This window comes from Phoenix dactylifera, chromosome 4, assembly GCF_009389715.1.
Source record: "Phoenix dactylifera cultivar Barhee BC4 chromosome 4, palm_55x_up_171113_PBpolish2nd_filt_p, whole genome shotgun sequence".
In the NCBI taxonomy this organism is placed as follows: domain Eukaryota; kingdom Viridiplantae; phylum Streptophyta; class Magnoliopsida; order Arecales; family Arecaceae; genus Phoenix; species Phoenix dactylifera.
Window position 1 is genome coordinate 13,929,136 of NC_052395.1, and position 71,008 is coordinate 14,000,143.

A 71,008-nucleotide genomic window follows, 5' to 3' on the forward strand; every position below is an offset into this window, starting at 1 on the left:
TGGCTCCATCCACCTTTGAAAGAGTTAGGGAGCGTCATAACAGAACACAGGATTCTATTTGGAGGTCTCATCGTAGCCTGGGAGGAATTCTTGGGCTAGATAAACGTTTTCAGATGGTAAATAAACAAGATGGAAGACAGAATGGAATGTCAAATTTACTGGAGTTTATTAATTTTGATTTGTATTCATTATTTCGAAACATTGAAGGTGAAAAAAAGGGTAAATTACAAACAAAGTTCAGAGGTTGAAAGACCCAGGATCTAGCATCAGCAGAATAGACATACTGAGTATAACCGTGCATCAAGTCGAGGATTAAATTTCTAACATGCTCGGATGTACATTTGTCGTCAGATCCAAAGGAGCTCAGAAACCGGAATACCCACTGATCAGATAGCAAGGGCATGGAGCAACATACCATGGACACAAGCAGCAGACTAAGGCCACACATTAAAGTTTCGGTCCCAGAGCAGATTAGTTACATTTGCAAAACATTCAAATGATGCTAAACCAAAAAAATGACTGACAAAACAACAGGATAATTGAATGATCTTCTCATAATTGAAAATTTATAAACCCAACTAAAGCTATTCGGTCTTTGATACCTCATTACTTTTACAAGTACCAAATGACGGAATTGAGCAACCGAGTAACCACAAAAGATAATGTTTCACTTTACACTACTACTAGTGTAGCTTCGGTTTTTTTCTCATCATCTTCCTCCGTCTCTCTTCTCTCTCCTCTTGCTCGATGAGGCGAAGCTGCTCTTCATCCTCCCTTCTACCAATATTGGAACTGCACACAGGAATTCATTAAATTGTTACATAGCAGAACATGAGAGTTTCTATCCAAAATGCAGATAGACTGCATGCACTAAAACAAAAATTTAGCTCGAGGAAACTGCAGTCTCTCTAAGAATATTCACATGGCTCTAAACTTCACCACTGGTTCTGCCAGTGCCTGAACCAAACAAAAATAAGGCATCATGGCATTGAGATTTGTCTTATCAGGTCAACCTTATTATATGTCTTTCTCCAAAAATGTAAATGGCATAACAGAATGAAGACAGACATCCCAAATAGCTGGGTTAGGCCCCTAACTTCACCTTGCAAGGTTCTCTTTTAATTAGATCCATTCAGACAGATTTTAAGAAAGTTCTTATGGCCGAGAAAAGATCCATACCTTATCCATTCTTCCTCCTGGATGCGATCAAAACCGACCTCCATGTCACTGTCGTCCTCATCATTCCCAGCATATTTGTTAGGATCATACCTGCATACAAAATAGACATGCAAATGTCATTATAAGCCCAAATGCTGATTTCCTATTAATGTGGTTCCTCAACTTGAATCTTATCCCTATAACAATTAAATTGTCAAATGGCAGTTTTTCATCCACAACAATAACGGCAAACTGAATCTTACAAGAGATTCCAAACATATCTAGTTTTCCATAACATAGGAGGGATTTGAGGAATTCATCCTAAATTCTGATGTAAGTATGGAAGAGTCGGCTGCAATTATACAATTCTTAAAAGAATTTCTGAATTTGCTAAGAAGCCCAAATGCTGATTTCCTGTTCAACTTTTAATTTTATGGTTCCTTAAATCTTATCCCCATAATAAGTAATGTGTTAAATGGCAGTATCTCATCCAGAAAGGCAACGATTAACCGAATTCTTATAGGAGGTTCCAAACATATGCACGGATTTGTGATAATTCCATTATTCTTCCTGAAATTCTGGTACATGTGAAAGATTTTTCAATTTTCTATTTCGAGCCATTGTTCTGTCAATGATTCTCTCCTGATGATTCCCTTAAATTACTGAACCAGCTGTTGCAGAAAATGGGTAGGATAAAGTTCAACACCATTCCATATCCAAAGCGGATCAGATTGGATATAGAAAATGCATATCCGACTTATCTTGGATAGAGACCTGGATACAGATTTCTGAAAAACTTTGGTAACAGATAAAGACACATCCAGAATTTTAGGTTTATTTCCAGATTAAAATCCAGATCTCTGGTAAGTTACGTAAATTTAAAAGAAAAAAAAACTTTCCTGGGCTCTGAACCCTCTCGTGTACTGATGTCTTCTCCTTTCTCTTCTCAACCTCTGACCTAGTTCCTTCCACATCGAGACTGCAAGCCCCAAAATCCCCGACCTTGACCTTACCACACCTTGACCTTGCCCCACATTCATTCCTTCTGCCTTAAGCGGTGAGAGACAGGCCCCTAACACCAAGCACCATTGCTGTCTAGCTCGACCACCTCCAATCCCTCTATATCTGTTCTTTCTTCTGTTCAGTCCTCTCTCACCTCTTTCACTGAACTCCCCATATTCATTTCTTCTACCCTAAGTGGTGAGAGACAAGCTCCTAACACCAAGCACCATTGCTACCTAGCTTGACCTCCTCCAATCCCTCTATCTCTGTTCTTTGTTCTCTTCAGTCCTCTCTCCCTCATTCTCAATAAGAAGGCCAACCACCCAGACCTCACTGCTCTAACTACTGCCACGCTCACCAGCCCCACTTCTAGAACTAAAATGTCCCCTACATTTATGTTATAAATCATCTTTTGGTGGAGATCTACTCCACAAAGAAGCTATCACATAAGGCTTGCTTCAAAATGTTTAAGGAATACCTCTTGGTCATCCTTAACAATGATTCTAATATATCCTTATGATTGGACCCTGCTGTCCCTTTGAATGTTGCTGTTGAAGCTGCTACATTAGCAGCACTGGGTTAAGGCTCTAAACTTTTATTTTGTTTTGATAGGTGAAGACAATGAATCTTATATGAATTTTTTCTTGGATTCATGATATGGGGCTTAAGTGTCTGATTTCTGTTCAACCTTTATGTTCTTTTATTTGTCTTTTCCCTTGATCTATCGACTTCTTTTGCTCAGAAGGATTTTTGGTTTGCTGTAAAAACAAGAAGGCTGAGTTCACTTTGGATAGCCAGCTTTCTAGCTGCTAATGTAGCTCTACATTCTGCTCGTGGATTTCCTCCCCCCCCCCCACCTGTTTGTTGTTGTTATATCATTAAATTCCCTGGCCTATTTAACAATTAATTTAGTACGTTATGATCATTAATTGGTAATATTATCTTTTTTGCATTAGTATCGCGTCGTGTTTTCGGTTGATACTTGCAACTCAGGTAACTTTCTAATCTTTCATAATAGTATAGCTCTAATGCTATTGCCCTTGTTGATTTTTGCCTGAAACATCTGATTTATATCTGTAAAAGTGAAGAAAAAATATGGATATGACTGATATCCACATTCATATCTGAAACTAAGGTTCGTCGTCTCGATACTAGTCCCCATACCGGTGCCACACAAGCACTATGTCGGTATGGCATAGGATATGGTCTTTTCGGCATATCGAGTATCGGTACGCTATCCGTACCGGATACTAGTACCGAACCGATATGGTATGCCCTACGCCCGGTTCGGGCCAATACGGCGAACCATGTCTGAAACCATTTAGTACAAAATGGATACAAGTTTTAGTATTTCTTAATATTTGTATCCATATCTATATCTGCTAAATAAAAATAGATATGAATATGAATATATGAGAATACCTGATTGATATTAGAGAAATAATTCACAGTTTTAAATGATAAGAAGGTACATGAAAACAATTATGAAGAGTTCAGAAATGAATCCGAACCTGAACATTTTTCTAATAAGCCCACGAACATCATCAATATCTTCTTCTTCATCTAAGTCTCTTTTTGCAGGCCTTTTCTTTGAACTGGCATTATGGATGCCACGTGAAAGGATTTGCTTGGAAGGCTTCATGATCAAAACACAATGTAAGAAATGAAGGTATCAACAACAGCATATCAGTACACAAACTATATAAAATATCAAGTATGCATGCATTATTGTGTGTCTATGTATCTGTGTGCTGGGAGATAGAAGCAAACCTGAGATTTTGAAGAATGCAATGGCAGTTTGGGTACTGTCATTAAGTTATCAGGTCCTTGGGACACTCTTTTCTGACCAGGATGATGATTTTGGGCAGAAGATTGCACCTTTGTATATGACGGGTTCTTCAAACTTGGATCACTGGTAGCCTTCATAGGAGGTCTATTTGTGCCCATAATTTGAGCATGAATCTTGGCGGGCAAAGCTCTAGTTCCTGTACTTGTAACCTTTGTAGTCTGGACGGACCCATTTCCAGCACCACGACCCAGCATTTTTCTAGATTCAGTTGAAGCTGGCCTGATTCCGCTCACATGAGCTTCCTTCACGGACCCCACTTTGATCTGCATATGCCGATTGGTGGAAGCTTTCTTCAATTCATTGCCATTAGAGGCTGGCCTCACAGGTTTGCTCCTAGGTATCCTGCTTGATGGTGTTTGGGCTGACCGACCATCTTCCACATGAGTAGAAACCTGTATAAGTATCTTCTATGAAAAGAACAACTATGCCTAATAGTTTACAAGTCAAAATCTAGAAGCTTGTAAAATACAAGAAGAACATACCACACTTTGAAACAGAAACATTTCTGAGTGGAGGAGGCTTCTCCCTTTCAGGAGGAAGATCAGCATCATCTGACAGTAGAAAGGAATAGTCCCGCATGTCTTTAAGAGTCTGTGCTTTCTTTTTTACCTGAAAAAGACAAACATCTTATTATACATATGATACCTTGGCAATGTCACTATAAAAAAAAGGCTCGTAATGGTGCAAGTCCTCTATACCTCATTAACAACTGTTGGTTTCTGGTGATGTACATATGTCTTTGGTTCTGAAGATGTCGGATCTCTTTTTTTCTGCAGAAACAAAAAAAATGTTAAACTTGTCCAGTTGAAATAACAAGTAATAAAATACGAAACCTCTGAAACTTTTATCCCACGATACGTACGCTAGAAGAACTTGAAACCTTAGAAACAATATGCTTGGTTTCCCGAATCGAACGGCTCTCTTCAATGACTCTTGGAGCAATAACATGCTGAGAAGGGCCAAAAAAGGAGCCAAATCTGCAAGAAAAGTTTGCTCTCAAAATAAATAGTAAAGCAATGCATTGGCAAACTCTTCTCAGATATCAAATAATTCCAAGTTCAGGGATGATGAATAATAAGCAAAAGCAAACCAAGCATCACTGACCATTAAAGAAAATTTCATCCACTGTGTAATTCTCAAGTTTAATTCAATACTAATTTTAGAAATAAGAATCCTTTTCTTGTGTAATCAACCCAAAGGCCATGCAACTTTTACAGTACTTCATACAAGACAATTATGACCTGTGCATAAACATCAATTGGTCACAAGATGCAGTTTTGGCATAAAATGTATGTTTTGGCATAGGCAAATAAGTACCAATAACACATTTATAGGTCTTAAATATAGGATCAGAGCAACAATAATATTTCCAATGGGCACGCCATCACCCTCCATCTGTAAAGAAAAAAAATTCATCCATTTCCTTTATGATGTCACATTCATGCTGATGATTAAAGAGGTGCCATGAACATTCTCCCAAATTTGGTTCCAGCTACTACAACCCTTGGCATGCCATCCAGCTGGAAGAAAACAGGAGGTGATATGGCAAGACAACCACATTTAACCAAAGATTTAAAATAAATCTAACAAAAACATCTTACTCATACTTAATTGGTATTAGGTGTCAGAAGTTAGTATTATGTGATTGTAAAATAGAAAACCTTATTTCAAACACTATCATGACAAGCACCTGGAGATTAAAATTCCCTGAAACTAACAATTAAATTATCAAAAAATATAATAGCCCTAACCTGTTCCCAATTTTTGTTGGTCACCCCAAACCATTCAATCACGATGAAAAGAGTGTATACTACAGAGATTGCAGCTTGATGAATGGTTGCATTAGATAAATGAGGGAAGGCCTAAGATGGATTAACGTAATCTTAAACTAACATAGTATTAAGGTTCTCTGACAAATAAATTTCAAAACCCATTAATTTACTAGATATTGAATACACTTCATAAAATATATGCATAAAGATGGCCAAAATTTAAAGTGTTCAATAAAATTGGAGATAGAGCTGCCTAGTGGCAAGGAAGGTGTCAGACACTAGGCAATAGGGCTGCCCAAGTGCCTAGGCAGCCACCTGTGACAGTCTTGCATGCAAGCACTGTAATCAACATAAGCATAATCAGAAAAATAACTTGATATTTTAAAGTGCAACAAGCTACCCGATGAGCTAAAGGACAACAAAGGCCAAAGGTGGAGAAGCTTAAATGGATACCCTGAAGTTAAAAACATTATATGTAAATTGTAAAGTCAAACATGTGTGCATTCCCTCCTTGAAGATAGCTACATAATGGGACACATTTTTTGAAGTATGGAACCTAAAAGAATCCTCTAGAAGCCCACACCTTATGTTAGAAGATTTATGGGATAGGTTCTCTATTAAAGGCCAGAGATATAAGGCAGTTATTTAGCATATGAAGAAGTAAGCATGGTAAACAGGAACATTCAAAAGACATTAGGAAAGGAATTGTTACTAATATCCCATAAATATCTAGAAGAAAAGATCTGAAAGACTTAAAAGATACCATCAACTATGCAATACAAGTTAATAGAGTAGAGTAAGCACTTCTCAAGCATGAAAGACCTGACAATGAAGAGGAAGCTAACAATTCAATGATCAAATCATTAGTTAACCATAATGAGCTGTCGACCAAAAGGCATACACATGCACACCCTTCTCATGTACAAACATGACTGCAAGCGGAATCCTGATGAATTATTTAACAAGCTGAAGAAGACTTCTAATGTAAATCAGGCAACTGGTACATATATGTAAAAATCTATCACAAAGAAGTTCCTTAAGCAAAGGCGGTGTTTGAAACTACAGAGCTCAGTAGGATGACTAAGGATTCAGCATGGAGGGCTAAGAAAACAGACAAGTAGGCAAATCAACATATGGCTATGTAGCTGACCTTACGCAGTCCTTGGGCTAAATCTAAGTATTCACTCTAACACCTTTGCAAGCCATTAAAGGAAAAGGATATTCATCTTTAATCACAAAAAACAACTAAGAAATTTTTCATAAGGCTAAGCTGAAAGAACACATGAGCATGGTTACGTGCATCACTCACTTGTCATTTGCTATTGTCCTCTTCTTGCCCTGGGACTGAGATAAATGACTGGAGGCATTAGCACTTTGTTTCTTCATCCTTTGTCTAATCTTCTCTTTTAGTTGCGCCCTCAATTTAAGAAATTCTTGTTCCTCCATAGTTAGCTTTGGAGCTGCTGGTTCATGTTCTTCCTCTGGTTCAGAAGCCTCCTCCTCATACTCATCATATTCTTCTTCTTCATAATCTTCCTCATCTCTCCGATACAAACCCTGCACGACAATTTTTTCTTTTAAAAAAGTTGCATTATTACCAATGATTACTGAAGCATATGCCACGTAATATTTTAGAAACAAGCGCCTGCATGATTAAACTTATTGTAAATTTGATAGCATACAGTTCTTTCATGGACCTGCATGCTTTGTACGATATCCAAGTAGCAAACAAGCTCAAATTGCAGACATTAAAATTTCTAGACATATGGGATTCCAAGCAGTATGATGCTAAGGACCATTGTCCGAACCCCCCGCCCCCCCGGGCGCTCTGCAAAAACCAAAAAGAAAACAGAAAAAAAAATTGTGCGAGATTTCTTTGTCAACAATGAGTTGCTCAATCAATAATGTAATATCATTGATCCCATAACAACACCATAAAACAAACAAGATATACGATATAATTAGATCGTCAAGATAGATGAGAAATTTATTTATACAGAAAGAAACTGGGAAACCTATTCTCGTCTAATTTTTCCCAGAAATCTGATCTGAAACTAAAAACCCCAAAACGACCACCAGAAATTGAAGAAAAAAAGAAAGATCAAATCAAAACAAGAAAAATAACGCAACAAACCGGATCTTAACCAAAACTGAAGACAAAAGAGAGAGAGAGAATTGAAACCTTACCATGAATTACAAAAGAGAAGAGAGAATGTCGGCAATGGATCGGCGAGGCGGAGGCAAGAAAACGGAACCGGGGCGGAGAGCCGGTGGATCGACTAGGGAACGAGTTTGCCCTAGAACGCACGAGAGAGAGGGAACAGCGAAAGGAAGGTATCGGTTTCTCTAAAATAGCCTGACGGTGGCTACGTCAATCTCCCAGCCCCCGTCTAATTCGACCTTCCGGAGTCTATCACGTGCATTGCACGTGATGTGTATTAACGGCTAATTATGACACCCTACTCCGAGTAGAGTAGGAAGGACTATGTTTCTTGGTATTCTTTCATAATAGAATAATAAATACACTTCCAATTTCAAAAAATAAAAATAAATAAAATCGCAAACTAAACTTCCTGGGCTTTCCCACTGTTAAGGCTGAAACGACGCCCGACCCAACCTGCTTAGACTCGTGATCTGAGTGGTTTAAAAAATTCAAGGGGCTAGGTCGAATTTTAAAATTAAATTTATTCTATTTTTTAGGTTAAATTTGGATTACTAAATTTGGATACGACCCGTTTGACTTTTAGAAAATTTTAGATTTCATAATTTACGGTGATATCCGACCGAAACCTCGGTAAATTATTATGGCCTAAAAAGTACCCACATCGTCAAGATGCTAGATGGACTCCCAAAAAGTTTGATAATTTCTACAAGAGAGGTTGGGAGTGTCCGACACCCGCTTCTAGATGACGTCTGGAGGCTGCTGAAGGAGTGCGATACCTACCAAGTTGTGCATATGTTTCGAGAGGCGAATCGAGCTGCTGATTTGCTCATCTTCTTTGTTGCTTACCATTCTGGAGAGATTTTCTAGACCTGTTTTGTATCTATTCCTCCACCTCTGTAGAGTATTTTGTTCCTTAACTCTGACGACAATGCTCACGCGAGACTAGTTAAGCTGCCGATATACCAAAAAAAAAAAAAAAAGTTTGATAATAAGGCTCCTTGTATTATTGTTTGGACCTGACAAATGTGGGTACATCAATAAGGTGCATTCATCCCTAAGCATGAAAATCCCAAGAAAGTTTGTTGAGCACCATCTCCCTCCAACTCTCTCATTCTATATTGCTATTTTGAAACCTGATAATGACTTGAGGATTTTGATTGATGGTTAGGAAAAGAAAAAAAAGCAAACTTCTTGTCTGCTAATGATTTTGAATCAGCAGGCCCAGCACTTAGGCCCTATTTGACAGAGTTGTTGGCAATAGAGCTTTTAAAAGTAGAGCTTTTAGAAACAAAGCTTTCTAAAGTAGAGTTTTTATAAAAAGCTGTTTGATGCTTGGTAACCATATTTCTAAAGTGTTGTACCACTTTAACATATGTTTGGTAAACAAATTGAGAAAGTACTTTTGGTATGATAAAATGACCATAAAGGACATTGCATAGTATTATACAACAGAACATAGTAAAATATAATATGTATTAATACATAAATATATAATATAGTATAATATTATTATCATATAATATAATATTATTATAATATAGTAATATAATATTGTATACTATAGCATAATAATTTAATATAATATTAAATTATTTAACATAATATATCAATGTATTATAATATAATGTAATATAATATTATATTTATAGTATAATACAATAATAAAGGTAATTGTAAAAGGACAATTTGTGCAATTGTTATATTTTATCACGGGTATTTTGGTCAAAAAAAAAAGCTTTCCGACGAAGACTAAAAGTGCTTTTCCGAAAAGCTCCAAAATGGAACTTCTTTCAAAAAACTGTTTTCAGCTTTCTAGAAAAGCTAAAACAACTTTTTAAAATTTTTACCAAATACTTCTATTTCATCGAAAAGTGCTTTTGAAAGGCCACACTCTTTGGCCCTCCAAAAACTCTCCCAAATGGGCCTTACTCCTTCCAAGACTATTTCCGATTCGGGCGATAAGAAACTTGAGGACTAGGATGAGAAGCCCAAGATTCCAGACCTAAATGTTGTGAAGCCTGATGATTGGGATGAGGATGCAAAGTCATAAGCAGTACAACCTTTTTTAAAAGAGAAGTTTGATAATTTATAATCTGATTGGGAGCTTAAGCATTGTTCCTTTCCACGAGTGAATAATATTTTGATATCTGTGTTCTTTATTCATTATTAAAGCATTGTCTATATGTTTGTTGCAGTAGCTCGACTAATTCCAAATATGAGTTAGTTGAATGCCAAGTATAGAAATTCAATCTGATTTCGATTCGGATCCGATTCAAATCTATTCTGGATCCGAATTTTTTGGGTTGAGACCAAGTTATATACTAATCCGACTTAACCCGAATGACTCGTTGTGTCAGAAATTTTAACTATAGACCAAACTTGATTCGACCTGATCTTTTCTTGAGTTAGATTTGGATAAAAATATTAGAATCTAAAAAAAAAAACTAGATTGGGTTGGGATCACTCATGGCTTGGTCCGAGCTGACCATTTACACCCCTACCACCCCTCGTTCATATGGAAAGAGTGGTTGAACCCCTCAAAAGATAGTCAAGTATCACTAAAAAATAAGGATAAAGCACTCAGTTCAATGATGTGAGCGAAAGTTCAGCAGTCAAACCCCTTATAAACAGAATCAAATGTGTCCTTCAAAGATTTGGCCTCAAACATAACCAGCTCCGAAAGTTCTTTCATGCCATGACTTTTTTTTTATCCTAAAGAAACTACTATTTAGGACTTATCATATATAAGGGTGTAAATAATACCCAAAAAAAACTCAACAACCTCCCTTGATTATTTTATAATAATCAGGAATGGATAAAAATTAAATTTTCAAAATCAAAGTTGGATTCTCTATATAAGATCTGGTTTCTTATAGGATCAAACTTAGAAGTAGCAATTTTTGAACCCAAATACATATACGCAGACCATATATGAAGTATATACAAATATAGGAATTTAAAGAGAATTTGCTTCATGTGCTGATTCATTTACTTGGATTTGTTTGGTTATCAAGTTTTATTAAAATGAGTATATAAAAAACTCAAAATGAGCGAGTTGTTGACCAAAATAGTTATTTGGTTGTTTTCCAGATATCTGTTTTGCTAAAGGTGATGGGTTATAAAATTTTAAAAATGAATTTTATAAAAAGCAAGTCTCCCCCTATTTTCATTAAACCTATAAATAGAGAGTTACCTTTGGGTTTGCGCCCTTTTCTCATGCATATTCTTCTTAACTCTCACCTACTACTATTCCAGTTCTAAAATTCAACTTGACACTTAGATTTCAATTATATTCTAGTCAAAGTAAACATAAATATAAAATTTAAATCCATTTAAAAATTGATCAGATTTTTTTTTTACAAATTCAGTCATTTAATTTTCATATTGTGCTCCTTTCTTATTACAATCTGCCATAAGTTTACCATATATGGAGAACCACTATGATAAGGGTTCATTCATAGTTGGAAATTAGTAACCTTGACTAGTTGGCCCATTAGAATCATGTGCAACTTAAACATCAAAACAACTCAATTTTGAACTTCAATCCGATTATTAATCGAGTTTAGATGTGAGTCCAAATCCTACTCATTTTGATGGATCCTAGTTCGAATCTAAACACATTACTTTTTAATCAGATTTACATGCAGATACAATATGGACCCGGCCAAAATCTAACATTGTTTATAGCCCTAATCATATCATACACGAGAGAAAGGACTAGGTGACCATCACAAAACACACAGTAAAGCAGAGGAAAATAATATAATAAAGACTAAGTTAGAAAGCTACAACTAGGAAGGGACTGATAGATCTCACTCTTATGCTATTTGTAATTGATGCCTAGGTACTATAGCATCGAGTTATGTGTGGATATATTTCAACCCGATGACATTAGGGTCGCATATGATGATCCAAATGGAATCACCGAGGTGATCTTAAATTACTAGTAATTTATATCCCGTGCTAATCTGATCTCTGATAATTTAAGATTACTGCATTTGGTATATTATGTTTTAGTAATTAAAGAACTCCAAATATTGACGAGTAACCCATTTGGTATTTTATGGGGATCCAAGATCATTGATCATATAATACTAAAACTGCTCGTAATATATTTCATAAAGTATATTTATTAATCAAATAAAATATATTATAATATATTAATAATATATTAATTATTATTATATTTTATAAAAAATATATATTAATTCTATAAATTATTAATCCTATAAAAATATATTAATTATTATTATAGAGTCAATATTTTTATTTATAATTATAATATGTTATTATTTTAATACCAATATTTATTTTGATTAGAAAAACAAGGCAAATAGACGTAATATATTAAATAAATTTGTAATACAAGTATAAAGTATAATAATTTATTTTATATTATAATTTAAAGTTATTAGTGAATAATAATATTATTAGTAATATAATATATTATAAATACAACATATATAATATCAACATAACATAATATATATAATATTGGTATAATATATTAGGTATTTTAATATATTAACCTTTTCTGCTTGAGGGGCGTTTGTCTCTTCAAATTTCAACCCACTATCATTGCCCTGGGTGATTTTGGATATCCGGCCTCAACGATGGATTTTCCATCGTTAGGTTAGGCGGTGTTTTGAAGAGTAAGGGCGATTTAGGATCATTGCTATATAAGATCACCATGATACCATCAAATATGATGATCTCATCACCTCCATTCGCATCATCTTTGATCTTCGGATTATCACCCCATATTGAATGCCCCCTAGATTTATAAGGAATTTGGATAAGATATAATTGGGTTCAAATCCAAATCAAATTCTCTAATAAACATTAGTATATAGAAAATTAATAGGCTGGTTTTCATAAATAGATAAGTTATTTAAAGTTTCTCTCCCCCAGCAAATACCGCGAAAGGAAAAAGAAAAAAAGTGCTATATTATGTATATCAAACTAAATCCAGGAAAGATGGTCTAAACTTTTTTCTTATTCACTGCCAGGAATCATGGGAGCTATACAAATGTGGGGAGGGGTAAATTTTGTACCTTGTACTCTAATGCTGCATATGGTCCTTGTTAAAAATAATAATAGATGGAAAGAAGGAAGAACTTATCAGTTGAGGCATGATTTCACCGTCCTTAAGAATAGATCATGCTCCTCGGAGAATGAATCTCGGTGTAGTAGGTAATGGCGGCCTATCCTCCAGGATACAACAACTGGATCACTCCAAGCATACACTCGCAGATGCAGTGACTCTATCGAACAGTCAGAACCGCTCAGGAAGATAAGACAGAGAGAGTATCCTCTCGAGAACACAGAAAGAAAACTGAGAGAGACTCTCGGGAACACAAAAAATATAGAGAGGAAGATAAGATTTGCTTATCTTAATACTCGGATCTGATGGGGTTTAAAAAGAAAGGAAGAGACGTTTTACCGAGAGACAAAACAAAATAGTTATAAAATTTAAATTCAAAAAATTAAACGGCAAAAAGAAGCCAGACTCAAGCCCACCTCCTGCAGGGGGGTTCCCTGCGCGTGATGATCGAGCGCGACGCGTCCGGTTAAACGTTTCCGAATCGGATTTGCCAATTTTGCCTTGGACTTCCATTGGGCTCGTGCGCTACTTACTTTTTTTGCTTCACCAAGTTACTTATTTTTAAACGGCAAAAAGCCCACCTCCCGCAGGGGGGTCCCCCCTACGCGTGATGATCGAGTGCAACGCGCCCGATTAAATGTTTCCGAATCGAATTCGCCAATTTTGCCTTAGACCACCATTGGGCTCGTGTGCGAGCGAGCTACTTACTTTCTTTGTTTCACCAAGTTAAAAGGTTGAATACTATATAAAGACCTTTTGAGTTTTATCTCTTTCCAATGTGGGACTAAAGAAAGTATACTAGACAAAAGATAAAAGACAAAAAAAGGGTAGACTTGGAATTTTGAAATATTCCAACAGTTCTTTGGTTAAATCCTAAACAAGAGTTAGTTATCTATTTAACTAGCCAAGCAGGCTTGCTCGTTGGCTAGTTAAATTGAGCTAGTCAACGCACTTTACTAGACTAACCATGGTTAAAGTTATTTCTAGGATGGGAGAGTGAAGTAATTTTAACCAGTTGATTAAGTTTCCCACCCCCTATTTTCATTCTGAAAACGCCACTAGATGGTTAACTCCCCTTCCACATTTTACTATAGCTAGGATCATTTGCGTGGTCCTTTTTTTTTTTTTTTGCTATGGCGGATGATTCATACAATTTTAGTATGGAGACAACCAAAATGATCAAAAAATAATATATCCCGGAGCGCACTAGATAGCTTCCCCTTCCCAACCCACAAGGTGCCTCCGGAGTGATTGACCATGTACGAGGCCACCCAATCCGCCGCTCCGTTAGCTGGTCCTCTTTTACCATGGCCCTCCTCTCCCTCTTCTCTACCGTTGATCCTAGCGGTGTCTTGTAGTCTGTTTCATCCTAGCCGATTTGCCGTGACCTGCATAATGCTGCTGGTTATGTTGGTTGTCGAGGCTTTGCATTGGTTTTTTTTTTTTGATGCTCGCCAATGCTTGCTTGCTGGAATCTTTGTAGCTGGTTCCCTTCCCACCGTCATTGGCAAGAAATCTTCCCTTACTACCTCACCTACGAATGATTGGTGGTGGAAATATGCTTTAAGTCTCGGCTGTGAGTATAGATAGGGGCTCATCATAATCTTTAGATCGAACGGTGCTTGGTGGTGGCTGTAGCCTTTTCTGGCTTCTAACCTTGCCGTTCCCTAACTGCTGTTGCTTAATTTCAACCCAACTACGTCTCTTCCTTATTACCCTCTTCTATATGATGATTTGCTTGATATCATGGTCTTATAAAACCAAGCCAGCATTCATGAATCTCATGGGGTGTTTAAGCAATTTATCATGAGGGTATCCCGATCACAAGTAGGAGACTGCGGGTATCTGAGTGCACTGGCACTACAAAAGAAGGAATAACTCCCGACGCTTTTTTTTATCTCTACCGACGCTTATAAGCGTCGGCGAATTCCAAGCCCACGCTTCGCAAAGCGTGGCTCAGACGTCGGGCAGGTGGGCGTGGGTCGGGTTTAACCCGACGCGTTTAAAAAGCGTCGTTGGTCTATGCCGACGCTTTTAAGCGTCGTTCCTTTTAATATACTCCGACGCTTAAAAGCGTCGTTAAATTCTAGCTTTTCCCGACGCTTTTAAGCGTCGTTTATTCTATCTGACTCCGGGGAGAAGGGTTGGTTACTACGGTTTAGGCCGACGCTTAAAAGCATCGTTAAAGGCTTGCATTTCCCGACGCGCTCTGAAATAAGAGTTGTAGCTCTTTCCTATATCTCTCTCAAGAAAAAAAACAATCATATTAATATTTTAAAAGAAGTAAAATTAATAAGAAAATTCTGAACAAATAAAAAATGAATACATACAACTATATCTCTCGACTCGTCCCGGACAAAGCTGCCATCTCGGTGAGTGTGGGTCATCTTATAAAACTCTACCTCACCAGGCTCCCTTCCATGCTCTACCATCTACACATACGGAAAGTATATTGGCAAACTATATATCATGATACGTGCTATATGTTAGTAAAATATCAAATAGTTTCAAAAGAACTTACAAATTCATTTCTACGTCTTGCATAACTCTTCGAGCCTGAAGTATGAGGAACTGCTTGAGATGCTCGTGCAGCTCTGCCAATATTAGAATATGTCTGCCAAAATAAAAGCACACAGTATAATATGATTTAATGTATATATTCGCAATCTATATTAATAATAAATATAATATAAAATATTGAAACAATATACGTGACCTGTCCTCTTTCAGAAAACCAGTAATGAACAAGCTCCCTCCACTGCTGAGGGTATACATCAGGAGGAGTCACACGAACAACCTCCTCCTCTATCATACCTTCGCGCTTGAAGTCCGTCTTCAATTTTGCTTTATATTCTTTCCATTTGCGATTGAGGGACTTTAGCACCCAATCATGGCTCTCTGGAGGGAGTACAAACTTACCCTACAACAAGATTCAGAATGTTATAATAATATTAAACATCTAAAATAAAATTATGATACTAAGCAAATTAATATACAGGAGGTGTCGAATTAAAAAGAATAAATTCAATTCATTACCTCTATAAGTCTAAGAAGCTCAACCTTATACGAAGGAAGCATGTCATTCCACTTCGTATAGTTGAGTGGACACAGCTGACCCTTGCATGCAACCGATCCTAAAAAGCTAGATAGTAGACTTCCAGCTCTATTGATGGGCTGCCCCAATTCGTTGCATCGGATGATGATCTTCTCACCCGGAGGAAGCTTCCACACATCCTTTGCTTGAGTGGGTCCCCGTCTCGTCCTCACCGTCCCTTGTCCATCTATTAAAATTAAAAAGTCTTAAAAAGTTGAAGACAAATATGAACATAAAATATGAACTTTAAATCGAATTACCCTGGATCCGGAGCTCATCCTCCGGACAATCAGCAGGAGGCTCGTGCTGAGATCCTGACTCGTGCTGTTGGTGCTCACATGGCTGCTGGGACTGCAGGGACTGCTCAGAAGTAGATCCCACTTGAGAATGCTGGAACTCCACATCTCTAAATCGTCTCCCTCGAGGCATATTGTTACCTGGAATGCACAAAAAAGAATCAATATTTGGTTAAATAATAAATTTATACTAAATAAAGGGCTAATAAAAGAGAATATAATACTTGGTTAAATGATAAATTTTACTTACCATTATGAAACTACATTCTCATTCAACATCCATCCTAATCAAACTCCTTGGCGCATTTACTTCATCAGTTGGCACAATATTATAAGGCAAACACTGAGTATAAGTATCATCGTCCTCCTCTTGCAACCTTTTTCCCATATCATACAAGTCCCTAGGTTTCGTCTTAATAACAAGAGACCAATTTTTATCTTTTGAGTCTTGCACAAAAAATACTTGTCGAGCTTGAGATGAAAAAACAAATTTATAGCTATCCCTTGAAATGGAGCATCATATCTGTATCTGCTTTCATTGAAGTTGCATTCCTTGTACTTCTTTCAGTTATATTGATCTTTAGAGCCTTATCATCTATATTTCATTGCATTCCCTTAAAAACATTAGACAGCAAATGACAAAGAGTACCTCCTAAAAAAAATAAATTAATAAATTAACCAAGCGTCCTCTGTTACTTCATGCTTTGGTGATGGCATTAGCATATGATGTATACTTCCTGTCAAGTGTTTTTTTTTTCTTTTATGAATTTATCTTTTAAGAACCCAGGACCATTGATATTTCTGCTCGTTACAAAGAACATCAATGCTGGGTTTGAGTTTTGTGGGAGTTTAAAAGTGTCTCGGGGGGATGTGGAATGCGTAACAATGACTTTATAAATTATTTAAGCCAATTTTGCTTAAAAGTTAATTAGGTTTCTGCGAATTGTTTTTTTACCCCTCCACCCTAATGTATGATTGATCTATGTGCTAAATTTTTATAAGATACCGAACATATAGTTTATCCAGTCTGCCAATATAGCTCATTGCTTCATCCACACTCATGCAGATGACAACATATAGTTCATCCCCCAAAAAGACTACATATATAACTCTGATAAATAGCATTCATATATCTGTACATCCAGTGAATGGGCTATATTGGTTTTTTTTTTTTTACTCATGAAAAGTACGTGTTTATGTATGCATGCATGTCTATGAATATATGTGTACATATACACACACATATACATACAATATATATATATTGTATGTATATATATTTGTATGTGTGTATTCCTATCATTAAATGCAGTTGCTTTGAAGGGAAAGGCACAAGTGGGCTTCTTGTGCCATATCATATTCTTTTCTTGTGTCATGTCATAAATGTATATTGGAGCAGGAGAACCCAAGAAATTTACTTGGAGCATGAGAACCCAAGTAAATTTTCACATGTGTATAAAGCAAATGTATAAAGAAATGCTTTGTAAAATGAAACAATTAATAAATAGGGCATTTTTTTCTTACTTCTGAATCAACAACAGTAATTGTAAAATGTGATTGCGGATAACTTCACGGCTCTTTCTTACTGCAGATTCTTTGCACAAAAGAACAAGCTCATCTACCAATCTGAGCAGAAGAATAACAAGTCAGCAGTAGCTTCTATTCAACAGAATCCACAACTAAATAATTAATTAGCAGACTATCTAAATTATAAACGAGATTAAAATTCAAAATATTTTCACCCAAGATTCAATCAAGAGTTCAAGATTTCCATCTTGTTTCCTAATGGGAAGGATTGGCTGTCAAAAAGGAACTAATACAGATAGAGACAATTAACACCAAGTAAATTCATCCAAACATAATTATATACCATTGGCTTCTTCCATGATAGATGATATTAGATACATTTATATGTGCTTCTAAACTTGGGATAAACCTAATAAGCAGAATAAACTTTGGGAGAACAAAAGGAATGATTATATACAATTAGATGGACACCGGCTGAATTTTTGAGCAATCTCAATTTTCATCTGAATAGAGTTGTACAAGACAAAATCATATCAACATGAACAGTTAAGCATACCTTTCAATATATGGTGATTTCCTGATCCATGGCACCTCTATATGCTTATCTGAGAGCATCCATGTGAGTTATGAACATAAATGCATGCATACACATGTATATATATCCAATTTATACACATAAATTTTCACATGTGTAGGTGGGACAACATAAATGCTTTATACACATGTAGCCACCGACGCTTCTTTGAAGCGTGAGGATATGTGACGACGGGGGTATTTTTTCCCGACGCTTGTGGATAGCGTCGGCAAAAAAGGGTCGCCTTTTTCCAATTTTTCTGTAATTTCATGCAAACATGCATGCAGTGGAAACCTGCAATGAACATGACTTTACGAAGTGCCTTTCTTTCACTTTGAAAATTAGGGCCGGAAAAAGCCTCGTACTTGAAAAAGAGAGTGCTCAAAAACCTCCGAGTCCAAGCCCGGAGTAGGGGTGTCCACCCTGCTGCCCCCCAAGAAAGTGGCCTTGCCCTTGGCAAACCGGCAAGGGGTGCACCAAATCGCACAACTGAGACTCAAATCAAAGTATCCAATTTAAATATACAACATACATTATTTCACAACTGCAACAGCAGATATACAAGGAGAGAAGAATAAGGAAGAAAACCTGATGATAGAGACACATTTTCAGGAGAAAAGGAGGGAAGAAGTAAAGCAACTTAAAATTCATAGGCAATCAAGAATTCATTAAGACAAAGTTCCACTTGACAACGTCTAGGCAATCTTCAAACAATCTTGTGAAAAGATCACATAGCTCTACTACTACCGGGAAGCACAAAATGCCTTTATTTAAAAAATTGTCATCCATACTCAAGAAAAAACAAATAATAGAGGTCACAACCACGCGACTACCACCTCATCGAACAAAAGAAAAAAGAACGCTCACACTCAGTTCGTCATCAAATCGTGCAGCGTTAAACTCGATAAACAGCAGTGCTCACTTCCACGATAACTTCTCATCAACAACACTTCATCAAAATCACAAGAACCACACATTTATCACATATTTTTCAAATGCCAGATATCTTGAGCGCATTGAACAACGTACGAACAGAAACTTCTAGGGGGAATAAAAATACAAGCAGATATCCAGATAATAGAGGAAATAACCACACAATTACAAGTTGAAGAAAGCAGAAAAAAAAAACGAGTGAGCTCTGTAAACAAAGAAACGGAGCAAAGAAGAAGAGATCAGAAACAGCCGATAGGAAGGAGAAAAACAAGAATCGAACCACCAGATCGAAGTGGAGAACGTTTGGAGGTGCTCACCGGGATTCGGTCGCGCCGCTACCTCCATCTGCGGCGGCGATGGCTGTACGAGAGCCATGACAAAAAGGGATCGGGGAAAGAGGGGAGAGAGAAAGAAGGGGGTTAAGGGTTTGAGATCGCTGCTTGTGAATCCTAGAGGAAGGGAAACGCCGAGAGGAGGAAGACGAAGGCCGCTGGGTTCGGTGGCTTTAGCACCGGAGAGGAGGAGAAAGAGGGGGCTCGGGAGTAGCTAGGGCAAGTCTGCGGGACGGTGGGCCTTAAGGTGCCTTCGGCGACGCTTATAAGCGTCGTTTTACCCATCAACAACCATGCTTTAAAGCGTCGTTTGGCTACGACGACGCTTAAAAGCGTCGTCTAATCCCTCATTTTACCCACGCTCATTAAAAGCGTCGGTAAAATCTAGCGCGGGAGAAGAATTTACCGACGCTTTTCCATAGCGTCGGCAATTAATCGTCGGCGTTTCTCCCTTTTACTGTAGTGTGGGCTAGTGCAACGGGTCAAGAGTAGGCTGGAGGGATGGCAGGCAACGTCTCTATCTATGATGGGTAGATTGACGCTGATCAAATTCGTACTTGGCTCTATGCCCATCTATCTCATGGCAAACATGGTGGTACCGAGAAAAGTGCTACTGAAGATTGAGTGGCTACTTCAAGGCTTCTTATGGAGCTTGCATGGAGGCGGTCAGCGGGTGCACTTGGTGGCATGGGAGAGCATCTGCCTCCCAGTCAGTGAGGGTGGCCTTGGAGTTCTGTCTCTTCTGGAGAAACGGAAGGTGCTCATTGCTCGGCATGCAGTCCAATTCCTTTTGGAGCCGTAGGGGATCTAGAGTCGGACCATAGCAGCCCACTATAGGCGGGTGGGCTCTGAGGCACTGGCTCGAGAGAGGAGATGCTCCTTCCTGTGGCGAGAGATTGCAAGGTACCTACTTATTGCGTTGGTCCGCACTAGATGGCTGATAGGTGATGGGCGTAGTATTAATGTGGCTGGGGACCTATGGGTAGATGCCCTCCCCTTGCGGCATTGGCCGACTATGGTTAGTATCGAGGTTGCAGAGGGCCTACATATTTGTGATCTCCTTATCCCCGGGGGGGCTGCATGGGACGAGACTAGGTTGGTTCAGCTTTTCAAGGGCATCTAGCGGAGAGGGTCCGATCTCCCCTGTTATTTGGGTGCGTAGGTCCAAATGTGTGGGTTTGGAGCACCTCTACCAGGACTAGTGTCAGGGTGGAAGACCTCTCCCGCATTCTCTGGCGGCAGTATGAGCCTGGGCCAGACTGTGCGTGGATCTGGCGCTTGGGACACCACCCGAGGATAGCACTGTTCCTCTGAAAGATGGTCTGGGACCGTCTTCCGACAAGAGCAGTACTTAGTAGTCGAGGACTGAAGATTTCTTTGGTATGTGGAAATTGTGGTGTGGACGAGACGGTGGACCATGCCTTGTTTCAGTGCACATGGGCTAGGGCGACTTAGTGAGTGGCAGGGATCTTGCAGGAGGTTTGGGGCCGGAGGGACCAGTTTTTACAGACTATGTGCCGATGTTTGGAGTCCCCACTGCTTTGCCAGGAGGCGGCTCGAACGATTTGCATGTCCTACCAGATTTGGCTAGCTAGGAAAGCTCAAACCTTTAGTGAACGCAGTATGTCGCCGAGACTTGTGGTGGAGAGTTTCCATGTGCAGACGGTGGAGCTCCGTCACATCATACCTATCGAAGGGACCTTGATAGCTCAGGACATCTGGGATTCCCATTCTGCTTCGGCAGCATCCCGTATGGTGTTTTTCACCTGAGAGCCTCACCCCTAAGTTTTCTCAAAGTCAACTTCGATGGGTCTATCTTGGACAGAGGTACGAGGGGCGGCGCGGATTTTATTATTCGGGATCCGTCTGCTAGGGTCGTAGCTGCAGGGGGCAGTCAGCTCTTCGACATATTGGTTCCGGGTGCAGAGCCGAGGGCCGCTTGGGCGGACCTTCGTCCTCTTGGTGCGTTTTACGGGCCAGTTCCATCGTCTTGGAGGGGGACTCGGCCACAGTCATGAGTTGGATCCGGAAGGGCCAAGGGGTAATGGTTGCGCCCACCCTTTGCTTCGAGATATCTGGGCAATGGTGAGGAATGGAGGAGCCTTTTAGGCCAAGCATGTTTTCTGTGAAGCTAATGGGGTTGCAGACTGGGTGGCTGCTTATATAGCCAGTCACTCCGGTAGTACCCTGTGGGCTGGAGATGGAGAGTTGCCCCCGACACTCCGAGTTATTTTGTTTTTCGATTTTATTGGGTGCATCCGTACTCGTCTGGTATAATCCACCCGCCTTAGCATAAAAATAAAAAAAGCAATTTATTATGGCAATCGACTTGATGCCACGGTGATTTTGATGAATGCACTATTTTTTTTTATTGTTATGGTGTCTAATGTTATACTATAGCATATATGAAATTTATGTCGATCACTCTGAGCATGAAATTTTTTTTTAACGCTCTACTTAGGTTTGGGTTGTAACTTGGATAGCCTTTGGGCAACCATTGCAACCCTAGAGTTTGACTATGATGACATGCCAGCATCGGTTGGGTGCAGATTGGCACGACACTTATGGTGCAACCAGTGCACCTATGTGACAATGTTTTATTCTGAGCCTCCCCTGTTTGCGTTGTATTTTGTATTTCGTACCTCATGATTTTCTTCTTGCATGCATATTTGGGGGAATAAGACTTTTCCCCCCCAATGACACGAATGCCCCCGAGAAGCCGCACAATCGCCGACCCTGGACAGCCGAAGTCGGCGTCCGACCTCGGAACGCCCGACCTCAAGACATCCGACCTCGAGACCTCCGACCTAGGAAAACCCTGATGTTCAAAGTCTACCCTTATCAGCCACCTACTACGGCCATGCCCCTCTGAGGTCCGGCCGAGGACCATACTCTGACGCCCCCCCCCCCCCCGGCATTTATTGCGCATGGCTACTGTAAACCTCCAGTTCACTCAACAATTAATACGGATCTCCGGCTTACTCCACAATTAATGCGGATCTCCGGCTTACTCCACATTTAATGCGCATGGCTCCTGTCATCTACGGACTCTCAGCTCTCCACGGCAAGTTAGCCCAGCAGAGTCTAGTCAACCATGATAAGTCTCTGATCTCGGCCATACCTCCGACACCAATGCAATAATTCGTCTGATAGCGTGCAAGCCCAGGTCGTACGACGACCTCACCGCCGACATCAACGCAATGATTCACCTGATCGTGCGCCGACCTGAACAACATGCCGAGCCGTACTACGGCCTCGCCCCGTTACATCATAGGTAAACCGACCCCCGCCTATAAAAGGGAACCTTGGCCCCTCAGGTGGGGGGGTTTTTTGGAAAAATTACGCACCCTACAAACACTGTTCTTCTCCTCCTTACACACTTGGCCCCCCTTCTGACTTGAGCATCGGAGGGCCGGCGGCCGGGTAGGGCCGGCGCCGGAAAACCCGGCCACCGGCTTGTCTGCAGGCACCCCAGACGGAGGACGCCGCCCACCGACGGATCGCTGCCCCGCCATAAGAACCTGCTGATCCCTCTCTCCGACCACCCCAAACGGAGGACGCCGCCCGCCGACTGGTCGCCGCCCCGCCGTGGTGACCCGCTGCTCCCTCTCCCTCAACCGAAGATTGCCCCCGGGTCCAATTTCCAGCAACAGTTGGCACTAGAGGAAGGGCCCGAGTAGCGATCATGAAGTTGAGAAGCAAGGGAGCCTCCAACATCTCCCGGCGTCCCCCGCAAAGTCCTGGACGCTCCGTCCAGAATTCTCCAACTCCGGCTGACCCAGTTCCTCAGGTCCAGCCGGAACAGTTCAATGCCTTGGTACAGCAAGTCCAGGCCCTGGTCGCCGCCGTTCAGGGCCTACGACGCGAGGAAGCTTTACCAACGCTCCCCCCGCGGACTCAGGTCCCGCCGGAGTGTCCCCCCAACGGCCCGGTCTTCCCAAGCCAAAATCTGCATGGCTCCTCCAGAGCCAACAACGAAGAACGGACTTCTCCCCGGAGGGAGCCACTGGGGGAAGATTTCGACAGGAGACCCCAACTTTCTGAGGCTGAGTCAGCCCCAGACCACCGCGAACCGGCGCAGATCACGGCAACAATTCCGTGGGCGGGGGAGCTCGACCGAAAGGTTGAGCATCTGGAGCGCCAGATTGCGGCGCTCCACAGCAAGAAGGCGAGGCAAGAGGAAGACTTTGAGTTCACTACCAAGTCCCCCTTCTCCCGCCAGATCGAGGACGAGCCGGTTCCCGCGAGGTTCAAAATGCCTCAGGTGGAGCCCTACAGCGGAATCACCGACCCTCTCGACCACTTGGAGAGCTATCGGGCCCTCATGGCCCTACAAGGGTCCTTGGAGGCCATACTTTGTAAGGCCTTCCCAGCAACCCTCCGAGGGACCGCTCGGCTTTGGTTTTCTGGACTGAAGCCGAACACGGTATCCTCTTTTGAGCAACTCGGCAGGCAGTTCGCCACCAATTTTGCTGCCAGCCGGCGCCAACGACGGACGTCGGATTCCCTCTTGGACATCAAACAGAAGGAGGGGAATCTCTCAAGGAGTACTTGGACCGCTTCACTGCCGCCACGTGGGAAGTCCGCGAGCTGGACCAGTCAATAGCCATGTCGGCTCTGAAGACTGGGGCTCGCTCTTACCGATTCCTCTTCTCCATCGAGAAGAGCTTTCCGGCCGACTTCACCGAGATGCTGGCCCGAGCCCGGAAGTATGCCAAGGCCGAGGAAGCGGTTGCCTCCAGGCGGGGAGCGATTGAGCCCGCCTCAAAGAAGCAGAAAAAGCACCACGAGGAACGCGGCCGACAAAGGAGCCAATCGCCCTGCCGAGAGAAGAATCTCCCCCGGTTGAGGAGCCCACCACGGCAGCAGGAACGGCCTCAGCGGAGGACCCCTCCTCGACCGAGGTCCCCGCCACGGCCTCGGACGTACCCAGGGAGGTACAAGAACTACACACCTGTCAATGCTCCCCGGGCCGAGATCCTGATGGAGATCGAGGGTCGGGACTTCTTTCGACCCCCGCCTCCCATGCGAGACATGGGAGTTCCCCGTAATCCCAGGAAGTACTGTCGCTTCCATCGAGACCGTGGGCATGACACGGAGGACTGCTTCCAGCTCCGGGACGAGATAGAAGCACTCATCCGTCGGGGAGTACTCAACCGGTTCGTGAGGAACCGACATGAGGAAAGGAGGCCGGCGGAGAATACCATACCGTCCGAGAATCCGGACGACAACAGACCCATTGCCGGCACCATCAACATGATTGGGAGGGCCTCGGCGGGAACGGCCGCCCAGGGAGCACCCCCGAAGCGCCCACGCACTGATGAAGTCATCTCGTTCTCGGACGAGGACTTAGAAGGGGTCAAGACCCCTCATGATGATGCTGTGGTCATCTCTATGATTGTAAATAGGTTTGATGTAAAGCGTGTCCTAGTTGACAATGGAAGTTCAGCCAACGTTTTGTATTATCATGCCTACCAAAAAATGGGGTTGCCAGAAGGACATCTCCGGAGAATTAATGCCCCACTGGTTAGGTTCACTGGGGATTCAGTCCCAGTTGAAGGTGAGGCTAGCTTCCTTGTCACAGTTGGCATCGCTCCCCGGGAGAGCACTGTGAGGACGGACTTCTTGGTGGTCCGTCTGCCCTCGGTCTACAACGCCATCCTTGGGCGCCCAGGGCTAAACGCCCTTCGAGCCGTAGTTTCAACCCGCCATCTGCTCATGCGGTTCCCCACCGGCCAAGGAGTAGGCGAGGTCCGTGGAGACCAGCTGGTTGCCAAGCAATGCTACATGGCGGCCCACGGAGTAAAGCAACCAACGGGGCAACGATTCAGCCAACGGGCCCCTCATTACCCATAGAAACCCTCGAAGCGAGGGACACCCCTTGGAAGAAGCAAGTGGAGCCCGGTGAGCTTCTTGTTCAAGTTCCACTACGAGAAAATTTTCCTGAGCTAACTGTGCAGGTCGGCTCCGGCCTTGGCGCCTGCGAGAGGAACCACCTCGTCAGCTTCCTGCGGGACAACGCTGACGTCTTCGCCTGGTCGCCCGCGGACGTGCTAGGAATTGACCCTGAGGTCATGGTCCATTGGCTCCAGGTGAAGCCAACTAGCAGACCTGTGAAGCAGAAGAAAAGGGGCTCCGCCCCAGAACGACAACGGGCTGCGGCCGAGGAGGTGGACAAACTCCTCGGAGCCGGCTTCATCCGGGAGGTCTCCTACCTGGACTGGCTCGCCAACATAGTCCTCGTAAAAAAGGCCAATGAGAAATGGCGCATGTGCATGGACTACACCGACCTGAACAAGGCCTGCCCGAAAAACAGCTTCCCCCTCCCGAGCATCGACCAGCTCGTCGACTCCACCTCAGGACACCAACTGCTAACTTTTATGGACGCCTTTTCAGGGTATAATCAAATCCGAATGGCGCCGGAAGACGAGGAAAAGACGGCCTTCATCACCGACAAGGGCACCTACTGCTACAAGGTGATGCCCTTCGGCCTGAAGAATGCTGGAGCCACCTATCAGAGGCTGGTCAGCCAAATTTTCAAAGATCAGATTGGCCGAAATATGGAAGTCTACGTGGACGACATGCTGGTGAAAAGCCGAGCGGTGGAGCACCATGTAGCTGACCTCAACGAGACATTCTCCAAGCTCAGGAGATACCGAATGAAGCTCAATCCGGCGAAGTGCGCGTTCGGAGTCACCTCGGGCAAATTCCTGGGTTTCATAGTCACCCAACGTGGAATTGAAGCCAACCCCGAGAAAATCCAAGCGCTGCAAGAAATGGCACCTCCGAGAACAGTTAAGGAGGTGCAGCGGCTTGCAGGGCGGGTTGCCGCCTTGGGAAGGTTCGTCTCCCGGTCAGCCGAGCGCTGCCTCCCTTTCTTCAAGAGCCTCAAGCGGCCGAAAGACTTTCGATGGTCAGAAGAATGCCAGCGAGCCTTTGAAGAGCTCCGGAGCCTTCTGGCCTCTCCCCCGCTGCTCACCAAGCCCCAGAAGGGCGAGGTCCTTTATTTATACCTGGCCGTCTCCCCAGCTGCAGTGAGCTCAGTCCTCATCCGAGAAGAGGACAAGCTCCAAAAGCCGGTCTATTACACCAGCCGGGTTCTCAGGGATGCTGAGACTCGATATTCTAAACTTGAGAAGACCATCTTCGCTCTCATCACCTCGGCTCGGAGACTCAGGCCTTACTTCCAAGCCCACACAATAGCTATACTGACCGACCAGCCTATGAAGCAAATATTGCAAAGGTCGGATCGTGCGGGGAGGATCGCCAAATGGGCGGTCGAGCTCGGGGAATTTGACCTCGAATATCGGCCCAGGCCGGCCATCAAAGCTCAGATACTCGCCGACTTCATCGTGGAATGTACCCTGCCGGACGACCCCGAGTTGCCTCCCGTATCCACGGAGGAAGCACCGAGGCCACCATGGGTCCTACACTCGGACGGGTCTTCAACCTCGGGGGGTAGCGGAGCCGGGCTCATCCTCACCAGTCCAGATGGAGTGGTGGCCAAGCAAGCCTTGCACCTCGAATTTCCAGCCTCGAACAACGAGGCTGAATACGAGGCTCTCATCGCCGGGCTCAAGCTGGCGAAAGAACTGAAAGTGGAGGACCTAAAAGCCTTCAGCGACTCCCAGCTGGTAATGAACCAGATCCAAGGAGACTTTGAAGCTAAAGAGCCATCCATGCAAAAGTATCTCCAAAAGGTGTGGGAACTCACGTCTGCCCTGAACTCCTTCAGTATTCAGTACATTCCCAGAGCGGAAAACCTCAGGGCAGACCAGCTGTCCAAATTGGCAACCTCCCGCATGAGCGAGCTTCCCAAGGGAACAACGCTCGAATATCTTCAGGTCCCCAGCACGGAGGAACCTGAGCCCGCCATGTGCATCGACTCCGAGCCAAGCTGGATCGACGGGTTCGTTTGCTATCTCCAAGACGGGACCCTACCTTATGACGAGACAGAAGCTCGCCGAATCAAGCGCCAAGCCCCCCGGTATGTCTTGTACGAGAATAGACTTTATCGTCGATCATTTACTTCTCCCCTGCTCAGATGCCTCCGCCCCTCCGAGGCGGACTACGCTCTCCGAGAGGTCCATGAGGGAATCTGCGGAAATCACCTGGGGGGTCGGGCACTGGCCCATAAGATCCTGCGGCAAGGATATTACTGGCCCACACTCCAGAGGGATGCAACAGATTTCGTCCGCAGGTGCGACCGATGTCAACGGAACGCTAATATCCAGCGCCGACCTTCGGCCCTGCTGACCTCCATCATCGCCCCCTGGCCGTTTGCCCAATGGGGGATCGACATCCTGGGGCCCTTTCCCCTGGCCATCGGACAGAGAAAGTTCCTGGTCGTCTCCATCGACTACTTCACCAAATGGGTCGAATCCGAGCCTGTGGCCCGGATCACCGAGCAAAAGATGCGGGACTTCGTATGGAAGTCCATAATTTGCAGATTCGGGCTACCTCGTATCCTTATATCCGACAATGGTCGGCAGTTTGACAATGTCCATTTCAGAGAATTTTGCTCTGAGCTCGGCATTGACCACCGCTTCACCTCGGTTGCCCATCCCCAGACAAACGGGGAGACTGAGGTAACTAACCGTACTATTTTGCAGGGACTCAAGGCTAGGCTTGATCGGTCCAAAGGACAGTAGGTCGAGGACTTGTACAATGTTCTTTGGGCGTACCGGACTACGTTCCGACTGCCCACGGGAGAGACCCCCTTCAACCTAGAATACGGCACTGAGGCCGTCATCCCGTTAGAGATCGGCCTGCCTTCTCCAAGGGTGGAGCATTATGACCCCGGCACCAATTCCTCCCAGCTCAGGAGCAATTTGGACCTCGTCGAAGAGACACGAGAGGTCGCCCGGGTCCGTATGGCAAGATACCAACAGAGAACGGCCCAATACTACAACTCCAGAGTCAAGCCCAAGCTCTTCAAAGTAGGGGACCTCGTCCTCAGGAGAGCCGAGGCTTCTCAACCGACCGAGCAAGAAAAGCTCGCCCCGAATTGGGAAGGGCCATATCAAATCGCCCGAGTGCAACGACCCGGAGCATACAAACTGAAGTACCTAGAGGGGACCCTGATCCCGCGAAGCTGAAACTCCGAGAATCTACGAATGTATTACCAGTGAAACCCCGAGGGGTTCAAAACAATCAGGGCAATAGACTCAGCTCTTTTCTGCAAATAATTCTCCCATTTTGATAATCATAATTCTTTTCTAATGTTGGGTCGTCTGTGATCCCCAGATCCCCCGACCAAAATCGGGATGCCTCGAGGTTCGACCGTAGAGTCCCAAACTCTCTCGACCTCGGGAAGTATCGCGGGACGATGGAACATCGACTTGGCGCAAGATTCCCTCGACTAAGGTCGGGATGCCCCGAGGGTCGACCGTAGAGTCCCAAACTCCCTCGACCTCGGGAAGCGTCGCAGGTCGATAGTGCGTGCCCAGACCCATCGACCTGACGAACGATCCCTCGACTAAGGTCGGGATGCCCCGAGGGTCGACCGTAGAGTCCCAAACTCCCTCGACCTCGGAAAGCGTCGCAGGTCGATAGCGCGTGCCCAGACGCATCGACTTGACGAACGATCCCTTGACTAAGGTCGGGATGCCCCGAGGGTCGACCGTAGAGTCTCAAACTCCCTCGACCTCGGGAAGCGTCGCAGGTCGATAGCGCGTGCCCAGACCCATCGACCTGACGAACGATCCCTCGACTAAGGTCGGGATGCCCCGAGGGTCGACCGTAGAGTCCCAAACTTCCTCGACCTCAGAAAGCGTCGCAGGTCGATAGCGCGTGCCCAGACCCATTGACCTGACGAACGATCCCTCGACTAAGGTCGGGATGCCCCGAGGGTCGACCGTAGAGTCCCAAACTCCCTCGACCTCGGAAAGCGTCGCAGGTCGATAGCGCGTGCCCAGACCCATCGACCTGACGAACGATTCCTCAACTAAGGTCGGGATGCTCCGAGGGTCGACCGTAGAGTCCCAAATTCCCTCGACCTCGGGAAGCGTCGCAGGTCGATAGCGCGTGCCCAGACCCATCGACCTGACGAACGATCCCTCGACTAAGGTCGGGATGCCCCGAGGGTCGACCGTAGAGTCCCAAACTCCCTCGACCTCGGGAAGCGTCGCAGGTCGATAGAGCGTGTCCAGACCCGTCGACCTGACGAACGATCCCTCGACTGAGGTCGGGATGCCCCGAGAATCGACCGTAGAGTCCCAAACTCCCTCGATCTCGGGATGCACCACAGGTCGGCAAAGCGTACTCAAACCCGCCGACCTGACACAAGACTCCTCGACCAAGGTTGGGGCGCCCCGAGGTCCGACCATAGGGTCTCAAGCTCCCTTGACCTCGAAAGGAGTTACAAACCAATAAAGCCTCCCCAGATCCTCTCAACTTCGGCGGGCGTCGTCGGGTCCGCGAGAAGCCCGAGCCCCCTTTACAAGTCAAAAATGACTCCGGAAGTCGACAAGGAAGGGAAGCAACCAACTCCGCCATGTGGAGCACAACTCTGAGAACGCAAGAGGTACATCTAACTCGATGCCCCCCCTTGTCAAATTTTATCTACATACTGCTAAGCGGAGTTTCATCCAACGTTGGAGTCTCATCTCGCCCAAAGTCGGGCTACTCCAATGGGTCGGCTTAAGACCGATCTCCTAACAATATTATGCATGCTCCGCTCGTCAAATCTCCACAACTTATACAGTCTTCACAAATTAGGGCCCAACTCGGCCCCCATACGTAGACTCCGATGTTTAGCTGAGAAAATGACCCCGGCCGCGAGTGTACCAGCCGAACACAGATACCAAGGCAATTTTCAAAGACCCCAGCCTTGTTCTTCGAAACCTCGGCAAAGCCCGAGAACGATAGCTGTGAAAACCTTCGGCGATAATTTGACTATTAGCCGGCGCTCCCTACGACGTATACGGGAGCCGAGTTCGGAAACCCGACCAGACTCCCCGAATAGCGACACGTACAGACCCAGCCCGGTCTTACTCGAAGGGCTAAGGCCCGACCCCGATGCCTTAAGAACCTAAAGGCCAGGCATGGCAACTTTTGCGATTCTAAGATCCGAGTTGTAGGACTTGAAAAAATTTTCTAAAAAACCTGGGCTCGGAGCTCCCTTTGGTCGGGATGACTGGAATCCGAGAAAGCCAAGATATAGCCCACGAAAAAGGGCGACTTCGTTAAGCAGCTCGAAAACTAAAATACAAAGTTAAGAGTCGGAGGAACGATAGATTAAGGCTTTGGCCTCATTCACGATAAAGGATAAGGAAGAAGAACGAAGTAATAAAAGAGACCTTTCATTGATAAGGGGCCGGAAGGCCAATTACAAAATTGGAGGTCGGCCATTCAAAAGCCGACCTCGGATACAATGAAAAAAAAATATATATATACGCCAAGTCTTAAGCGGCGGCAGCAACATCCGCGGGGTCGTCCACGGTGATGACCTCGGGATCTTCAGCCGGCACAGGCTCGGGGTCGGTGGCAGGGGCCTCGGGTGCCGCCTCCGGGACGCCGTCCGTCTCGGCCACCCTCGTCGAAGGCTTGGCGGGGTCGTGTTCGTACAATCCTGCCTCAAATGTCAAAATGGCAGGAAGGTCTTCCGTGTCGGACCCGTAGCCCAGGTTCATTCTCGGACGGACCGTCGAGAGGTCGAACTGGGGGCAGAACCGGGCCATCTGCTGCCGGAAGTTCTCGAAACCCCGGAGAAACCCGTCCACCGTCTCCTCCTCGAGCATGTCGCGGAACTCCTGCGACCCCTTGAAGAGATCCACGGCATTCTCGGCTCGCTCGAAAGCCCTCCTCTCCCGGGCCTCGAGCTGCTCGATCTTAAGGCGGGAGACTCCGCCTTCGTACTTGAGGCCCGCGACTTCTGATTGGACCTCCCCCAGGCGCGCCTCTGAGGCGCGCAGAGCCGACCTGGTCAAGGCGTGGGCGGCTCTTTCCTCCTCGAGCGCCTCCGCCATAGCAAGGCGCCCGGCCTCGGTGGCCTCCTTCCGAGCCTCGGACTCGACCAGAGCTGCCTCCAGCTCGACGATCCTTTTCTTAGCCGGCTCCAACTGCCGGCTGACCCACCGGGTCTCTTCCTGACATCCCTGGGCGATGAACACCAGGGTGTCGAGCTCGTGAATATGCTGTAAAGAAAGAGACAAAATGATCGTAAGTTAAAAACATATGGATTTGCTAATAACTTTAAGAAAATCGAGAAAAGGACTTATCCGGGCAGTGTTGCAGTAGGTACTGTCAACGACCTCTTCCAGCGAAATGTTCCGGAATTTGGCTCGGTCCGCCGGAAGCATCGCACGCCAGAACACGGCGCGTGCGACCTCAGCATCATAAATAGCTGAACTCCCCTCGGGGATAGGGGAGTCCAGCTCATCCGACTCCTCTTGAAAGCACCTTGAGGAGCTCGGCACGTCCGGCCTCGGGATCTCGGGGCCGCTTGTTTCAGGGCCCCTGGTCGGCTCGAGCCCCGAGTGCTGTGAGGAACCCGAAGCCGGGCCCTCCCGCTGGGCAATGGGGGCAAGGCAAGGAGGGGCCGCTGGGCCCGCGTCGCTGACGACCCGCGCCCGCCTCGGGTCGGCTGTGGAGGCCCCCGCCTCGGGGCCACTCTCCCGGCCGACGTGGAAGCACCAGCCGACCTCGCCTTCTTCCGAGGCTGGGGCATAGCTCCCCCGGCCTCGGCCTCACGCCTCCTCAGGCGGGAGAAGAGGGACACGTTGCTAGTTGGCATGTGAGGGATGTCTGAAATCAAAAATTTCCCAAGTGTTAGACCAATATAAACGAAAAGAAAAGACAAACAAGAAGGTAATGCAACTGCTCTTACCCTCGGGGCGCGCCGAGCTCAGACCCACGCTCGCCAGGGCGTCCTCCCGTAGGAGCTCGGTCAGGTCGTAGCCCCTCCCGAGGGCTCGCAGAGAGTCTAGGACCCTCAGCTCCCTCCCCGAGGGCTCGGAGAGCTTGTTGAGGGCCTTCAACCGAGGGTGTCCCCACCTCGGATTGAACCCCCACGGCGCCTCGGACGCGAGGAAGAAAAATTTCCCCTTCCACTCATGAATAGAGGAAGGGGCACCTCGGAAGAGTGACATAGCGCCCCGAAAGGCGAAGTATAGCCACTCTGCCTCCGCCGGGTTCTTCTTCAACAGAAAACACCGGCGGAAACTACTCACTGAGATCGGGATCCCATGCCCAAGACACAGGGACAGGAACCCGATTATGGTTCTCTACGAGTTCGGAGCCAACTGTGCCGGGACGAGCTGATACTCGACCAGCAGGTTGCTCACGAACTCGTGAACAGGGAACCCTAGGCCGGCCCAAAGCGTCTCGCGGTAAACCGCGATCCGACCTGGGGGCGGCCGTGTCACCCTGTCTTCCGGCCCCGCGGTTTCAAGGCGGAACCCGGGCCGGAAGAAGAATCGGGAGCGGATCAACTCCAACTCCTCCTCTGACAGGCTCGACCCTACTTCCTCGGGAGCCAAACCCATTCTTACAGAAAAATAAAGAGGAACTAAAGATAGAGGAGGAAGAAGGGAAGGAAACCCTAGTTAAAACAGGGTGAAAACCTACGGGACATCGCCAGAAATCTCTCCGGACACCGTCGGCGAGGTTTGGCTGAGGAAGGAAGCAAGGAAGGAGGATAGCAAAAATAAGAAGCAGCCAAATAAAACCTTTAGGACAAACCCGAGGGGTTTATATAGGCCCCCCTGACCGCCCAGATCGGCAGGGTCGGTTCCTATCCCCCGACCGGATCGCGCCACGTGTCGACCTCGGAGGCCGAGGCACCGTATTCACTCCGGGTCAATAAGTCGGGTACGAAATCGAAATGTTGTCCCATCGGATCTCGGGGCCTCATCATGGGTCCGCAGAATCGAATCGCCTTGAAAAACGAGCGGACGGCACCCCCGCTCCCCTCATTTAATAAGGCCCTAGGGCACGTGGAGCCCCGATGTAGCCTCCAACTCGCCAGATCCATGATCCGGTAACACGAGATCGAAAACATCCGACCTCAGATCATGCCGCGTGTCCATTTTGAAACACAAAACGGCACACTCATTGATGAACGGGGAGCCTCGACCACAGGATCAAGGCGCCGTCTCGTCGAGCTCGAGGACCCTCATCATGGGTCCGCCGCACGAAGCGACCTCGAGGCACCACCCCCGTTACAGCCGCCTCGAAAAACATAAGGATACAAGCCTCATCATAAGTTCACTGAATAAAGCAACCTCGAGGCACCAAAGGGCGCAAGTTTCACCATAAAAACTCCAACAAACATAAGGGCGCGGACGAGATTCGCCCCCCAACTTTAATGATAGACTTTACTTCCCATGTCCGAGCCCGCAAGCCACTCGAACTCGGAAGTCGGGGGGTAGTGTTGGGGGAATAAGACTTTTCCCCCCCAATGACACGAATGCCCCCGAGAAGCCGCACAATCGCCGACCCTGGACAGCCGAAGTCGGCGTCCGACCTCGGAACGCCCGACCTCAAGACATCCGACCTCGAGACCTCCGACCTAGGAAAACCCTGATGTTCAAAGTCTACCCTTATCAGCCACCTACTACGGCCATGCCCCTCTGAGGTCCGGCCGAGGACCATACTCTGACGCCCCCCCGGGCATTTATTGCGCATGGCTACTGTAAACCTGCAGTTCACTCAACAATTAATGCGGATCTCCGGCTTACTCCACAATTAATGCGGATCTCCGGCTTACTCCACATTTAATGCGCATGGCTCCTGTCATCTACGGACTCTCAGCTCTCCACGGCAAGTTAGCCCAGCAGAGTCTAGTCAACCATGATAAGTCTCTGATCTCGGCCATACCTCCGACACCAATACAATAATTCATCTGGTAGCGTGCAAGCCCAGGTCGTACGACGACCTCACCGCCGACATCAACGCAATGATTCACCTGATCGTGCGCCGACCTGAACAACATGCCGAGCCGTACTACGGCCTCGCCCCGTTACATCATAGGTAAACCAACCCCCGCCTATAAAAGGGAATCTTGGCCCCTCAGGTGGGGGGGTTTTTTGGAAAAATTACGCACCCTACAAACACTGTTCTTCTCCTCCTTACACACTTGGCCCCCCTTCTGACTTGAGCGTCGGAGGGCCGGCGCCGGAAAACCCGGCCACCGGCTTGTCTGCAGACACCCCAGACGGAGGACGCTGCCCACCGACGGATCGCTGCCCCGCCATGAGAACCTGCTGATCCCTCTCTCCGACCACCCCAAACGGAGGACGCCGCCCGCCGACTGGTCGCCGCCCCGCCGTGGTGACCCGCTGCTCCCTCTTCCTCGACCGAAGATTGCCCCCGGGTCCAATTTCCAGCAACACATATATTTATGGATCGGAGTGGCAATTATGGTAGAATGGTTGTAGGGATCAATGTTTAGAACAACCTTGCATCTTTATGTCGGGCAACGACATGGATCCCCATGTAGCCCAAATGCATGTGAAGTGCTATATCTCTAAGCTTATTCTGTAGCTTATACATCGTTTGAAAGCTGCTCCAAGGATTCAACAAATGGCTAAGGTTTGTTGACGATCCGTGGCAACAATCCCAGAAACATCATAAATAGTACTTGCGACTCCTACTTTTACCATTTTGCATATGAGCTTTATATTGTCTACGGCGTCAACCATAATTTTTATTACATCGCGTTCAGTTCGAGCTGGGTGATGAACAGTTTTATAAACAATAGCACGAACTCTCGTTCTCTTACCATTGATCATGCGAATGTTTACCAACTTCTTGATCTCCTATTTATTTACTATCTATGTCACGTGAGATGTTCTATGGTACAAGCTATTCAATATTCCACACTCTATTTTTTTCTTGGGATATTTTTTTTATCAACTATCAAATCAATAACTAGGTCTATTTGATTTGGCTTATTATATATTAGGTATGATTATTAGGCATGAATTAGTCCAAACAAAAATGTATACTTAGGCTGCATTATGCTTTATGAGGTTCAAATATATTACCAAATATATGCCCAAAATTTGTACTTGATCTCTCTTTGGACTCAAAGGCCTAAATCGAAGATTCCGACCTTTTGATATAAACAAAGCTTTAGTTGATATTACTCTTGATTGGTATATAGCTTTCTAATTTTAGGAATAAATTTAGGTAGGCTAAGACACAAACATGCAATTGCGAGAATGAGCCACCAAGGCGATCGTGTATAAGTATATTGTATTTGAGCCCGATCCTAATCAAATTCAAATATGAAACCGAAATATCCCCACCCACCACCCTAAAGAAAAATAGCTATAATTGTGGGATCTAGTTTGATCTTATCGAGTGTTTTTCCGATATTTCTCTTAAATATATTAGAAAATTTAAAATTTATCTCATCACAATTTTTTAAGATTTTTTTCATCCCAACTGTAAAAATTTAATAGAAAAGAAATATCTATTTTTTATGCGTGGGAGGTCAACATAAGATTTTTTTTTTTTTAAGTACATCAGCAGCTCACACTAGCCGCACGTGAGCATTACCATATGAGTCAAAGGCCAAAATACTACACAAAGGTAGAGGAACAAATATAGAGCTGGTCCATAGAATATCTCATGAATGATGAGCAGCAAAGAAGGCGATCCAATCAGCAACTTTTTCACCTTCCGGAACACGTGCACAACCTGCAAGGCATCACACTTTCTCAGTAGCCGTTGAATGTCCTCTAGAAGCGGGTGGTCGAGCATCTTCAGCCTTTCTTGTAAAATTCACCTAATCATCTCCGCAGAATCTTCTTTCATAATAATGCTTCAGGCCTCCAATACTTGCCTCATATAGGAGATTCCCTTTTAGGCAGCCCTAAGCTTCATCCTGAAAATTGATGACTTAAAAGTGCGCCACCCTCCTGCTGCCGCAATAAGGGGACTCATGATTCTTGATCATAAAAGCAAAACCCGTATATCCACCGCTGTAACGCTATTGAACAAACTATAATCAAAATTTATCTTTAGGCGGCCAGAGAGTTTGGGCTTCCAGGATGTGAGAGCATGGCCGGGCGCCATAGCAGCAGACGGGAGCGCCAGGTCAACATAAGATATGGCGGTTAATCCTGAGGCGCGCGCAGGGGATGCGTCCGGGACAACATAAATTGTAGACACCAGCTCGACCCGTCGAAAGTGGCATCATACCGCCCAGAAGGGGGAGAGAGGAAGCAAGAAAGGCCGAGCAGGAGAAAGAAAGGGTGAGAGGGCGAGATGGCAGGGATGGGGGATGGGTACGTGGGCACCGCCCTGGACGCGGTGAGGATCCGGCGGCTGGAGAAGCAGCGCGAGCCTGAGCGGCGCAAGATTCAGGAGCTCGAGAACAAGTCCGCCGCCGGCGGCGGCGGCAGCCAGACCAGCCTCCTCCAGTTCGGCTCCGGCACCTCGGAGGTATCAATTCCTCACCATCTCTGAGCTTCAGTTTCTTCATCCGCTTGCTTAAAAACCCCTCCTTTGCCCTTTGTTGTAATAATTTTTTTCCTTCCTGAGAAGTGAAGCCCGAAATTTTAGGTTTTGGTTCTGAACTTCTCAGTTTATCCCTTGAGATATTTTTATTTTGTTTGAGGTTGTTTATGTGATGTTTTGGTCTTACGTGGGTCATTAATTTGATGCTAAATAGTCACGCAATTTGATGCCGAGCTGTAATTCATGACTCCATGGAATTAGGTTTTTATTCAAGTTGACAGGATATTAATTTGTTTGCTTGATAATTTGCTTGAAATGGAATTTTATTTGTGAGCAGAAACGATAAAACCTGTTATGTGTGGATATACCTAGGGTGTACTCATTCTTGGTTAATATAACCTTAACCATCAAGCCTTATCCCTATTATCTGAGACTGGCTCTCTGAATCCTTATTCAGCAAGAATTTCTATTTTAGGGCCACCTTCGATTTAATTCTAGCTTTTCTATATCTTCTCTTACAACTTCCATCCGTGTCATCTTTGGAATTCCCTTCTCCTTCATCCTTCAATAGAAATTAGAACTCTTCTAATTGGCACCCCCTTAGGTATGTTGTACATGCCCTTGTTGTTAATTTATGATAACAAAGTTAAGTTATGAATATGGTTGTTTCATTCAATTTTGTGGACTCCAAGTTTGTTTCATGTAGATTCTTGATTATATCATCCCGCTTGTTTCTTTGTTTATCCTTTCTTTATTTCTTTTTGTATGTTCTGGGGTAGCTTAATTGAATTTTTCTGTAGCTATTATGTTACACTCCGCCAAACACAGTTTACGTTATTTTAACTTAGAAGGTTGTGAATGCAGTGATCATCTAGGGCAATTTGGATCATCTTTTTTTGTCTTCAAGAATGCATGGTCACTGAACTTTTGGAGACCATTCCTTGGACTCCAATACCTTTTTCTTGTGAGCACTTTTGCTGGTGTTTTTTATGCACCAAAACATGGTTTTCTGAATGCCTTAAGCCATATGCTTCTATTGAGTTCTCACGTTCAAATTAGGATTGGTTGTGGATATAGAAAAATTTTCTTCTTTCAGTCATTAAGTTTGACCTAAATCATATAATTTTTTTAAAAAATACTCTCTTTTATCAACACTTCAATTTTCTGAGTCAGGTAACCTTGAATATTTGCTGACATATATTTTTGGATTGGATTTCAGATTCTTGAGACTGCTTTTAAAAAGGAAACAGTTGGTCTAGTTACAAGAGAACAATATGTTGAGAAGGTAAGAGGGGCCTATCTTTCAATCAGTTTGTACTATTATATCTCATGGAGATATATTGGCAAATAAAGCAAATGACCATGATTGTCCGGTACTTTTTTTCCTCTTTGCTAGAGGGCTAACATCTGGAATAAAATTGAGGAAGAAGAGAAGGAGAAGCTTCAAAAATTGCAACAAGAGTGGGTTCAGTCTTTGCAAATTCATTTTTCGTGTGATCTTAAACATTTTTAAGTGATATGGCTCTTACATTATGTGTATGCTTGTCTTTAAGTTTTTAAGTACTATTTTGCTAGGGAAGAAAAGCTTCAGTTTCAAAAACGGAAAAAGCGGAGGATAAAGGGAGATGCACGGCTATCCTTTGCTGATGACATTGAAAATGGAAGTAACGAAGAAGATGCAGAAAATAGTGAGCTCATTTTCTCTTGCGTATTCCACCATCTGTTGTGTATTATTTGCCTACTTACAAATGATGCCAGGTCATTAACTTGCTGACTTAAGTTCAATTTTCTCATTGATTTGCAAACTTGGTTCTCAACTATCTCAACTATCTTCTTGTATGTTATCTGATATCCTTTTTTTTAATGCTTTCTTGAAATTTGATGTAGTTCACATGCCTGTACTTACTGTCATTTGGGTCAAACATCACGTTCTGTTTGCTTTTTAACATCAATTTATGTAAACAAAATTTCTTCATAATTGAGTGATCCCATTCTTGAATGTACACCATGACATTTTGATGTGGGGCATAATCACTATTTATGTTACTTCTTTGGACCTCATATACATATTGTTTAAAGATCTCTACCCTTTATCAAAAAGAATATGAAACTTCAAACATAAGAGCAGGTCTTGAAACACTAGTATCTTGATTCTTTTTTCCAAGAGTAGACCTTGCATCAACAGGACCAGACCTAAGCTTGGCACCAAGGGCTTACAAGTTGGCATGAGCCTAGCCTCTGGCCTGAGATCCTTAGCCCGAACATAGCCCACCTTATAAAATCTAAGCTAGGACTGACGTAGTCTAATCTGATCGGGGCATAGGTAGGTCCATGGTCATTGCTACAATCTAGAGAGAGAAAGGTGGGAAGGGAAAGGAGTTGGTGATTCTGGCTGTGGTGATAAACGGGGTGATATGATGCTTATTGTAGTGAGAGAGAGGGGGGAGGGAGGGAGAGAAAGAGAGAGAAAGAAGAGGAGGAGGAAATGGAAGAGGAAGTGGCGGCATAGTTGCTTCGATTGTGGTCTTCCTTTATGGTGCAAAGGTGGAGATAGAGATGAATTTGAGCAAGAACCAGCTATGATGGTGTAATACCTGATCCATAATGATCTTTCTGTGTGCATTGGAGGTGGGAGAGAGAGGATAGGGACTCAAGTATGGAACTGGTGGCAAACCTCATGATTAACTCAAGCATGGATTCGACAATGTGGAATTTTCCATCGAGGGAGATAGGTGGTACTGGGGGGCAGAGCAGCCAAGCAGTGGCAGAGATGAGATAACTTTAGGCCTAAAAGGCAGTTGGGCCTCAATTTTTAGGCCTAGCTTGACTCGATGGGTGAAAAACACCTGCACAAGTCTGCCCAAAACTAGTGTGGGTTGGGTCTAATTTGTCCATCTCTAATCAAGAGGTACAGGCAAATGTTTGAAAATCCTGGCTTAAGGATATAATTGTGCTTAAATCTTCAGTGAACATTGAATGACCAAGTCCTACATAAAGATGAAACATAACCTGATGAAAATATCAAATGTATAAGAGTTATTATGTATCAAGGATTTTGTGTATACACAAATATTTACCCCTCCAAAGCCTCTCCATGAATAGTAAAAGAACATCACAGATAATCTGCAGGAAAACTAAGCCCCAGATATGCACTAAGTTAAACTCTTGCACTCACCTACATTCTTCTAAATTTTATCATTTTTTCTGCCAATATTGCCAAACTAAGTCTCCATATCCCACTTAAAACTTATAGTGCTTCTCTTCTCCGTTGGCTCCACTTGCACGCCCTTGGTAACTTTTTGTCTACCTTCCTATCCCAGTATTAACCTAATATAATATGAAAGTGCGGGTTTATAAAACCAAAACATCAAGATATATTTATTTCTTAGCTTTGGCCTTATCTTCCAAATTATTTCTCACCATCCACTATCATTACTCAACTTTTGGGCCAAAGCTGGGTTAAGGTTTCAAGCAATGAAAACACTGCCAGCGATCTCCGTCATCTTTTCGAAAGCTGGCAATGTTCCACCAAAACTCTGAGACGGACATAGTTTCACATCAGTCACGATGAAACAGGAATTCCTTTTTTTTTCTTATAGTTTCATGCAGAACCTCAAATCATGGTTTAAGATCAATAATTTACATGTTATGTGCATATATTTGCCCTTATCTCTAGCAGCTCATGGTGGGAACATGTTAAGAAAATAATTTCCAACAAATCATACCAGAAATTTTTTAGTCTGAGTAAAGTGGCTTCAAATCTCGAACCAGGTTGATAAAAAAATTCTGTGTTTAAATGCTAGATTTCATAAATATTTTCCTATCATTTATAAGTTTAGAATATATCAGTTCATTTTAAGATAAGTATAAATCAGATTTTAAAAATTATTTTAGCTTTTCCTCAACTTACAAGATGTAACTGTTTTACAGAAGAAAATCAAGCAATGAAAAAGTTTGGCCACGGAAAACTCGGGAAGGACCCAACTGTTGAGATGAGCTTTTTACCTGACAGGTATGACATATAACTTTAGTTACATTTTCTGAGATTGTCACTGAAGCAAGATAATTTTATTTTACTACTTGTTTGGCCTTTAATCTCTGAGTGTGTGGTGCCAAGAATGATCTTTCAGGGAGAGAGAAGCAGAGGAACAAGCAGAACAGGAGAGATTACGGAGGCAGTGGCTTCATGAACAGGAGTTGATTAAAAGTATCACCACATTCTAATCACTTTGCTATCTTGTGTTGGCTACTAGTTAAGTTAATGCGCTAAACTTGTTCTTCATTATGTTTCAGACGAGCCTCTGCAAATTACTTATAGTTACTGGCATGGAGCAGGCCACAGGAGAGTGATCCAGGCAAACTTTTCTCATTCTTAGAAATTTGCTCTGTGTTTTACTATTATTATAGTTGAATTTACATTAGCATTCCTAATTTTATTTGGATCATTAGGTTCACAAAGGTGATACTGTTGGAGAATTCCTTCGAGCTGTTCAGCGGCAACTCGCACCCGAGTTTCGAGAGATACGTACAACATCAGTGGAGAATCTTCTCTATGTGAAAGAAGATCTTATCATTCCTCATGTATTTTTTTTTTCTCAATTTTTTTATTATTATTGTTGGTTACTAGTCTTTTCCAAAGTGTGGTTATTTTATGATTAACCTTCCCCGTGTTTGAAATTTCAGAAACACAGTTTCTACGAGTTAATTATCAACAAAGCAAGGGGAAAAAGTGGACCGGTAATGGTTGGTCTTGCAAATAATCAATTTTGACTTGCATTTTTCTTTGTTAGCTTATTGGAGAGTTCTAGTAAACTATTCCTATTTACAGTAGGCAAAAATTATTTTATTTTTCTCTTACAAAAAGCTTTTTTTTAATAAAAAATCTGGTATATCCAGAAAAATGGAATTTACCTTTAGCTGAATGCTAGCTTCCTTTATTATGATGCAATGTTTCTTCTATATCATAGATGAGTCCTCTATAGCCTACAAGAAAAAATCATTATTGTAATTTTTAATTTGATTATTTGGAGAGTTTTCTTATTTATATTTGCAAGCCAGCAATATTGAGATGACTTGCTTGGCATTCTCCATTGTCTCTTTTGAGCTTTTTTTTTCAATATTTTTTCCTTTTTCCTAAGTTTATGTCATATCTTTGGCATCAATCAAAAATTGAATATGTAAACCCTGCATCTCTCTCTCTCTCTCTGGGGTAATGTAACCCCTGCATGTCATTAACCATCGGAGATTTCAGTCTTCCAATCATGTCAGCTAGCAGAAGTAATAATCAAGCTTGCATGATATTGCGGTTTTCCCCTTGGTTCCTGGAGGAGGAAGGGGAAAAAAGAAAGCTTTAACCTTTGATCATATAAACTAGCATTCTCAGTTCGATTCTCTCTCTGTGATTCTCTCTGTCTGTCTCTCTCTATCTCTCTCACGATTTTGCTTGATTTAACCAGTCTACTTTTTGGAAACTTGGCAGGTTTGGAAGTGTATAGTATTAACTCTTGTTTTCTTGTTTGCAGCTTTTCCACTTTGATGTTCATGAGGATGTGAGAACAATTGCTGATGCAACAATAGAGAAAAATGAGGTATATTGTCCAACTTTAGCCAGTTATCAACCTCCATTAATAAAATTTGACTTAAGCAATTTAGACATTTAATATTTTTGGCCTTTCTCAGTGAATGTTTACATGATATGATGTTATTTCTTGATTTCAAGACTTGAAAATTTCTTTGCTTCTGGTTGATGTACTCAAGTACAGGCAACACTAGAAAAGTCTCTGGTGTTTTGTGACCTTGAAAAGTCTTTATGCTGGATGTAAATTCTCACTAATCTATGCATTTATAGAAGTAATATTCTATGCTGTAAAGTAACTAGTAATGCTGTATTTTTATTGAGAAAAAAGAAGGGAAGAATCACTGGCGTAAATTGCCCAGATTCAAATACTTGGGGATGCACATGGCTGCATACAAACCAGGCTGTTCATGAACAGCTTGGGCTTTGCTCCGTAATAGGCTGGTTTGAGCTCAGTTTGTCGAGAAAACAAGCTGAACTCAAACATTTTTCAGAGCTTGGCTCAAAAATGAGCTGAGCGTGAAGACCTCAGTCTCGCAAAAATCGATATGAGCTTGGCTTTGCTCGGTAAAATTTTGTTTAAGCTCAGTTCAAATGACAAACAAGCCAAGCTTAAACAGCTTGTCAAGCTCGGCTCTGTTACTCTTATATGATAAGCCAAGCCTGGACATCCTACTGCTCACTGGTCCTTTTTTCTTTCCAATCCTGGATGCGGCACCCAGAAATTGAACCTGTAACCTCCTGCAAATGGAAGGGGGTTTGTAACCACTGGGTCATGACCCATTTCATAGCAAGTGGTGCCATTGTGTTCATGCTTGTATTAACCAGGGGACAATTTTGTTGAAAGAGATTGCTTAAGCTTGATCTTTTTGCCTATACATCCTATCTGTGAGGGTGAGGAGGAGGTCCGAAAATGAGTAACCACACTTCTTTTTTTTTTTAACTTTGATCAACTACGAATATTTACTGAACATGGGCATGGATTTTCTTCAAGGTTTCATTTATGAATCGGCCTAACTGTCCTAATGAGAATTTCATCTCACATGTTGGCAGTCTCACGCTGGAAAGGTTTTTGAGAGGCACTGGTACGAGAAAAACAAGCATATCTTCCCTGCCTCAAGATGGGAGGTACATCTCCTCCTCATGTTATATGCTTCTTGCCGTTTAGCATGAATGTAACTGCGGACAAAATATCTGACTTTGTGGAGGATTGGCATGGCTATTTTGCTTCTTATATTTTCTACGGGCTGCACTAAATTGTAGCCGTTCTTCTCTCTCTGTCTCCAGATATATGATCCAACAAAGAAGTGGGAGCGATGCACGATTCAGGCGATTGAACTAGAAAATGGATTTAAGCCATGACTAACTTGCTGAGTCAAGTCATATTTATCAGGAAAAGAAAGCCTGTTTTCCTACAGAGGCTCTGAGACTGAAAGCCTTTTTTCTCTTATGCTGAATGCCGCAGTACTTTCTAACCGTTTAAGTGGTACTGAAGATTGCAGATGGATTTGTAAAATTGTTTTGCTGGTAACCCTGTAATATAGTAGACATTAAATTAAAATGTCATGTTACTTGACTTTCTTGAAGCTCCTACAAAAATGTAGCAGTCTTCGTTTCCTGTCAACTTCCAGCATGTCCTTGGAAGCACGGTCGAGACTTAGGCATTTGGCAATATTCCCCTAGATGCGAAGACTTGGAGTTTGGGGGAAAAAAAAAGGAAGACAGAAATTCATCAAAAGTTCAGAAAAAAAGTTGGATAACTATTTATTGGAAAAATTAACAAATACAAAGAGCATAAACTTATTGAAATATTTATACATATAATCATATCGAAAAAGTATGGAGACATACAAGAGCAACAAATACAAGTATCAATAATATGCAATTAAAGTTTCTTTTATTAAGGGTGAATAATTTGTGAATAAATTGTAAAATCTCTGAAAAATTTGTGCGCACTCGAATTATTCTGGATTTGCTTGTTTACCATGAAAATCTTGTTATCACTCTGGGAATATAGTTATGCTTGAAGTGGCATTCTCAGAGGCCATCATCACCATCACCGACACGCACTGCATCATGAAGGTCTCCAATATCATCAGCATTTCCGAAGCATCATATATGTCCCTAAACTGGCTTACCATGGGCTTCTTTTTCCTGCTCGGTGCTCAAAATACAAATTGATAAATAGTTCAGACAATGAGATAATTTGGTGGGAGCTTGGTCTTGGATGCGCGCCCAAGTCACACGAGCACCTCTTATAACTGCAGATGTCGATCCTTGATGTCTAATTAATTGCACCTTGACTAGGTAGATGGAATTTCTCTTGCTAGGAAAATTAGATAGATCTTATACCTTGGAGGAGACTTGACTCAATCTAAGCCCACTAGGTCATTGGTCAAATTTAGATAAACTTAGACCCAATGTAGAGCACCAAACAGGTCGTCCTATTTCTGTAGGCTCTATTCATCGTATGCTCGTTTTAGTGATCGGCTTACGAAAATGAGACGATTTGATTGGCATGGTGTACTTTTCTGAAGGCCAGATTGGATCAGAACGGGGACAAGTAGGATTGAGACAACCTAGCACCTCGTGGCTCTAGCAGCAGTTGTTGAAGGTGGGACAATGTCCTGCAGGGAAATCCGACGGTCTACATGGCAGGAGTGCTAACCACTATGCTCCTGTCCTTGAACGGGATATCATCATGTGGGATGCAATTCAAGGAGAGCAAGGGGCCATGGATTAGAGGCACTGGAGAGGCACATCATTTTTTATTAGAGGAAGGCAAAATAATATAGGACGCCAATCACACTCAGATTACCTCCACTGCCATGAAACTTTTGGTGCGAATTTTGGGCACCACTGCTCATGCGCATGCTTTTGTTAAAAAGATCGAAAAGGTTTAAACCACACACAAAAAAAAACACAGAGGATAGCTAGGAAAATGAATCCCTTTGCGGGATAGCATCAACGCGTTCGCAATAATTAAGTGAATAAAAATATAATTTTATGTAGCAATACAGGTTAAATCCTTCTAACTTGATCATAGTTTTTTGACTTTATATTAAAAAAATCGCAATATTTGACCCAAGAAAAGCCCAATGACGTAGAGATTGTGGGTTGAATATCTAACCCACAACGACTGATACGCGCCACGGTTTGGACGTAATTTTGGTCCGCCTCAAACCACGAAAACTAGAAAATCTAAAACTAATTGGCAATTATACTATATTTTCCAACCCCTGCAGTCAAAAAGCAATCAATTTCTTCCTCGCAGCTGCCGTCAAAATCTAATTAGCAATTTACTTGTAATTTTGGGGAAGACACTAGAAAGAAGTCGTCTTTCTTTCTTTCTTTCTTTTTAATTAAAAAGGACAATGTCGAATTTCTTTTCACACTTCCTATTTCTCCCTCTCCAGTCCAAAAGCCAGCCGTTTACTGAATTTGCTTTCCAAGTTTGGATGTTGTCAAGTTTGCTGACCAAGACTGGGGGTCCGGTTCATCATCAAAGCCTTTCCTGTGTTGCAGGAAAGCCCATGATGTATTCGGGTCCATGCTGTATGTGGTACAGTGTTCTCGCAATGCATGGGACTGATACATCACGGACTGTCATGCAATACACGGCGTGGCAAAACCGGACGAGAGGGTCGGACTCCCTTGTTTTTTTGGCAGTAACATCTCATTACTTTCCCGTTGACCACACTTTCCCCCCTTCTTTTCCCGCGAACCAAACGAGCCCTAAGTGTTGGTTTCTCTCTTCGCGCAGCAATCACCAACTTTTGTGGATGATTTACCTCGCCAATAGATGGATGCCCACAAGGCTTGAGGTTGCCGCTAATTTTGCCGCTGGTGACGCAAGTCTTCCTCACACGTCCCTTTAAACGGATTCAAAATTTTGTCTTTATTTAACCTGTTTAATTTTTCCATAGGATAGCTTTTCTAGGGTTCAGGTTGTATTTTTCATGCTGAAAAAATAATTAACTTTTTAACTATTGGATTATATCTCATACAGGCCTCAAAACTTTTTTATGAAAAAACAAATGAATCATTTTTTCGTGCGAAATATATATCTCAAACCAGGCTTGCTAACTATGAAAATGCTCTCTAGTGCCTGTGCATTTACGCATGCAATAAAACTATTTGATAGATCAATTGCACTTATTATTTCACTATTGCAGGAATGTATTGGCTTTGAATGGCACAGTTTTCTAGTTTTTCCCCTAAAAATTATAGAAGGGAACATTAGTCAAACATGTGATGTTGTAGTGATTATTGTGCATAAATTTGGATATCTAATTTCAAGTTTGTAATCTAGGTAGAAGAGATCTTGCTTAGAATTGGCTGACAGTAGCCTGAAATTAAATTTAAGAGACGGACCGTCCAACGACTGGTTGACTGGGGGGAGGCCAACCAGGTCAAAGTTCCAACTCGTGCGGTCATGTTCAGGGTTTTTATTTCCGTTCCTCTTTATTTTGGAGAAAAGATTCAAGACCTAATACCATTTCCGTTCCGCGGGCAAATCAAACATTCCACGGTCAACATTCAAAGCCAAAGCTCCCTCCCTCCTCCCAAGTTTGAACCCTTCTGCGTCTGCCACACAATTTTAAGCAACTCCGGTTCCCATTCTTCTCCGAAGTCTGAACTCTGTCCTTCTCCTTCCTCCCCCTCCATCACTACCTCGGAATTCTCGGAATTCATCTTCCTCTTGCTCCATCACTACCTCGTTTGCCATGGCCTCGGCTCGGAGGGCCCTGAAATCCGGCCTACAGATTCCATTCATCAAGAGAAATCCCATCAAGAATCTGAGCACGGAGCTTTCCATCCCGACCCATTTCCGCTGCCCGATATCGCTGGAGCTCATGAAAGACCCGGTGACGGCGCCGACGGGCATCACCTACGATCGCCAAAACATCGAGACGTGGCTCAAGCTCGGGAACCAGACATGCCCGGTCACAAACCAGGCGCTAAAGAACGAAGATCTCATCCCTAACCACTCCTTACGGAGGATGATCCAGGATTGGTGCGTCGCACACCGTTCCTCAGGCGTCGAGAGGATACCCACGCCGCGGATCCCCGTGACGCCAGCACAGGTGTCGGAGTTGCTGTCGGAGATTGCTTCATCTAGCAGGCACGGGGACCCTCGCCGGTGCTGTGAATTGGCGGCCAAGATCACAGCCTTGGGGAGGGAGAGCGAGCGGAACCGGCTGTGCATTGTGTCATGCGGTTCGGGCCGCATCCTGTCCAACTCTTTTCGTGAACTGGCCAGGGGATCGGCTGCTGTAAACTCAACAACAGGAGTCATGGAAGAGATCCTATCGGCACTCGTCGGTTTATTTCCTCTCGACAGCGAGGCCCATGGGCACGTAGGAGCCCCCGAGTCTCTAGAATCCATCGTTTCGATCCTGAAAACCGGGGATTTGGCAGGAAAGCTTAACGCGGCGCTGGTGCTAAAAGAGCTTGCTGCTTCCCTGGACGCGGAGCAAATCAATGCCGTGGCGGAGACCGATGGATTGATTGAAGCACTGGTGAAGCTCGTCGAGAAGCCCGTTTCACCTCAAACCACAAAGACCTCGTTGGTGACCACCTTCTATTTGGTTTCCTCTAACGAGAGTACTGCGGCAAAATTTGTGGACATGGGATTGGTCTCTGTGCTTCTAGAGATCCTCGTCGACTGGGAAAAGAGCATGTATGAGAAGGCCTTGGGAGTCCTCGATGCTGTTCTTGATTACAGGAGAGGCAGAGAGATGGCTTACGGTCATTCTCTAACGGTGCCCGTTTTGGTTAAGAAGATGTTTCGGGTCTCGGACATGGCTACAGAGTTCGCAGTCTCGGCTCTCTGGAAGCTCGGCAAGAATTACAAGGAGGAGGGAGGGGAGAGAGCAGGGGAAGAAGGGTTCTTGGTGCAGGCTCTGGAAGTGGGGGCCTTCCAGAAGCTATTGCTTCTACTGCAGGTCGGCTGCAGTGGGACAACCAAGGAGAAGGCAAGCGAACTGCTGAAGCTTTTGAATGGCTCCAGGGAAAGGGTGGAATGCACCGAAACTGCGGATTTTAAAGGGCTCAAGAGACCTTTTTAATTGTTACAGGAGAACAAAAGTATATGAAACAAAAGAACAAGCAGTTTCTTTCTTCTTTTTTTTTTGGCCCCCCTTCAGTGTACAAAGATACAGAGATTCTATACAAAATTAGAATTATCAAGTCATTCTTAAGTACTAAACCATTTGTTAATGTCATTAATTTCTCAGGCTTGCAGCATATACATGTAGTATTGTTTGCTGTTCTTCTAGTTGTTGTATTTGTTATCAATATTGATGCAAGTTATCATCGATTGTTAAAATTTATAACTGCTGCTGCTGCTGCTGCTCTAGTTGTTCTTTGTCTGTGTCTTTCTGCATGGAGTATTGAAATTAACTTGAATTTAGGATTTCATTTTATCATCAAAGTGAGACAAACTCATCCTAAAACTTCTGAATTACTTCTAAATTTTAATTGCTTCCGCTCTCTCTTTTCTTTAAAACTGATAACTTTACCCTTAGGTTGCCAATAAGGCTGCATATTTTAATAAGAATAACACAAGAGGAAGGGAACCAAACAATGCAAACATCAACTGGATTTAGCATCTAATAGAGGCTGAACATTTAATATATTTCTTAATGTTCTAATATCTATGGAGGCTTGAGCTTACTATATATATATATATATATATATATATATATATATATATATATATATATATGAAGATTTGGATCACCAAACCATTTGAGATCCGAACCGAGCATCCGATTCTGGAAATCTAGATACATGATGGCTCTTGAAATCTAGCCAGTAAGCTGTATATAAGATATCCGCTCTCATTATTTTAGCAGACATAAACAAACCTTTGTCGAGATATCAACTGAGATATGCTAATTCCTAAACATTAGTATTAGTGCACAGGATGATAGTCACCCTCCAATTTTACTATAGTGGACGAAATTTCAAAAGCTTGGGTTGTTAAATTTCCATCAGCCTTACAACTCAACTAAGATAGAATTCCCTTAAAATAAAATTAAAAAACAAATCAATTAAGATGAATGGATCTTGGTTCATCTCAATATCAGGGAGCGCAATGCGAAGCTTAGGATATTAGACTTCCAAAACCTCATATCTAACTAGGAATTTGATCAATCTGACCCTGCAACTTGGCTAGGCCTAGATTTAGGATGATGAGCAACATGCAGAATAGCACTCAATGCTTGATGGGGTGGATTCAGAAAACCTCTCCCAAAGAGTTGCGAAGGGCTGCATGGTTGAGTTTATGGTTGTGAGTTTTAGAATTATTTTGTAATATGGCCTAGATTATCATTAATTAGGATCTCGCAAGAACTTTGTTTTGATAAAACCTGAACCATCCTTAAAAGCTTTTCCAATCAAGTTTAGACATCATTCCTAATTACATATACAAGGAAATAGGAATCTTGATAGAAGTGGGATTATGAAGGAGGGAGATCCAATAACAGCTATAAATACAGGGTCCTGTCCTTTTCTCCAGTCTTCGAAAAATAGCCTTATGAAAAAGATCCCACCAGTTCCCTTGTTACTGTAGGAAAGCGAGCAAACAAAAGATCGGACCGACATGCACACATTCAGCTACAGCAAGGTACATTCTCTTGCCTCTAGTGATTTTGCATGGTTGCTTGAATATTAGTTCTCTGCATATCAGGTTATTACCATATGGGCAGTTTGGTTGGAGAGAGCTAAGCTTTGGAATGAAAATGAGAACGAGTAATTCCCATTCTAACTGCTTGGTTGAGGAGAAATTTACGCCTATTCTGATTCCAAAGAGAAATAGGAATGCACCAATTTTCCAAAATTCAATCCGAACTCTTATCTAGCATTCAAATTTCATTTTGATTTTAGTTACGAATCAAACACAGCGGAAGATATGACCATTCCAATTTCTATTTTAATTCATTTCGATTTCGATTCCGATCGTGTATCAAATATACCCTATATTTTTAGGGAGATAGGGTTTGTATCTTTCATGCGAAAGAAGGATGGGTCTCCACATAAGTCTCAAAGCACGTCTAACTCCATTCATCCTCGAGCACAAATTTCCAAGTGACCAGTGGGTGAAACCTTCTTCCGACAGAAATATACAACCCCTATCCTTCTTAACATACACAACATATTTAATACTGTATCTAGCTTCCTTGGTTTTCTGGGTAGATACTTTGGGATCAGACCTTGTCATGTGTCCGCCATGTTTGTTTTGGTCAGCATTCAGCAAAGGTGGAAGACGCCTGATCCTTTTTCTATTCAGCAGCTGACTACCAACTTGGATCCAACTCTCTTACCCAGAGACGGTTCAACAAGAACAAAAAAAAAGAAAAGAACCGTCGGATCCAACTCGTGGTGTCGGGTAGACTTTTTCCAGTCCAATACAACCATACAAGCTGACACCATTTCGTGCTCTCATGCCCATGGACCACGTGACTTGACATTGGAGTCGACTGTGAAACTTACAACTGGGATGGTGCCTACCCAGTTAAAATTGAATGAGTCTATTTGTTGATTTCAGCGAGGCAGAACTGACTTGGTCACGGCCTTTGGTCTATTTGTATTGCCTTCTTAAATTAAATAGTCGTACAGCAATGTTGAAGGAGACGAATTCTAGCAACCAAACGAGTTCAGCACCCAAAGAGCGCAAGGCCACAGGGATGAAGAGCCGGCCACAAATATACGGGCTTTAGGTTGTATCTTTTATGAGAAAAAAAAAATAATTGATCTTTTGTTACGGCATCAATCATAATATTTTGCACGAATCTAAAAACATTTTAAATATTTTTATTTATATATATCTGCAGCTATTATGCGGTTGGCATCATTAAAAAAAATAAATTATTCTCACGCAGGAAAGATGCAATCCAAAGATAAGTCAAGTACATGGTTCTCTTTCTCTCTTTTTTTTCCTCCGGATTTGGTGAGATCTGACGCATAATTGCTCCTCAAAAACGATAAAATTACATTTTTACTCCTAATATGCCCAAGATTTTATGTGCCAACTAAGGCCCTGTTTGGGGGAGCTTTTGGAGGGCCAGAAAGCACTTTCTGGCCCTCCAAAAGTACTTTTAGATGAAAAACTGTGTTCGATAAATTTTTCAAAAAAGCTGTTTCAGCTTTTGCGGGAAGCTGAAAACAGCTTTTAGGAGGAAGCTCCAATTTAAAGCTTTTGGGAGGAAGCTGTTTCAGCTTTTTCGGAAAGCTGTATTTTTGACAAAAATACCCATATTAAAATAACATAATTATATAGTTTATCCCTGTATAAACCTAAAAATCTGCTGGAGCCAAGAACCCAAGCCGTCAGACTTCCTTCCGTAAGAAAAGGTATTTTTCTTTTCAATTTTTGTATGCATCTCTTGAACCACATTTTAGAAGAAAATTTTTTTTAATCCTTTTCCATACCTTTCAAAATCAATCTATTGTTTTTTTTTTATCATCAACCTCGCAGCCCATGCTGAGGTCCTCCTCGAGCGTGGACCACGAAGAAGAGCCCCTGGACCGCGAAAAATTATTTTATGAAAAATTATGAAAAATTATTATGGGAAATTATTTTATACTAATAATTATAATATTTTATACCTTTATTTTTGTATTATACTATAAATATAATATCATATTATATTATATCATAATACATTAATATGTTATGTTAAATAATTTAATATTATGTTATATTATAGAAAATTAATTTATACTAATAATTATAATATTTTATATCTTTATTATTGTATTATACTATAAATATTATATTATATTACATTACATTATAATACATTAATATGTTATTTTAAATAATTTAATATTATGCTATATTATGGAAAATTAATTTATAATATTAATTATAATATTTTATACCTTTATTATTGTATTATACTATAAATATTGTATTATATTACATTACATTATAATACATTAATATGTTATTTTAAATAATTTAATATTATGTTATATTATGAGAAATTAATTTATACTAATAATTATAATAATTTATACTTTTATTATTATATTATACTATAAATATAATATATATTACATTATATCATAATACATTAATATGTTATGTTAAATAATTTAATATTATGTTATATTACCAAATATTAATTTACTCTAATAATTATATTACTATTATGCTATATTAACATAATATTATTTTATATTACAATAATATTATACTATATCGTATATTTATGTATTAATTTATGTTATATTTTATTATGTTCTATTGTATAATTCTATGCAATGTCCTTTATGGTAATTTTGTCATATAAAAGTACTTTCTTAGTTTGTTTACCAAACACAAAATAAAATACCACAGCACTTTACGAATGTAGTTACCAAACAGTAAACAGCTTTTTATAACAGCTCTACTTCAGACAGTTCTACTTCCAACCGCTCTACTTCCAACAGCTCTACTGCCAACAGCTCCCCCAAACAGGGCCTAAATATGGTAATGCCCGCGGCCAGGTTTGACTAAAAATCAGCAAATTTATTGTACCAAAAAATTCATCCTGCGCGGATGTCTTCGTACGATTTCTATGCGGAAGTGAGCCAGCGGAAAATTATTTATGCGGACGTATGAGATTTGACCGGCCATGCTCACAAAATGTCTTTGCGGACGAAATCATCAGCGAAATAAATGCATGGCGGTCCGAATTGACAGAAGCGGCCCAAAGTATTCAGGGGCTTAAGGTCGTTTTATTTTTAAGGCATTTTCTACAGTGGGCCGGCCTAAGACGAACTCACAGAGGGACCTTTTTTTTTAATTTTATCTTTGAGTCCTTTTCTGTGGTGGGCCTTCTTTAGCCGGAGCCTTAGATGACCGCCTAAGTCGCTTAAGAATTGGGTTGGCTCTGCGTACTAAAAAGGTATACTGATGTCTTACCGCAGACACTCTCATAAAGTTTTCCATGTGGAAACATAAAGAATCCCCTCAGCTCGTGTGGTCTGCTCAGAGGTGGAGGAGTCTATCTACTACGCCCTCATCAAGTGTCTGTGTGGCAGCTAGATTTGGGAGTGTGCCTCGGCCCACCCCAACTAGCGGCAGGTGTGATCGTCCATTGAGGACTTTGTGAACTACTTGGAGAACTCTGTGGGGCGACCCGGGCATGAGGAGAGGGGGACAAGGGTTGCCTACCTGGCTTACCACTGCTAGTTGGATAGGAATGCCCAAGTCTTCAAGGAATGTGGCTCTCACTCGAGAGTAGTGGCAGACAGAGCTCTACTTCATGCTGCAGAGTTTTTTGGCATCACGGAGGTTTCGCCTGTTGGGTTAGTTAGAGAAATTTGGGATACTCATTCTGCTACTACAGCGTCCAAGTTTGTTTTTGTTTTCTGGATGCCCCCACCTTTCGGCTTTCTCAAGGTGAACTTCGACGACAATGTGAGCGAGAGAGGGAGCTGCGGTGGTATGGGTTTTGTTATTAGAAACCATAACGCCAGACTGGTGGCAGCAGTGGGTGACGGGTCTTCGACATGTCCGTGGTGTGCGCCGAGCTCCGCGCAGCATGGGAAGGCATCACCAATGCGTGATGCTGGGCATAGACTGCATTTTCTTGGAAGGGGACTCGACTATGGTCATTGAGTGGGTCCGGGGTTAAGGATGCACGACTGAGGAGCGGTTGCTGCTTCACGACATCTGCCGCCTACTGGGGGAGTGTGACTCTACCTGGCCACACATGTCTATCGGAAGGCAAACAGTGCTGCTGACTAGGTTGCCTCCTTCGCTGCTCATCACTCGAGGAGTTTATCTGGGTGGATCACGAGTCTACGCTGGAGCTTTTTCGTAGCATTTTGTTTTCTGATTTTATTGGCTGCATTTGCATCCGTCGGATGTGTGCAGGGGCGGCTCAATACATTCCGGGGCCTAAGGCGAATCCAATGAACGAGGCCTTTTTTTAATAATATTTTTTTAATAAATATAAAATACTTAAAAAAATATATGAAAATGGATAGCTATCAAGTACACTATTTCAACAAAGATACATGAATCTAACAAAGATAGACAACAAGCCTTTTTAATTTAATATAATTCTTGAATGGAAGCACATAAAAGTAATTACTCTAAATGAAGGGCCATGAAACTGATTAAATAACTGAGATAATGCTTGGCAATACTGTGTCAAGCAAGAGCCGAACAGGAAAAAGTCATCGCATGGCACTTCATGGTCAAGGTAAAGAAAAGAATTTGTCCATAAAAGGAACCTTTCTATAAGAGAAAGTAGGGCCATTATGGAAAATTCACTCCATCTAATTAATAAAAGTCCCGTCCCACCATCTCCCCTTCAAGTGAGTACCCAAGCAGCAACTGCAACATCACAGCACAGCAGCCATTCAACCCCCTCCCTCCTTTTCTCTCTCTACCACCCAAGAGGGGAGAAGAAACCGAGAGGAGAAAACTAAAATAATCTCCACCCTCCAAGAAGTCCATCTCCAATCCCCCTATCTTTCTTCCGGATGGCCCAGCTGGATCAGGAGTAATGTGAGGGAAGGAAAACCAAGACAAAAACCAAAAAAGAGAAGGGATGAAAGTTAAGAGTGGCTTCAGGCGTCTATCAAGCCAACCAAATCCCTCCACTCCCCCTCCCCACCCAAAACAAAACTACTGTCCCCAACATCCCAAATTGCCCCTCTGCAGGCCAGGAAACTCTCCACCTCCCTTCCATCAACGGGGAAGACTCGTAGCCAGCTCCTGATCCTATTTTATAGGGGCCTTTGCTTCCTTTTGGTCAGCCTCCCGGGGTCTTAGGCGACCGTCTCGGTCGCCTAGGGCTCGAGCCAGCTCTGGATGTGTGCTGCCGTTGTAAAAAAAATAATAAAAAAAAAGAAAAAGAAAAAGAAAAAGAAAACACCATGCGGGCAAATGCACCTGATGCCGCTACGACATGCGAAGCATACGTGGCGACTTACTCATATAATTTGTGCGAAGAAAGTCCGCACAAAAATTCATATGCAGACGTGTTTCCACTTCAGGTTTGCCTCACTCGTATAAGAGGGATACTAGTGGGCCTCCGGCGATGCCTTCGGAAATAGCCACGGCTTCAGAGCATGGCCTCCGCGGCGGGGCCATCGCCGTCAGGCGGTTTTCTCCTCCACCGAGGCTTCGAGGTTTCTTACGGCGTTGGATTGAAGCAAGCGCCTCTCGGCGGTCAATGCGGGAGGAGGAGGAGGAGGACGCTCCTGGCGTCTCCGCCCATCAGAGCGAAGCAAGGGGAGAGTCCGTTGCAGGACAAGAAGTCCGGGTAAGAGACGTCACGCCTCGAACTGTGTGAAACCCTAGTTTCTCATCTGCTCTGGATGAATACGTTTCGTGTTTTTGGTTGTCGACGGTTTGGTTTTTGATCGTTTCATCGGTCAAGATTGTCCTTTCCCTCCTTTTTTCAATTCCTTCCAAGAACTGTAGAAAAACTCGATCGTTCTTTTCCACCTTTTCTTTCTTTCCTGGAAACGATCGAAAATTCCGAAATTGTGATTTTTTTTTCATGAGAGACTCCGGTTAAATAAATTTCAGGTTCTTGGTTGTCGGTAATTTTGTTCTTGATTGTTGGCTGTGTCCAGTGATTTCCTTTCCCCCCCTATTCTTGCCAAGAAACGGTAGAAAGATTTGTTTTTCACGCTCTTTTTTCTTTTTCCCTTTGTCTCAAGAAACTGGAGGAAAATTCGGTTGCGTCAAAATCGTCTTTCTTTATTTTTCCTTTCGTTTTTCCTAGAAACGTTAGAGAAGTGTGATTTCCTCCCACTTCCTGAAGAGATAGAAAAATGTCATAAATTACTAAATATATATAGGTTTAATTATAGCTATTAGACTTCCGAATTTGCTTTTTCCCTATCGGGTATTTCAGAGTTGTCTTTTCTTCCCAAGAAATGATGTAAGATTGATTTTCGTATGAATCTTACGAGAAGGAAAAAGAATCCGTTCTTTTGCCAAAATATGTCTTTCTTTCGTATTTTCTTCAATTTCTTCTTCCCAAGAAACTGTAGACAACTGACTTTTTTTACTGCAAGAAATATGTTATTTCTTGGTTCAAATTATCTGTGTTACTCATTTGAATTATGTTTTGATTGGCTTGTCACAACTGCTTTCCCTTTTCAAGAAATGGCAGAAGATTTGAGATGTGGTACCTCTAGGTATCAGGATTTTGAGATTTAGGGGGTAAAGGAGAATCCATTGACTTTGCAAGGTTTGTCCTTTATTAAATATCAAACAATTTTTTTCTTTGTTTTTTTGCCTTTAGAATTTGCAGATGATACTTGGAAGGCCGCAGCATGCTTAGCTATGGATTGAACATGGCATTAATGCTACGGATACAGCAGAAGCAGTGAGTTTTGAATAGTAATCAATCTATTTTAGGCTGATGAATAATGCAATTTTTCTACGAAAATTATATGGGCTTTCTACTACTAATCTGTGCAAGTTTGCTCCAATGGTTATATAGTTTGTTGCTTCTGTTTTTTTGTTTTTTTTGAAATGACTCTAAAATGTCTGATAGTGTGAATGCATTGGAATTTCATCCCCGCACTCCGATAACATTAAGAAGATGTCATTATTGTAACTTTGTGACACTTTGTTAAGCCCTAATCAACACTTGTATCATTGTTGATATCTCTTTGCAAGGTGAGTATTATAGGAGTCATATAGGCATCCTTCTCTAGTAGCCTGTGAAAAGACCAGACATGAGTTGAGCATGTACACTTATGATCATGGTCTGCCGAACCGGCCGGTACGGGCCGGTTCGGCCCGGTACGGACCGGTCTGACTTGGAACCGGTACCCGGACAGCGTGGAAACCGGTTCCAGCTGTTTTCAGGCCGATCTCGATTGGTATGCATGTGTACCGGTCGTGTACCGGCCGGTTCGCACCGGTACATTTTTTTTTCGATTGAAAAGCGGGCAGAGCGCCCGCGCAGGCACGGGGCCACACGCTCGCGTGCGGGGCGGTGTTGAGGACCCCCCACAAACACCGCTATCCAAGCTCGCGACCAAGGGAGATTCAAGGCTCGAAAAATGCCAAAGGAGGGTCATGCCAAGCCCCTTCACACTTGGCCAAGCCTTGGCCAAGTGCCTCTAAGGTCGGCTAAGACAAGGTACAGTAGGCCAAAGACACGACGCAGCCATGTGCGGCACAAGCTGCGCTCATGCGCACCCGCCGCACGCGTCTGTGCGCGTGTTGCGAACCCTGCTCCATCGAGCTAAATTTCAGCCAGCACAAGCGAGGCCAACCTCGCTCAAGGCCAATACTCGGGGCAACTCCATTGTTTGGAGGCTTGGCCGAGCCTTGGCCAAGTATTGCAGCAGCCAGTCCGACCTTATGCAGGCCCTCCACAACGCCTACACGAGGTTCGAGGTCACCACAAGCATCAGCCCAAGAGGACTGTGCGCTCGACCAAAGGCCACATGCAACACCTCTTGACCGTAGCCACTCGGCCTGCGCATAGCGCTTGCCAAAGCGCCCGTGCGCTAGGCCCTTAACCGCAAGGACTTCGGCCCTCGCACTAGCAGCAACGCGCGGCCAACCGGGTGTCCACTCTGCAGCACCAGGCGGCCAACCACGCGCCCGCACAGCCACAGCTGCGCGCGGACCCCCACGCGCTCGGGCCTCCACGCGCCCATTCATCCCCAGGAGCGCGGGGCCAACCGCGCGTGCACACCTCAGGCGTGCTGATGGGGGCTCACGGTCCAAAGCCCCTCACGATGCCCTTTTTCTCGTGCTCCTTGCGTGCGCCTCCAAAAATTGCTGATGATGGACCGATTGTTGGTAACGCCGGTGGAATAACTCAATACAAAGATTAACAATGTAGGCAAACTGAATTTTATTCCACTCAATTGAAAAACAAATAACAAGAACAAAGAAAACAAAAAAAATCTAGCAAGGGATTGAAGAGATCCCTTTCTAACCTAATCTAGTGGAGATTGATGCATCTACTACTAGCCCAAGTTCTAGAAAACAAGATCTAAGGACCGAAATCAGCACAAACACCGCCCAAGCCTTACGGTCGACTCTCATAAGAAAACAAGACTAAACTCAACTCTGGGATTGCTCTAGGATGCCTCATAATGGCCCCTTACAACTTTATTTATTGACCCAAGACTCTAGACAAAATTAAGTAACTCTCCTTAAGATAAACATGGAAAATCGTCTTTCCACGGGATGTGTCCCGGTTGACCGAGTCGTGCGACCCGGTTGTCCCAGTCTGGCCGAGGTCGGCTCGGCCTTCGGCGGGGTCCGAGGTCGGCCTGGCCTGAGGTCGGCTCAGCTTTCGACAAGGCCGAAAGTCGGCCTAGCCTCTGGCCGAGGTCAGCTCGGCTTGAGGTCGGCCTGGCCTGAGGTCGGCTTGGCCTTCGGCAGGACCCGAGGTCGGCTTGGCCTGAGGTCGGCTTGGCCTTCGGCAGGGCCCGATTTTTCTTCCCGCGCGAGTTTACTCTTGAGCTTCCGAGGCCCGGGGCTTGGGTGACCGACCCTCCCCGAGGTCGGATTAGAGCGTAGGTGGAGATTGCCTGTTGGGTTGATGGGGCGAGGTCTGGCGCGCAGGCTGATCCCACGCGGTGCCGGAGTCGTGGATGAACCTCATGGTCGGCTAAGGGTCGGCTGGCCACAAAACACATCATTTGGCCACTTTGGCCCTCGGTTGGCACATAGTCCTCTCTCGGCTTGGCGCTACCTCGGCGTCGCTTGCGTGGGTCCTCAACAAACCCCCTTCCTTGAAAAATATCCTTGCCCCCAAGGATATGCTTTGAGTGTCGTCGAACTCCTTCTTCATTGGCTTCTTGTGTAGCTTCTTCTTTAGGCATTCGGCCGTATAGTGTCTCCAACATATTGGCCTCACACGGCCTTATGTCATTGTTGCCCCAAGCGGTCCACTTCCTCATCCGTATAGTGTCTCCAATCTCCGAAGCCATGAAATTCCAAGTACCACATCTAGTCCTACCAACTGTAGTACATGTAAATCAATACTAATTTAAACCTTTTGGACCCTCATTTTTATATCCTTCACAATCTCCTCACACTTCATCCTCTCTCTACTCGCAATTTTTACCTTAAAGGGCTCCACCGGTACACCTTTCAAGCCCACCTTTTGAAGTGTCTCTGCGTTAATAAAATTATGTGAAGAGCCCGAGTCAATCAATAAAGAAACTTCATGCGTACCGATCCATGCCATAAGCTGCATAGTAGAAGATTTTGAACTCCCGACATGACATGTAATGAAAGTTTAGCTTCTTTGATCGCTTCATAATCCTCGGCCTTCTTTTGATCAGCTTTGTCACCATCTTCATCAGAAAATTCAGACACCTCGTCCTCTTCCTCGCTGCTTGCATCAAGGACGTAGATTTGACCGGTCTTGCAACGATGCTCCCAGCTCCACTTTTTACTGCACTTGAAACATAGTCCTTTTTTAATGTAATCCTTTAGCTCATCACGAGTCAGTTTTTTTACCTCCTTTGGCCGGTGTTTGTTGTTGGTTCTGGCCTCTTCTTTGCCTCCATTTGTCGCCTTTGATGGTAGGGATTCGGTGTGCTTGCTGCCCGCACTATCCTTGGACATTTGCTGCTCCGGGTAGTAGCTTTGGTCTATGATTTCCGCTATGCGCATTGCTTCTTGTAGCTGCGTTGGTTGTTTGAGTTTGATTTCTTTGGCTAGCCACGGTTTGAGGCCGTCGATGAAGGTACCAAGTAAAGCTTCGTCGGACCATCCGCTGACCATTGTTTGCAATTGCCAGAACTCGTTGATGTAGGTTTGGACTTTGCCTTCTTGCTTGAGTTTTGCAAGTTGGCCATGGTGATTGATAACGGGGGAAGGTCCCTATTGCTTTATGAATTCATCAACAAAGGCAGTCCAACCCAATCTTCTCCCCTCTTTTTCATGCAATGCCCGGATCTACCTCCACCATCGGCTAGCCTTACCTTCTAAGTGGAAACTTGCTAGGGCAAGCCGATCAGCCTATGGAATATCATAAACATAAAAGTATTGATCCGCCTTGTTAAACCACTTATACGGGTCTCCTCCTCCAAACTTTGGGAAGTCAATTTTGGGTTTCCTAAGCCCTTCTTCTTTAGGCCGTGGACCCCTATAGTCATCATCTCCAAAGTCATCACCCCATATGTTTCTTCCTCTCCTTGCCATGGGTTCTCTCCAGCCGTGAGGCCTTTGAGCATGAAAGGATCTTTCTTTGGCCTCATCACGACTTTTATGGCCATTACTAACCCGCTCATCATCAAGCCACCTCTCAAACACTAAGCTCTTGGCTTCAACTCTTCCTCCCCTTCGTGAATGATGCCTAACGCCATGATCTATATGATGGGTACCCTGAAGCTAATGGCATCACTCTCATACCTTGCCCGGCCCTGTCGTGTGGCATGCGATCTAGGCACTTCTTCTTGCACCCTCTTATGTTCCCTCTCTAGTATCCTCCTTTCCAACCTCTCAATGGTGGCATTATTCTCCCTCCTTATTTCAGCCATATTCGCAGCCAAAGTATTGGACAAAGTTTCTAATGCCCGGTTAAGGTTGGCTGAACTAACTTCAAGGGCCTCTAACCTCTTATCTTGATTGTTGTTTCGGGGGGACTCTATCTCTTTTTAACCCTCTGTTTTAGGACTCTAAAACCCTGAGATAACAGCCCCTCAAACTCCCAAAAACTAGGATTCAACCGGCCCCAAAAACTTGCTGCGTACCAAAATTTCTGGACTGCAGAAAATTTCTGCAGCAGTCCACAAACTTCAAAAGCAAATGACACCTTCAAAATAGACCCAAATCAACCCCCAACCTCCTGCAGTTATCACCCAAAGGATGAACCAACCCACCTGATCTGTACACTACTCAATCAGCTTCCGACAGGGGTTTTACAAAAATAAAAATAGAAACTTAATATCCTCCAATCGAATACAAATTCAAGCCCAATACAAGATGTAGAATTTTTATAAACCTCACCAAAAGATAAAAGTCAAATTGCAAGTCTCTTTCTCAACACAAAGAGGTCTTGATGATCTATTTGTTCTCTGAAACACTGTAGTTGGGGAAGGCGCACAAGGTACTACCAGTAGCCTTCCTTTATGCGGCCCCTAATATACCCTACAGCAGATCAGTTGGGTAAAATAGCATTGGGTACTACTAGTAGCCTCTCCGTTGTGCTATCCCTAGTTTGAATAAAATAGAATCAAGAGAACTCTTTTTTCTTACAATAAAAGGCTCTCACAATATATCAAGACTATAAATATCCCCAATACAATCAGATCTCACCAATAAAAAATCCAGATCTGATTTTTAACTTCAGATCTAATAAGAATATACAAGGAAAATTCAGATCTGAAGATTGATATTCAGACATTACCTCCTTGAGGGATTCTCTCAACGAAAGCACCAATTGATGGGGGCTTACGGTCTAAAGCCCCTTACCATTCCCTTTTCCTCACGCTCGTTGCGTGCGCCTCCAAAATTGCTGATGATAGACCGATTGTAGGTAACACCGGTGGAATAACTCAATACAAATATCAACAATGAAGGCAAACTGAATTCTATTCAACTCAATTGAAGAACAAATAACAAGAACAAAGAAAACAAAAGAAATCTAGCAACGGATTGAAGAGATCCCTTTCTAGCCCAATCTAGTGGCGATTGATGTATCTACCACTAGCCCAAGTCTTAGAACATAAGATCTAAGGACCCAAATCGGCACAAACACCGCCCAAGCCTTACGGCTAAGGCTGCAAATGGGTCGGGTCCTCCCGAGACCCGAACCGGCCCGACCCGCGTAGACCCGACCCGACCCGAATTTTAGGACCCGCGGGTCCGGGTCGGGTCCTAAAATTGGAACCGAATCATTTTTTGGGTTGGGTCTGGGTTTACCGAACGGACCCGACCCGACCCGAATGGACTCGAAGAGAGAAAGAGAGAGGAGGAAAAAAGCAAAAGAAAGTTATTCTCTGTGTGTGTGGGTCGTGGCACTATTTGTGAGGACCGGTCCATTCACCGGCCCGTATCCAATTGGGCTAGTGGGCCAGCCCAATGAAGCCAGCCATTTGGAGTCCGCCACCTCGTCCTTAAGGGGAGGGGCAGATGTCAATAGAAGGGAGGTGTTGCTGCCAGGTTTAAATACAGTGACAATCGCTTAAAAACCTCTCGACACGTCGCTTAGAACCCCCCAAACGCCTTCCTTCCTCCTGGTACGCTCCCTCCCAAATCCGGACGCTGCCAGATCTCAGCACCTCGTCGGCTGGACATCTACGCCGACATCCCCGCCATAGCAGCTGACCTCCGGTGGTCGCCAGAGCCTCTCTTCACCTTACTCCATCACCGACACCCGCTGCTTGGGTCAGTGAGGTAACATCCATCCATTTCTCCGTCCCTTCCTGATGTTCATAGCCTTGCTTTTCCTCCCAATCTGCTCAGGATAACAAAGAAAAGAAAGAAAGAAAGAAACAAAGAAGCAAAGAAGAAGAAAAATAAGAAAAGAGGAAGAGGGGACTCACCGGGGAGACGTCACGTGCGGCGGCGGCCGGCTTCGGCTGCGAACGGCGCTGACACGGGCGTCGGCCGCGGGCCAGCCGAGGATGCCGCCGGCACGGGCGTCGGCTGCAGGCCGGCCGAGGGCACCGCCGGCTGTGGCCGACCTCTCCCGAACTCACTGCCTCCCCTCGCAGGAGAAGAAAGGGGGAAAGAAAAGAGGGATCGGGAGAGAAGGAAGGAAAGAGAGGAGGAGAGGAAGCTCTGGGAAGAAGAGGGAACAGGGACTCACCGATTCGACGTAGCGTGCGGTGGCCACCGGCTTCGGCCGCGAGGGCCGCCGGCACGAGCCTCGGCCGCAGGCCAGCCGAGGATGCGGACGTCGAGCGTCGGCCGCGAGCGCGGCCGAGGGCGCCGCGGGCTTCGGCCGAGGGCACCGCCGGCCGTGGCATGACCCCAAGCTCGGCCTCTCCCAAGCCGCCGCCTCTTCTTCCTTGAGATGGGAAGGGGAGGAGGTTAGAGTGGAAAGAGGGTTCGGGAGAGCCGTCGGGAGAAGCTTCGGGAAGGAGAAGAAAAAGAAAAGAGAAAGAAAGGAGAAGAAAAGAAGGAAAAAAAAAGAAAAAAAAGAAAAGGAAGAGAAAAAAAAAGAAAAAGAAAAAAAAAGGGAGAAGAAAAGAGACCCTTAACGGATCCGACCTAACGGGACAGATCGGGGTTCGGGTCCGAAACCCGTTAAGCCCAATAATAAGAAATTGATTTAGCCAATTGAACCTGAACCCGAGCCTAATTAAATTGGGCTAAGTCTGGACGAGCCCAAACTGCAAATTGGGTCAAATCCGAACCGAATTAAGCCCAAATTGATTTGGGTCCGAACCCAATTAAATTGAGTTAGTTCCAGCAGACCCAATCTGGTTTTAAATCGAACCCCAAAGGCTTCAAATTGGACTTGGGCTAAATCCTTGGATGGGATCCAAGCAAGTAAGTTCATAATATGATGAACTAAGAGATTTTATAATAAATAAATGGGGAATAATGTAATCCCTATTATGTTGTTTTAGGTGATTAAGGATTTGTTATCTGGACTTGAGCAATTTGGAAAGCGAATTGAAGTAAGTAATCTGTCTTAATCTTATCGTAGATCTTGTATTACGTTTTATAAGATGAACCAGTGTTTTTCATACAATTTGAATTGTATACATGATTTGTGAAGAAAGTAACCTGTTCTAATCCTGTTAGGGATCATGTCATGTTATTAATGTTTCCTAAGCATTTATTTTAAGTATATATGTTTCATGCATGAGATGTTACAATGCATAAGTAACTTGCATGATCTCAGAAGCTATGGCTATGTATGCAACATGATGATGCTGATATTTTAATCATGCATGCAAGTTGGTATAATGAAATACTATCTAGCCAAGAGGCACTATTATAATGGGCTCAAAGATGCTACTGATCGAATGCAACTGAGGTGGCCGAGAATAACTTCGCTGGCCTTGCTAGTGGCCGAGAATGACTAGCTGGCCCGGCCAGTGGCCGAATGGACTTCGCAGTAGCATCCGAGAGAATGGACCACGGCATGCCGGGGGCACGGTTTCATATGTATACTTTATGAAAATGATATTTGAAGCATGATCATGAGGCTCATTTCAGAGCCTGGGTATATGAGGCGGGTGTTTCCAAATCCTGCATATGCGTTTTGGGGAGAAGCAAAATCGGTGAGGGGTGAAGGACGCTTGCGTGAAGCCCCGGAACCGGCCAACATCTGGCAGGGGAGCCTCGTGTTTCCCCCTCATGTGGGCCCGATAGTCACGTGCCCTGCACAGGCGGGCCGTGACATTTATGAACGTGCCTGGCCAAAGCATACATTGTTTTACAATGGGTTTTTGAATATATCCTTATGAAATGTTGTATTTTGCTAAAACCGCTATCTCCTTTAAATGATGCTAATCGCATGAATTCTTATGTTTTATGAAAATTCTGTTTGACTGAAAATACTGCTTTGTTTTCCAAGCATACATATTTTGCCATGATAAATTGTGAGATAATATGCTTGTCAGCTTCTCAAACCCTGCATAAACATGGTTACCATTATGTTCGATCCGGTAAGATTATATATGATTACTTACTGAGCCGTGTAGCTCATATCCGTTCATTTACTTTTTCTTTCAGATCCTCATCACTGATAGCTGCCAGAGACACGTTAATTTGGTATCAGGGCTTCTTTCTTTTGGGGTAAAGCAAGTATACTTTTGTGTACATAAACTACATAGAAGCTCTGTATTTGGGTACTGACCAGCATGTTGTATTAAGAATGCTTTCATATGAAAAGATTTGGTTGGTTTGACTACCCTGTTACCCAAGTATGAGGCTGCGTGCTATTGTGGGCGGTAGTCGGCAATAGCACGGCCGTGTCACGGATCCGGGTCCGGGGCGTGACACTATTGGTCTGTCAGGATCTTCTCTCGATCTATTACACTGTTGATACCTCTGGTGTCTCGGTAACTGGCTTTTTTTTTCTTCTTTTTTTTGGTTTCTGTTTTTTTTAACTTTTGCAGGGAGGAAGTGAGGGAACACTGAACTGAATATGGGTCATGTGCTAGTTTTCTGCAATGGAATTGGATTTTGAAAGAAGGTCTGGGATTTCAGCAAAAAGAAGGTATGGGATTTTTTTTGTCCTCGTGAGAGGGGAGCTGGGAGACACCAAGTTCCGTCCAATCAGTCATATGGACAAAAAATAATGTGATGTGAAATTTGGCTTGTAGACCGACTTAGTCAGTCAGGGGTCATCTGTTCTGACTGGAGGTCAATTGCAAGTCTTTCAAGTCATGGGTCACCCAGCACCTCATAATTATGATATGACCAAATTAGATTTGCCCAAATTCTTTCCCAAAAGCACAAAAAAATGGACCCGATTCGGACCCGAACCCGATCCGACTCGGATCCGGACCCGACCCGACCCGATCTTCAACTGGGTCGGGTCTGGATCCAAAATTAGGACCCGAACAAAAAACCAGGTCGGATCGGTGTCACCCAAGACCCGACCCGACCCGACCCATTTGCACCCCTACTTACGGCCGACTCTCATAAGAAAACAAGACTAGACCCAACTCCGGGATTGCTCTGGGATGCCTCACAATGGCCCTTACAACTTTATTTATAGACCCAAGATCCTAGACAAAATTAAGTAACTCTCCCTAAGATAAATATGGAAAATCATCTTTCCACAGATCCAAGGCTTCTCCACCGTTGATTGGCATGTGATCAATGGCTTGGAGGGGTCCTAGAAGGCCTCCAATGGTTGACTCGGTCTTTCGGGGCGATCAACGGCTGTGGTGCACAGCTGGCTGGGACGCGCGTCCTGGATGCACGAGACACGTGCTCCGATTGACCAAGTCGCGCGACTCGGGAGTCCCTGTCTGGCCGAGGTCGGCTCGGCCTTCGGTAGGGCCCGAGGTCGGCTTGGCCCGAGGTTGGCTCGGCCTTCGGCAAGGCTGAGGTTGGCTCGGCCTGAGGTTGCCCTGGCCTGAGGTCGGCTCGGCCTTCGGCAGGGCCCGAGGTCGGCTCGGCCTTCGGCAGGGCCCGAGGTCGGCTCAGCCTGAGGTCGGCCTGCCCTGAGGTCGGCTCGGCCTTCGACAGGGCCCAAGGTCGGCCTGATCTGAGGTCGGCTCGGCCTTCGATAGGGCCCGGTTCTTCTTTCTGTGCGAGTTTACTCTTGAGCTTCTGGGGCCCAGGGCTCGGATGACCAACCCTTCCCAAGGTCGGATTGGAGCATATGTGGAGACTGATGAGAATCCTAGCCCACCAAGCCAAATTTTGGAGAATTTGGCCGGGGCCAACCCCGGCCAAGACCAACCAGTGGGCCAATTCCACTGCTTGGAGGTTTGCCCAAGCAGTGGCCAACTTCGCCAACAGTCAGCTCAGCCCCGCGTAGGCCTTGCTTAATGCTTGCGCGAGCTTCAGGGTCATCAGCACCAGCGCGCGGCCAACCGCATGCTAGCACGGCCACGGCCGCGCGCATCCGTACAGCCACAGGCGCGCGCGCATCAGCCAGCGCGTGGCTGACTACGCTTACACCAGGCCGCGCGCTGCCCTTCGCGCGTCTGCCAGCCGGCGCGCGGCCCTCCACGCGCCCCAGCTTCACCGCGCGGCCCTTCGCGCGCATGACCAGCAGTTGGGCCGGCCAATGCCTAAATGCCAGGCCGACCCGACGCACCGCGCACCAATGCTCACTAAGCGCTCCGCGCTCGCACCCGCACCCGCACCCGCACCCGCATGGCGCACCCAAACCTCGCCACGGCCAAAAGGGGTGGTGCACTGCTAGGCCGCCATCCCACGCCTCGCCAGCAGCCGGCACACGCGCAATGACCCATTGCGCGTACGCCAAGAGTAAGCATGGACGTGGGCGACGACAAGGGGCACCAGCCCATGCGCGCGCACCTGAGCGCGTGCGCAGAGAAGAGAAACCAAGCACAAGGCATGGGACGGCAAGTGCAAGGCTCGGCCAACATTGGATCCGACCGAGCGCAATCAAGCCAATCGGGTCAAGGGCAAGCGCACGGGCAGAGCCAAGCCAAAGCAAGTGACATCAGACTGAGCCCGCGCACATTGGACCATGACCAGCCAGCACATGCGCGCTCATAGGCCAAACAAGGAAAGCCGCGGCCGGCCAAGCCACGGACTTGGTCAAGGGCCAAGCGGCAGGCATCCGCGCGCGATAACAAACAAGAAAAGGCCCCCAAAGGCAGCGCTCGACTAAAGACAGCAGGCCGAGCCATATGGCAGAAATCCAAGTGCAAGCAAGGGGCCAAAGAAGGAAGGAGCGCGTGCAGAATCAAAGGAGTCCGCGGACTCTTCCATAGCGATTCGGCGAGCAAGAGCATGGGCAGCCAATATGCAGCAAACCGCTGGATGAAGGACCACAAGAAGGACAAGTCACCAATCTGCAAGAGGGACTGCTGGATCTGTGTCCCAACCAAACTGAAGGCGTGTCCTAGCCAGCCCGAGAGCAGCACAAGGCCAGCCAAGAAGATCCCAAATCAGGCAAACCGCGGACAAGTGGCAGCACCTGCATGGGACGCGCGCCCCGACCAACCGGGCGACGCATCCCGGGCGTCCAAGTACCCAGCAAATCTAGCAAATCCAGCACATGGCCGCAGGAATTCAAACTTAAATTGGATCTCCTTGTTGCTGAGTTAGAATGCTTTTGAATTTTAAAATGTTTCCGCCAATAAGCCATGGGCATTAGGCGTATATAAAGGAGCCACTAGGGCCCTTCCAAGGTATTCCTTTGATCATCTATTTTCTGCATTGTAAAGGGTTTTTCCTTACGTCCCTTAGAAATTTTTCGGCCGCAAGGCTCGGGCTAGAGTGGGGTACATCAACTCCCCTTAGATTGTAGTAGGCTAGCATGATCCCTTCCCGATCTTGCTAGAGTTCTTTTCTTTTGTTGTCTATTGGAATAGAATCACTTTTCTTTCTTCCCATCTTGATTCTTCTCCTTAGCTGAGCACCATCATTGGAGTAGCATAGGTGAGGTTCCAAAGGCAACAAGAAGATAGCGCATTACCCACATCAAAGATGGTCCTGCCAACCACAACACAACTCCCTCGAAGGATCCTTGGCGCGGGGTTTGGGACTGCAACGCCCCGCGGGCTAGCACTAGTGCTTTCATTGAGATGGATTGTCAGTCAATCGACTAGGTTCAAGTCCACGGAAGGACGATCTCGAGAGGTAACGCTCTTATCTTTCAGATCTATATGCTCTTTGCATATTCATATGAGATTTGAAGTTTAAAATCAGATCTGAATTTTTCTTGTATTTATTTGAGAGATCTGATTGTATTGGGGTATTCATAGTCTTGATGTATTGTGAGAGTCTTTCTTTATAAAGGGAAAGAGTTCTCTTGATCCTATTTGTTCAAAACTAGGGATAGCACAATGGGGAGGCTACTGGTAGTACCCAGTGCTATTTGACCTAACTGATCTGCTGTAGATTATATTAGGAGCCGCATAAAGGAAGGCTACTAGTAGTACCTTGTGCGCCTTCCCCAACTACAGTGTTTCAGGGAACAAATAGACCATCAAGACCTCTTTTTGGGTTGAGAGGATTTTATCTTGTATTCGCTTTCTTGTGCAACCCATAAGTGGGTATTGGCATTGATTGAGTGGTGTATTGTTCTCTTTTTTTAAAAAAAAGTGGGTCGGATCATCCCTTGGGTGACGGCCACAGTAGGACCGGTTTGGTTTTTGTTTAGATAAAAAATTGTAGATCTATCATGGAGTCGGAAGGAGACTCAAACAACCAACAAGGACTCTTTGAAGTCTTGGAGAGTAGTAATGCCCAACTCGGCCGAGTGTTAGAGAATGTCATGAACACTTTGGCCGACATGAGAAGGGAGAGTAATGCCAATATTGAGAGATTAGAAAGCAGATTTCTAGAGAGGGAGAGTGATGCGAGTGATGGAGTAAAGAAAAACACGAGAGAAACAAGAAGAGGAGGAAGAATAGAAAGTGGTGATGTGGTAGTAGAGAGATGGGCCGATGGCATCTCAGAGGAGGATCGGCCTAGGGGTTATTATGAAGAGGAAAGTGAACCCATAAGGAGTCCTCTACCTCGGAGGCCTCCCGATCGAAGAGATCAAGAGGAAAGGAGGAGAGATTGGGTTGTTATTGATGAAGAAGTGAGGGGCTCGGGTCTCCAAGAGAGAGGAATCCGAAGACCTAAGATAGATTTCCCAACTTTTGGAGGTGGAGATCCATATGAATGGCTCGAAAAGGTTGAGCAATACTTCTAAGTCTATGAGATCCCACAGGAAGAAAGGGTTACCTTAGCTAGTTTCCATCTAGAAGGAAGAGCTAGTAGATGGTGGAGATGGCTAAGGAATTTGTATGAGAAAGAGGGGAATCGATTGGGATGGACGGCTTTTGTGCATGAATTCATGACTCAAAGGGGGCCGTCTCTAGTTGTTAATCACCACGGCCAATTGGCCAAGTTGAAGCAAGAAGGCAAGGTGCAAAGCTACATCGACGACTTCCGCGAACTTCAAACAATGGTGGATGGATGGTCCGAAGAAGCTTTGCTACGCACCTTCATCGACGGGCTCAAACCTTGGTTAGCCAAGGAACTTAAAACTCAAGCAGCGCACATGCCTTCAAGATGCAATGAGGATGGCGGAGATTCTTGACCAAAGCGGCTACTTCGACAGACGACCGGCCAAGGAAGTCTCCAACCGCAAGGATGGTTTGGTATCCTTGCTGTTGGAGACTTCCTTGGCCGGTCGTCTGTCGAAGTAGCCGCTTTGGTCAAGAATCTCCGCCATCCTCATTGCATCTTGAAGGCGTGTAGGCTGCTTGAGTTTTAAGTTTCCGTCGATGAAGGTGCCTAGCAAAGCTTCTTCGGACCATCCATCCACCATTGTTTGAAGTTGGCGGAAGTCATCGATGTAGCTTTGCACCTTGCCTTCTTGCTTCAACTTGGCCAATTGGCCGTGGTGATTAACAACTAGAGACGACCCCCTTTGAGTCATGAATTCATGTACAAAAGCCGTCGATCCCAATCAATTTCCTTCTTTCTCATACAAATTCCTTAGCCATCTCCACCATTTACTAGCTCTCCCTTCTAGATGGAAACTAGCTAATGTAACCCTTTCTTCCTGTGGGATCTCATAGACTTGGAAGTATTGCTCAACCTTGTCGAGCCATTCATATGGATCTCCACCTCCAAAAGTTGGAAAATCTATCTTAGGTC

At 44.4% G+C, this 71,008-nt stretch overlaps 4 protein-coding genes and 2 long non-coding RNA genes across 11 annotated transcripts; 3 read left to right on the top strand and 3 right to left on the bottom strand.

Annotated features, from left to right (window-relative positions):
• Positions 1-366: 366 nt before the first annotated feature.
• On the bottom strand, positions 367-8,137 carry LOC103723456 (protein SPT2 homolog). Of its 3 annotated transcripts, none has more exons than XM_008814367.4 (9): positions 7,969-8,137; positions 7,091-7,338; positions 4,872-4,986; positions 4,708-4,779; positions 4,492-4,618; positions 3,931-4,382; positions 3,672-3,796; positions 1,180-1,269; positions 367-792 (listed from the first exon to the last, which is right to left on the bottom strand). In XM_008814367.4, the coding sequence occupies exons 1-9, from the start codon at positions 7,969-7,971 to the stop codon at positions 684-686; spliced, it is 1,341 nt and encodes a 446-aa protein (XP_008812589.2). In that variant the 5' UTR covers positions 7,972-8,137; the 3' UTR covers positions 367-683. The 3 variants fall into 3 exon arrangements, with proteins under 3 accessions (XP_008812589.2, XP_008812588.2, XP_008812587.2); XM_008814366.4 differs by lacking the exon at positions 7,969-8,137 and adding an exon at positions 7,479-7,567; XM_008814365.4 differs by lacking the exon at positions 7,969-8,137 and adding an exon at positions 7,464-7,499.
• Positions 8,138-16,508: 8,371 nt separating this feature from the next.
• Positions 16,509-20,042, bottom strand: LOC120110497. Of its 3 annotated transcripts, none has more exons than XR_005511517.1 (4): positions 19,791-20,042; positions 17,964-19,029; positions 16,690-17,034; positions 16,509-16,580 (listed from the first exon to the last, which is right to left on the bottom strand). It is a non-coding gene; the product is annotated as an uncharacterized LOC120110497 (long non-coding RNA). The 3 variants fall into 3 exon arrangements; XR_005511518.1 differs by lacking the exon at positions 16,690-17,034 and having other exon boundaries at positions 16,516-16,580; positions 17,964-18,065; positions 18,523-19,029; XR_005511516.1 differs by lacking the exon at positions 16,690-17,034 and having other exon boundaries at positions 16,516-16,580.
• A 15,224-nt stretch (positions 20,043-35,266) lies between these two features.
• On the bottom strand, positions 35,267-36,515 carry LOC103700306 (ribosomal protein S7, mitochondrial). The gene is given in 2 exon segments (XM_039126205.1): positions 35,267-35,566; positions 36,432-36,515. Coding segments are annotated over 2 exon segments (384 nt in total).
• A 207-nt stretch (positions 36,516-36,722) lies between these two features.
• Positions 36,723-44,408, top strand: LOC103723455 (protein XAP5 CIRCADIAN TIMEKEEPER-like). The gene is made up of 12 exons (XM_008814364.4): positions 36,723-37,199; positions 38,434-38,499; positions 38,611-38,675; positions 38,790-38,902; positions 41,145-41,226; positions 41,345-41,421; positions 41,508-41,569; positions 41,664-41,795; positions 41,898-41,951; positions 42,737-42,802; positions 43,843-43,917; positions 44,077-44,408. Exons 1-12 carry the CDS (start codon positions 37,023-37,025, stop codon positions 44,149-44,151), a joined length of 1,044 nt encoding a protein of 347 aa, XP_008812586.2. The 5' UTR covers positions 36,723-37,022; the 3' UTR covers positions 44,152-44,408.
• Positions 44,409-47,459: 3,051 nt separating this feature from the next.
• On the top strand, positions 47,460-48,917 carry LOC103723464 (U-box domain-containing protein 21-like). Its single transcript, XM_008814377.2, has one exon. The coding sequence runs from the start codon at positions 47,517-47,519 to the stop codon at positions 48,858-48,860; it is 1,344 nt and encodes a 447-aa protein (XP_008812599.1). The 5' UTR covers positions 47,460-47,516; the 3' UTR covers positions 48,861-48,917.
• A 6,863-nt stretch (positions 48,918-55,780) lies between these two features.
• LOC108511882 lies at positions 55,781-65,471 on the top strand. 2 transcript variants are annotated; one of them, XR_005511519.1, is made up of 3 exons: positions 55,781-56,063; positions 57,057-57,140; positions 65,432-65,471. It is a non-coding gene; the product is annotated as an uncharacterized LOC108511882 (long non-coding RNA). The 2 variants fall into 2 exon arrangements; XR_001880364.3 differs by lacking the exon at positions 65,432-65,471 and having other exon boundaries at positions 57,057-63,780.
• Positions 65,472-71,008: the final 5,537 nt, after the last annotated feature.

Excerpts from the sequence above, each read along its gene's own strand:
- LOC103723464 (XM_008814377.2), top strand. The coding sequence starts at position 47,517 with ATGGCCTCGGCTCGGAGGGCCCTGAAATCCGGCCTACAGATTCCATTC.
- LOC103723456 (XM_008814365.4), bottom strand. The coding sequence starts at position 7,484 with ATGCAGGTCCATGAAAGAACT. Across the intron at positions 4,619-4,707 it reads AACCAACAGTTGTTAATGAG|GTAAAAAAGAAAGCACAGAC; the intron begins GTATAGAGGACT and ends TGTCTTTTTCAG. Across the intron at positions 1,270-3,671 it reads CTTATTAGAAAAATGTTCAG|GTATGATCCTAACAAATATG; the intron begins GTTCGGATTCAT and ends TTTTGTATGCAG.
- LOC103723455 (XM_008814364.4), top strand. The coding sequence starts at position 37,023 with ATGGCAGGGATGGGGGATGGGTACGTGGGCACCGCCCTGGACGCGGTG. Across the intron at positions 41,227-41,344 it reads ATGAGCTTTTTACCTGACAG|GGAGAGAGAAGCAGAGGAAC; the intron begins GTATGACATATA and ends ATGATCTTTCAG. Across the intron at positions 42,803-43,842 it reads CAACAATAGAGAAAAATGAG|TCTCACGCTGGAAAGGTTTT; the intron begins GTATATTGTCCA and ends ACATGTTGGCAG.